This window comes from Cupressus sempervirens, chromosome 8, assembly GCF_028749045.1.
Source record: "Cupressus sempervirens isolate cs-2001-9-10 chromosome 8, ASM2874904v1, whole genome shotgun sequence".
NCBI classification, from domain to species: domain Eukaryota; kingdom Viridiplantae; phylum Streptophyta; class Pinopsida; order Cupressales; family Cupressaceae; genus Cupressus; species Cupressus sempervirens.
The window spans coordinates 335,946,810-336,018,898 of record NC_143125.1 but is presented as its reverse complement, the minus strand read 5'-3'; the positions used below and the strand labels follow the sequence as shown (position 1 = coordinate 336,018,898).

The window sequence follows — 72,089 nt, the reverse complement described above, 5'->3', positions numbered from 1 at the left end:
GATAAAATTTTCCCAACCAAGGTCCTAGTACAAATTGCCTAACACTCTGGTGATCTTCTTGCACACTCAAGAACAACTAAGCTCTCATACCAAATGATGTAGCACTAATATAGATGTACCCCAAAATGAGGTGATCTAGGAACTAATAAATAAATACACAATGGAAAAAGAGAAAGAGGAACAAGATTTGGATCTAGAGATACAATGTTTCATATATTCAATTTAAGAAGTTTACATCCAACATACCCAACTATATGGTGTTCTAGATTATGGCCATTGCAAAGAAGAATACATCTTTCAAAGAAGAATAGATCTCCAAACTCAAACATGAACTTCTATCTTCAAGATACTCCATGCTAAGATGTCACAACTCCAAAATTATCTGCATCTCCATGCTTGAACAATAATCCATCATCAAATCATAATGCCTAAGACTCTACCCAAGATCCTTTAAATACTTGTGTAGGACAAGAAAAATTGGCTAAAATCATAACACACTATGAGAAAATCACAAACTCAATCAACATGTATTAGCACCCACTAGTCTACCATGAAAGCCAAACTAATAGAGAAAGCAATAGAAACCCCCTTTTTCATTTGTAGCTCCCATGTTCTTCTTTCTTCTCCAAATGATTGTAGCTCCAATTCACCTATAGTGCACACAAGGTTGAAGCCAAAAGCTATGATGTGGATAATGCCATGAGAATACTTGATGTGTGATTTTATGGGAGAGAGAGAATGCAACATGCAAAGAAGTAGGGACTCAAAGATTCAAAGATTTTGAATTTCAAAACTTAAGCATTCAGATCCGAAATGAGAGGAAGGGTGTCCATTTTATAATTTTCATGTAGGGTGAGAGCATTGGATTTGTCACCCACAGACATGCGATGTGGCAAGAGATTCCTATGATGCATATGATAGAATATTGCAAAAGTAAGATTCTATGACACATGCAAGTCAAATTTGGAAGAGAATCTATGATGCGTCATAAGATTCCTCAACCCACTTAAAGCCAAGAATCTATGACGAATAAGCCAAATAGGGACATTTGTAAGAGGTAATAATATTTGATTATGACAAATCTCAGCCAAGTGTCAAAGGAGAATTCATGAGGTGTCACATCCAAGTGTCATGATGATGCAATATTTTATGGAATATTTGAATTAAAAATCCTCTTATTCCACAAAATAAGAATTAGTAGAAAATGAATTTAATGATGAAAAATGGAATTTAGGAAATTAAGAATTTCCATGGTTTGTAGATAATGAATCAATTAACTAATAAAATTAATTAATTGAGGATGGTAATTAGGAAGAATAATTAGAAAGAATAGGATTAAATTATGGGTTATTTAATCCTATAGAAAAATTTAGCAGATGATTGGCCAAATTGATTAAATGAATGCGATAGTATCCTTTGATGAAAATTTGACAATGATGGATATCAAATAAGATTATGAAAAGTAAACCAAAGCCATGGTTAGATTGATTGATTGAAGTTGATAACATGGCAAGGACACATGCCATGAATTGGTTGACATGTAGCATTTAACCGACATTGTAAATGCTACAGGATTGAAATTGATTGATAAGGTTTGATCATAATAACACCGACGAACATTGTCAATATTTTCAAAATGGTTGATGATGTCATAATTTGACATTGAAAGCCTCAACAATGTCAAAGATTGAATGACATGAATGATATTTTGACCTAGCACTGAGAGCCTTGATAGTACTAAGGTCAGATTGATAAGTTGATAGGTTTCCAAGGCATTGAAAGCCACAACAATGCCTACGAGAAGATAAATGATGATTGATTTGAGATGTTTGATATGTTTTGGGTTGATTAGGACTTATTTTGAGTAATTTCAAGTTGATTTGGGGTGATTCCAAGTTGATTTCGGGTGATTCTGAGTTGATTTGATATGATTTCAAGTTGATTTGAAATTGATCTGAAAGGGGATACAAATGTTGAAATATGGTCAATCTGGCCAAATGATCAAAGTTAGTAGAATGAGAAAATGGGAAAAATTAGTATGAAGAAGTGATGATACCGTAGATGCAAACCATTTTTGGGCATCTACATTTTGCCCCTCTTTGATACAATGTGATTTAGAGCGTTGTATCAAAGAATAACTGATGAGAAAGCCACAACATGCCCTAGTAGGGATGATATATATGGGTGCCCCCTAGAGAAATTTACTAAGACAATAATATGATAAGTTAATTTATCGACAACAAGAAGACAAAACTATAGCAACTGACAGAATGAAAATGAGAGCTAAAATGTGAAAGTTATGAGGCCTAGAGTGCAGAACAGGGTCAATTCATAGCCGAAGAATAATTGCATGGGTTACCACTCAAGAAAGACACAAAAAGATGAAAATTATAGTTCATTTTGTTCATAACAAAGATATGAATCCAATGCAACTAACAGATTGCAATTTTGAGTTAAAATGCAAAAGTTATGGGCTCCGGAGTGCAACATAGGGGCTCCGGGAGCAGTTCTGGGTATCTTAGGTCCCCAAATGCGCCCAAAACATAAGAAAGTGTTTCATTGACACACTTGGTAAGCCCAAGTGTGACATGAAAGTACCAAGTGCAACAATTATGCACTTGGGAAGCCCAAGTGGTCTCAGAAAGTGAAAAAATATGCCCGAGAAGGCTCCGGGGGCCAAAATCAACATGATGGGGGGCAACTAGGAGCCCAAGAGTAATTGCAAGGCTTGAAACTCCATACAGTGACCAAATAATGAAAATGATAGATCATTTTGTTCACAAGGAAGATATGAGTCCAACCCAACTAACAGTTCATAAATTGGAGTTGAAACGCAAAAGTTATGGCCTTCAGAGTGCAACCTAGGGGTTTCAGAAGCAGTTCTGGACATCCTAGGTCCCCAACTGCGCCCAAAACTCAACCAAGTGCATCAATGACACACTTGGTAAGCCCAAGTGTGACATGAAAGTACCAAGTGCATCAATGATGCACTTTGGAAGCCCAACTGTGCCCTGAAAGTGTAGATTGTGCCCTAAAAGGCTCCGAGGCCCAGAAATAGCCCGATTGGACTCGAAATGACTTGAAATTGTGCGTGCATGCCCAAAATGATGGAAAGATGTAATAACATGAGGGAAATCATAAAAAATGGTTTCTGGTCAAATATGATGAGACAAATGTCAGACTGAGGTTGAACCAGGTGGAAAGCCATAAAAAGTTGATTGACAGTGCAAGATGATGCAAGAATGCATGAATGCGAGATGAAGATGATTTGGTGAATTGGAAGACATGATTATGGTAATGGAGAATGAGATGAAAAAGAAAGATGAGATGAGGAGATGTTAGTATGATGGAAAGAATTTTGCTTCTAGAAAGTGCACTATATGTCAAATGGAGCTTTATTTTGATATGGAAAATGGAATGCAATGCATCATGGCATAAAGGGCCAGAGCGCAAATGCAAGCCTTTTGTGTAAATAAGCATGATGCAAATAGAGAATGACCTTGTCCTTCCTGAGGCATATGTACATGCCCCAGACTCTCAAAAGGTACATTATAATAGACAAAAATGGAAAAAGATGACCATGAACCATCCCGACCAGTCTCATAGATTAGTTTTATATCATCGAGTGGCATAGGAACATTATCAAAGAAAAAGAAAGAAAAAAATAAATCACTCACTAAACAATGTGAGCCAACAACTATTCTTGTCCATTATTACATTCTTGTTAATGTTTTAGTTGTGTAGATAGTATTTGACATGTTGATAATGTGATAGTTCTGGTTGTGGATTCAGTTGATAAGTTCATAGTGACATGTTGGATTGAATGTTGGTTCATGTTGCTCAGATATTGTGATTGGCATTGAAGTGTAGTGCTTTGATTTTTAGTTTGCAAAGTGCAAGTGTTTACGCAAAAGGGGTGGTTATCCATAGTGAAATTGTGCAAATTTTATTGCAAATTTTTGATTAGTTTTGTGATTTTTAGGGTTTTGTGGAGATATTTGATTTTTTTTTATTTTTGCATGACTAGTTTCTTCATGTCATTTTACTATGTTTAGGGTTTATTTCAGGACATTTTATGATTTTTAGTGCTTTTCTCAGGACATGTTATGATTTTTAGTGATTTTTTTAGGATCATATTTGAATGTTTAGGATTTTTTCAAGACATTATTTGAATTTTTAGGATTTTTTAGGACATTATGTGATTTTTAGTGATTTTCTCAAGACATTTTATGATTTTTAGGGATTTTTTCCAAGATCGTATTTGAATTTTTAAGGATTTTTTCAGGACATTATGTGATTTTTATAGATTTTCTCAGGACATTTTATGATTTTTAGGGATTTTTTCAGGATCGTATAAGCATATACAAGTGTTAGCTCCAATCCGTTACGCGATAGATCTAATGGATAAAAAGAACTTAGGGGTATGCTCCTAGTTCAAATTCAAGCTTATGCACCATGTAGGTAATATGCCCCTAGACAAGATGCAAATTATGTACAAAGGCTAATGACAAAGTGTGTGTGTAGACTGGTGATGCTTAGGAAAGGTAACAAAGGACATTAACCAGTTCGTGAGCCATGATAAGGGACCAAAGATGTCTTGAAATATGAAGGATATGATCAAGGAATGATAGAGGGGGAAAAGACTAGATGGAATCTTGATAGATGGAGGAGCAATAACTGATTACACATGGTGCCTGTTTGCCAGGTTTTCACCATGGTACTTTCCCAAAGCACCTGTTTGCTAGGTTTTCACTTTTGGACAAAATTTTTCTCTTGACTCAAATTTTCATGCCAAGACACCTATTTGCCAAGTTTTCATCAAGACATCTATTTTTTTAGGAGTTTTAGATGGAATCAAGAATGTCACTAACAAATGCTGAGAAGATATATGTTGTTGGTGTTGCTAGTTGATAAGCTCAGGATCCATGACTAACCATAACTACATAGGATTCGTTTCGAGTCTGTAGCTAAAATCAAACCACTAGAAAGGCCTCGAGAGATACCATCATGTACCGTATGTAAGACAATGTCTATCTCTCGTGAATCAAGGCATTTGAGGATAATCGGGTCAATAGATGTATCTTGTGGAATGTCACTGATGATGACATATGCAAAGGCTTGTTGGATAAAGGATTGATTTTTGTTATTGGACAAAGTAGGTAGTTGGATTTGGGGATAAATAAAGGGATATAAGGGAGGGTTGGGAGGGTTGAGACCAATGACCTTCCATATGAATTTTGATCGAGAGAGCTCCAAAAGACTTTGTGGCATGTTGAATGTTGGAACATTGATATTCATGGCATTATCTTTTTCATTTTGTATCCTTGGGAGCTTCTTAGATTTTGATTTTTTATAGTCTAATGGCATCTTTCAATTTTCACCAAGAGACCTATGCTTGCTATCTTTTTCTCTTTTTGCTTTGTAGCTAGAAAGTGGAGTTGGCTCCCCAAAATATGCTAATGTGTTCTCTTTAGGAGAAACTACTTCTTTATGATCTTCAGTCATAATGCCTTCAAATTCTATGATAAGAGTGCCATCATTGTCGAATTGATCAAAAATTGGTGGTCCATGCTGGTCCCAATCCAAAGGTTCAGGATAACTTGAGGAGATATCATCATCAGTTTTGGGCTTTGGTTTAAGGTAGATATATGGGTAACTGATTCAACTGGGTCATTGGGGTTATGCTCAGAGGCTAGGGCATTGTTGATTTCAAGTGGGATATCCTTAGATGCCTTTTCATCATTCAAAATATCTATAGTCTTACACATAGGTACCGTAGTACTAGGAGGACCTATTCATAATGGTTTAAATCCAAGCCCGAAACTAGGAGGTTGTCCTTTTGTAGTGATGGGTTCAATTATACCTTGTTACTGAGATCCAAGACCGCTATAGCCATCATAGCCTTGTTTTTGCATGATAGTAAACCCAAGTCCATACTTGTTAGGAGATATCAAAGTGGGTTCTCATTCTACTTTTGCTTTCTCAATACATACAGATGTATTCTTAGTGATAGAAGTATCATTCCTTGTACTGATCTTTGAATGTTGTGCTTGAAGTGGTTGTGATTTACCATGAGATTGGGGAGAAACTAGTGACTCCCTAATGTGAGAGACTTGAGATATAAAGTATTCTCCACACCCATTATCTTCAATCTGCATCTTTTCCTTGGCTTTACTAAGTAGTATATTGGCATCCACATACTTAGAGTAATTTGTGGGTTGTGCTTCATTGTTTGTTGGTATTTGGAATGCAATAGCATCTCTTAGATTAGCAAAAAATTGGAAAGGATCTGGATCACCAAGGATGGTAATGTCCACGTTTTCATAGAAAAACTTCAGACATTGATGATATGTAGAAGGGACTGCTTTCATAGCATGAAGCCAAGGGCATCCTAGTATCATGTTGCAATTCATTTCGATGTCTAGGACATAGAACAATGTGTCTTTAGTAGCTGGACCAGCTCTGACAAGTAATGTGATGATGCCCTTGGAATAGCATTCACTATCATCATAAGCTTTTATTGTGATTCTTCAAGATGGATCCACATCATCTTTAGAATAACCCAAATTGTTGACAACCTTAAGAGTACAGATGTTTAGTCCTGCTCCTCCATCTATTAAGACACGTCTAACTTTGGCATTATGGATGAAGACTTGGAGATAAAGGGGATCATTATGGTTAGGTTTTTCCTTAGGAATATCTCAAGGGGAAAAGGTGATATGCTATGATGCGGATAGGTTCCCAACCATGGCTTGGAATTGGGCAACATCAATGTTATCTGGGACAACTGACTCTTTAAGGGCTTGATCCAAGATCTTCTGATGTTGGGAGATGCACACAGTAGGTCCAAAATGGATATTTGTGTAGGGTTTTTTTTTGAGTTGTTCAACAAGGCTATAATTAGATGAAGTAGGAACAATAGGTCTACTTGGGGGTGCAGGTCTAGTAGAAGCAGTAGGTCTAGATGGGGCTCTAGGTAGGGTGATCTTGCTATGGCGTGTAGTGATAGCACAACAAGGGTCTTCAGCCTTCAATGTGAATGTGGATATGCAAAAGTCAGACTCATTAAAGCAATTGATGGTGTAGTCATAGCCGGTGCGTGTGTAATTCACATTACCTTGTGAGTTTGAGTTTGAACTTGAGGGTTTCTCTTTGTCATGATTACCCAAAGGATCTTTGAAAATAGTATTATTAGAGTTGGATGCTAATAGTGATGGATCAACTGTGATGACACCATAATCAATAAGATCTTGTATTGCATGTTTCAGTTGGAAGAAAGATGAAGTTTCGTGTCCTTTGGTGCGATGGTAATCACAATAATTTTTGTCATCCCACCAATCAGCTTTAGTCAATGGTTCATCTTTGATTGGGGGTAATTGCAAGAAGTTATTACCCAATAACTATTGTAATGCAGTCTCAAGTGGTATCCCCAATGGTGTGAATTTCTTGTCTTTGGTTCTAGGATGTCTTCGAGGTTTATCTTGTGTGGGAGTCTCAGTTTTTTGTTGTGGAGCTGATGTTTGATTAGAGGTTTGTGAATTTGTAGGGTTTACACCTTTCAAAGTCAATTGAGGTTGTGCTATGCTAATCATGTGGGCATCCACAATGGCATCATTAGTCACATTCTTGTTTTTGGAGAAAAAATTTGCCTTGTCATTAGATGAGTTGGTGTTTGTTTTTTCTTTGTTTATCTTGAGGATTCCCTTACAGATAAGAGCATCTTCAATACTAGTCCCTTTTTTCATTAGTTTAGAAATGGTGCTTGGACTCTTGATTTTGAGTTCATACATTAAGTCCGGGACTAAGTTTTTAATGCACAAGTTTACTTGTTGTTCTTCAGGGATGTCTAATGAGCATTGACTAACTAAGCTTCTCCAATGCAGTAAGAATGTGATGAATGATTCTCCTATCTTTTGTTTAGTTGAGAACAAATCAGAAAGTGTCACCTCATTTGTGATTTTAAAGTAAAAGTGGGAGATAAATTTGTCTGCTAGCTCTGACCAAGATTTGATATTACCAGGAAGTTTGGAGTACCACTCAAGTGCAGGCCCACCTAAAGAATGAGGGAACAATCTCATATAGTAAGTGGGTTCATCACTAAGTTCAGTACATGAAGCACAAAATTCTCAGATGTGGTCAATAGGGTTACCTTTTCCTTGGTATTTTTCAAACCTTGGAGCTTCAAAGTGTTTTAGGAATGGAGGCATATATAGACTTTTATCGAATGGGTTAGGACGTAGGTCCCTTTCTATATATAGAGCCTATTTCTTTTGGACTCCCAATGCCTTGACTTCTTTGGAAAGTTGTTTGAATTGTTGTAACAGTTCTTCATTGGGGTTTTGCATGATGGTCTTTCCTTCAAGTCTTTTGTGTCTATGAGTAGACTGTTTACTGTGGTGAGAACTATGTCTATTTGGTTCTGACATTTCTGTGTCTGATGAATCTGATGAAGTGTCGCTAGGTGGTGGAGGTATGTTGGCACCTTGAAGATAGAAAGCTCCTTGTTGTTGGGGTACTTATTGTGGGATTGACCATGATTGTTGTACCATGTGTTGTTGTTGTGCTGTATGTTGTGGTTTTTGTTGGGATACCTCTGTTGGTTGTATGTGAGACCATGTGTGTCCTTGTTGTTCTAGAGATATTTGTTGAGGTTGTTGTGGCACATGTTGTTGTTGTAACAAATGTTGATGGTATGCAATTTGTTTCTCAAGGTGTCTTTGGTTTCCAACTATTGCTTGAGTTGCTCTTTTTGTTTAGCAAACAACATTTTTTGTTGTTGGAATTTTTTTTGATAAATTATGTGTAAGTCAAATGGGTCCACATGGGATTGCATGTTACAAATGTTGGATGTTTGCCCCACTTGTGGTTGTTGTCGTTGTGTTTGATGTTGTTGTTGATATGTGGGATGTGTGTCAAGCAGACGTAGACTTGGTTGTGTCTTGGAAGTGTTGAGTCCTTGTACCATTGTAGGTTGTTGTTGTCGTGGGGGTTGACTAAGTCCTTGAGAATTGAACATCATGTTTGGATTATGGTTTTGTTACCTTTGTGTGTTAGATGTTCCTGCTTGTGACATCATATTGACTTCACTATGAGATGTGTCCCTGTTGGGAATGGGCATAATGTCAATAAGACTTTTCCTTTGTGCATCCATAGGGATGGTTGTACTTGATGTTTCACATATTGTATTAATGACAGGTTCCATAGCATTTGATGCCATAACACTTGGTAAAGTTAGGAGCAAAGGTGTACTTTGTTGATTTGCGTCCAAAGAAGGTATGTCTAGCACCCCTAGAGCACAAGTCCCTTTAGGTGCATCTTGTTGTTGCATCATGTGACTAAAATCAAGTCTTAATGTCCTTTTGGGGTGTTTAGGGATTGGTGGTATTTCATCAAACAAGGGGTTGGCATTGATGTGTTCAAATGTACTTTGGAGGATTTCAATTATTGGTTCTTAATGGGATCTTATAGGTGCCATTATTGTGTTTGAAAACTCCAAAGGTTTTTTTTCCCTTTTCTAAGTCCAAATTTATCATGGGTTGGATGTTTTCAATTGTTGTGTTGGTTTTATTTTTGGACCTAGGACCTTCCAAGTTTGGATTAAATTTGACAATTTCTTGAGCTGCCAAACGTTTGAGGTTCTTGCAAAAACTTTTGTCTTGACATGCTCTAGCCATTCCTTCATCAATGATGCCATAATCAGTTTTAGAGTCATCACTTAGGTGTACAATACCTTGTTGTATGTTTGATGTGTTAGGTTGGCTAAATTCAAATGAATGTGATTGTTCATCTTCAGGTGAGGTTGGTACACTTCCTTCTCCTGGTGGCATTGGCATGAATATAGGTTCAAAGTTAGGACTCCATTGAACCATCCCATGTGTGGGGGAAGTATTTGGAGGAAATCTCATGGTAGGTGCATTGTTCAAGGTTTTTTGTGCCATAGCTTGATTATGAGGATCTTGCCGATACATATTCAAAGGGTCTGATAGTAATGGTTGTGATGCCTCGATTTGGTCTTCGTCAAAGGTTTGTTGGATTTTCTTCCTCTTTCTTTGTCTTGGATGAGGTTTTGGTTGTGCTTGTGCCTCAAAAAAAAAAGTTTGATAGAGTTCCTCTAGTCTCTGAGCTGCTTGTCTCCTAGTAAGTGCTGACATGATACCTAAGAGTGCAAATGCAATGGAATTTTTTGAGTGTTTTGGGTGATTTTAGAGTGGTGGGTATGCAAGATATGAGTGTTTTTGGGATTTTTAATTGTTTAGGAATGTTATGAAATGTGAGGAAATGCTAGATGAATTATGGTTTTGATGTGCAAAGTGAAAATGTCCTAGGGATATTATGCAAATGCAAAATGCAAGGTGATGTTTTGAAGTTTGACTAGAGGGGATGAAAATGACTCTAAGGTATGCAAAATGACAACTAGGGTTATGTTTTGGACTTGTTAAGGATGCTAAAGGTTGATTTATGCAAGGTATATCATGAAAAGGATGATGTTATAGGGTTCATAATGACGTTTGGGACATGCAAAATGAGGGTAAATGCTCAAGAAGGTAATTTGATTGATGGACAATTTGATAGGGTTTGGTAGTAAAAATGGTGCTAAGGATTTTGATCAATGCAATATGAAGGGGATATACCACTAGGGTAAGTCAAAATGAAATTTTGGGATGCTAGGGATATGATTATGCTATGACAAGGGTATATGGAAAGTTTTTGAACTTAGATAAAACCTTTTGAAAGTATTTTTCCTAAGAGTTTAACCTTGTGATAAAGGATTTTGGATCTTGACCAGAAAAATTGATAAAAGATGACAAGATCAAATTGATAAAAGATGACAAGGTCAAATCTATCAAGACATAGACAGATTTTGACCAAAGAAAATGATAAGAAAATATAAAAAGACTAGTCAAGATCCATTATCCGTCAACACTAGGAGATACTCTAAGACTCATACTTTGTTTAGATTTTTGACTAAATTCAAAGGTTTTGGGGGTTCAAAATGACATTTAGAGGACTCAAAATGGTGGTGATGCTAAGAAAATATGTGATATGGACAATGCCTATGATGAAAAAGGGGATTTTGGGTGCAAGATGTGGTTTTGGGTCAAGTGCAGAACATGGAGGTCAAGAGGCTCCTAGATGTAGTTTTGGGGTCCTAAAGTGAAGTTCAGAGGCCAAAAATGGTCATGCAGGTACCCAAGTGTGCCCTAATAGTGCCAAGTGTGCCCTAAAAATACCAACTACATCATTGAAACACTTGGATCCAGTTTGGGTGCAGCTGGTAGTTTCTATGCGCAGTTGGTAAGCTAGGAAGAATGTTTGCTGATTCTGAGGGGTATGGTTACCAAACTGACATGCCAGGAAGCCAAGATGATAGGGTTGATGTTAGGATGGGTTAGGAGATACAAAATGAATTCTATGATTTATATAATTATGTCTTAAGTGGAGGTGATGAAGATTAGGTGCTGTAGAATGCAGATCTGGGCACGCTAGTGCAAGGGGAGCTAACCAGGTACCTGAGGACACTGTTGAAGCCCCAAAATGTTATTTGGAACCAAAAAATAGATCTTAGGACAACCAAGTGAACCTAGATAGTGAAAAATACATCAATGATGTAGTTAGGGCCTAGTTGGGTGTAGTTGGTAGTTTCTGGGCACAATTAGTAAGCTGGGCTGAAACTGAGGCAATTCTAGAAGCTATGGTTTTAGGATTGATGTCACAAAGAGGTAAATGGTAGAGGATAGTTTTAGGGCCAGTTTGGATGCTCAAAATGATTATTAGGACACCTAAAATGATAGATAAAGTGGTCAAGATGATGAATAGTTATGCAAAGATGCAAGGTGGTGAATGCAAAGTGCTGATTCTGAGATGGGAATGCAAAAACTAAGGAAAGTAAAACTGAACCTAAATGGATGCAATATGAAAAGTAATAGATACTAAATGAGGACTAAAAGGTGCAATATGAAGTATATATGATGGAATAATGAAGCCTAGACTAGGGTGAATGCAAGTGAAATCTATGCAAGTGTGAGATCTACGTTTTGCCAAGCACGTTTAGGAGCACAAGTCACCATGTTTTCCAAGGTTTGAGTGTGTTGAATCAATGTTTGCAAAGCTTGATAAAGGTTGAAATATTTTGGGAATGTGTGATGTTTTGAAAAGTTCAAATGATATCCAAGGTGTAAATTTAAAAGTTTTACTTTTATCTTGATTATGTTTTACACACACGCAAGACACATTAAGACAAGAATAGCTGTTGTAAAAAGTTAACAAACACACCACAACCTAGGCTTTTAAGACTGTATCCATTGAATTCCTACTTGAACCAAAGTTTAGCTGTGCTTATCTAGAGTGGACAACCTAGGATCTTGGCACCACAAGCTCCCCCTTACAACGCACTCACTTCTCAGGGCTACCAAGATCCACTTCCCAAGGGGCATGACTTCCCAAGGGACTGTTGCCTCTACTAAGGACCACAAGAATGTAGGATGTCTTCACAAGCATGGGTGAACCCTTAAGCTAGTGGATAGAAAGGATTTTTGCCACTAAAAAATGGTTTTTAGTAAGGGCATTCTGTTCAGCAAGTTAATGATAAAATTTTGCAGAAGGTCTCCCAGCCCTAAGAACTGGGGTTTGACGCACCACAAGGTACTGGAGGAGAGCTATTGCGTAGCAATACCGCCGACATAGCTTTCATTGTAATTGAGTTTTATATAGCAGCTAGAACATTGACCTGGCTTTGGCCTGTTAGCACTTTGAGGTCGTCCCCTGGCCTACCTAATATCAAGTATCTTGGTCCAAGGCAGGCCTCCTATAGAAGTTACACAGATTTCTCTTACACCCAAGATCCACGAATGGCAAGGGGAGAGGATATGTCTAATGAAACTACTAGGGATCTAACACCATAGACACACCAGGCAGAAAAGAAAAAGGTTCTTTTTAAGCACCAAACAAAATGTTATCTAATCTAGGAAATCCACACACATAGTTTTGAAAGACACACAAAGCCTTCGACAACGTCCTGCAAAGCACACATTAGTAGTTTGTTATGATCATATCTTCATCCAATGATCACCAAATGCTACAAATAGAATATTAGTAACAAAAAATCACCTAATCTATGTCCTAGAGAGTGATAGGAACTTGAAATGCAGATTTTGATTGATGCATGTGCTTACTGTGAACCTAGGTGTGTTTCGACAGTGTAAATTGCTCCCCAGAAGGCCAAATTGGCTCTATACATCCCCAAGTGTGCCCAAACAGTGCAGACTATGTCAATGATGTAGTTGGGGCCTAGTTGGGTGCAGTTGGTAGTTTTAGGGCGCAGTTGGGAAGTCAGGTGCAGGGTGTGGGGAAATGGGTGCCTAGTCAAGACCCAAAAATTGAAATTTTCAAAGCTACACTCCCAAGTGCACCCAAATAGTGTAGACTGCATCAATGATGTAGTTAGGGCCCATATGGGTTCAGTTGGTAAATTAGAAACAATAGAAAGAGGTTTTGGTGGCTTCTGGGCTCCTAAAACTGCTCCTAGGGGTCCCAAGTGCACCCTGACAGAGCAGAGTGTGCCCTAGGATAGCAAGCTAACAAAATGCATGAAACAAGAGGCTATAAACATTTTACTAGACCCCCTAATTAATCTAGGTGTGAAAAGGAAGAGTAGATAGTCGTTATACCCTTCCAAGTGAGCTCCTTCCTTGCACCTACAAGCACAAAACAAGAAAACCCAAGTTAGATATGCATGTTCACGTTAGGCTCACCAAATGTAGGACTAAAAAAATGGGCTAAAATCATAAAACACTATGAGAAAATCACAAACTCAATCAACATGTATTAGCACCCACTAGTCTACCATGAAAGCCAAACTAATAGAGAAAGCAATAGAAACCCCCTTTTTTGTTTGTAGCTCCCATTTTCTTCTTTCTTCTCCAAATGATTGTAGCTCCAATTCGCCTATAGTGCATAGAAGGTTGAAGCCAAAAGCTATGATGTGGATAATTCCATGAGAATACTTGAAGTGTGATTTTATGTGAGAGAGAGAATGGAACATGCAAAGAAGTAGAGACTCAAAGATTCAAAGATTTGGACTTTCAAAACTTAAGCATTCGGATCCGAAATGAGAGGAAGGGTGTCCATTTTATAATTTTCATGTAGGGTGAGAGCATTGGATTTGTCACCCATAGACATGCGATGTGGCAAGAGATTCCTATGATGCATATGATAGAATATGCCAAAAGTAAGATTCTATGACACATGCAAGTCAAATTTGGAAGAGAATCTATGACACGTCATAAGATTCCTCAACCCACTTAAAGCCAAGAATCTATGACGAATAAGCCGAATAGGGACATGCGTAAGAGGTAATAATATTTGATTATGAAAAATCTCAGCCAAGTGTCGAAGGAGAATTCATGAGGTGTCACATCCAAGTATCATGATGACACAATATTTTATGGAATATTTGAATTAAAAATCCTCTTATTCCACAAAATAAGAATTAGTAGAAAATGGATTTAATGATGAAAAATGCAACTTAGGAAATTAAGAATTTCCATGGTTTGCAGATAATGAATCAATTAACTAATAAAATTAATTAATTGAGGATGGTAATTAGGAAGAATAATTAGAAAGAATAGGATTAAATTATGGGTTATTTAATCCTATAGAAAAATTTAGCAGATGATTGGCCAAATTGATTAAATGAATGCAATAGTATCCTTTGATGAAAATGTGACAATGATGGATATCAAATAAGATGATGAAAAGTAGACCAAAGCCATGGTCAGATTGATTGATTGAAGTTGATAACATGGCAAGGACACATGACATGAATTGGTTGACATGTAACATTTAACCAACATTGTAAATGCTACAGGATTGAAATTGATTGATAAGGTTTGATCATAATAACACCGACGAACATTTTCAATATTATCAAAATGGTTGACAATGTTGTGATTTGACATTGAAAGCCTCAACAATGTCAAAGATTGAATGACATGAATGATATTTTGACCTAGCACTGAGAGCCATGATAGTACTAAGGTCAAATTGATAAGATTGATAAGTTGATAGGTTTCCAAGGCATTGAAAGCCACAAAAATGCCTAGGAGCAGATAAATGATGATTGATTTGAGATGTTTGATATGTTTCAGGTTGATTAGGACTGATTTTGAGTGATTTCAAGTTGATTTGGGGTGATTTTCGTGTCGATTTGGGGTGATTTTGAGTTGATTTGATATGATTTCGAGTTGATTTGAAATTGATGTGAAAGGGGATACAAATGACAAAATATGGTCAATCTGGCCAAAAGATCAAAGTTAGTAGAATGAGAAAATGAGACAAATTAGTATGAAGAAGTGATGATACCATAGATGCAAACCATTTTTGAGCATCTACAACTTGCATGGCCATAAGTCGACCTATTACAAATTACCAAATAAATAAACCCTTACATTAAATGCATAACCAAGCCATAAGTTGGCTCTCACCAAATATTAAATACAAATCACAAAAATTAAATACGTGCCAGGTTAGCCCAAACTAGAAACAAACATAGAAAATGTGTCCAAAATACTAACACTCGACATCAATAGGTTCACTTGGCACATGAAGGAATGATCCACACATATTAGATAACTTGACACCCATTGAAGAACTCAACACACACTGCAAAGTGAAATGGGACAACATACTAACCTAAGTGTTAACATGACATGGGATAACTTCATCTTAGAAATGACTAAAAATTTACTAGCACTTGGAAATATATGTAACTCAACAACAAAATTAGTGGGATAATGCGATAGCTAGGATGCTCCTACATTAGTTTTCTAGACCTAGATCTTAGTTGAAGTTGAAGCATAAGATGGAGGTTTCTAATTTCTTAGGTACTTTGAGTCTTGAAGACCTGACTAATTGGATTGGTGAATTGGAAGACTACTTTGAGCTTGAGGATATTTAAGATCCACTTAGATTAAGGGTGGAGAAAATTAAGTTGAAAGGAAATGGTGCTATTTGGTGGAAAGAATTTCAAAGAGATGGAGAGGAGGATGGTGAAGTGATGATCACTAGATGGAGGTTGATAGTAGCTAAGTTGAAGGATAATTTATTTTTTTCTAATTATGAAATTGAGTTGTTCAAAAGGTTGTAAAATTTAAAATAGAAAGATATGACTATGAAGTATTATACCAAGGAGTTCTACAAGTTGACTATTTAGTCTAGGCATAGAGAATTATCAAAGGAGAAGGTCATTTGATACATTAATGGTTTGAGTTAAATATCCAAGATGAGTTTGGTATTTTGAAGATTGATTTGGTTGAGGATGCTTATTAGTATGCCTTGAAGGTAGAAGATAAGTTGAAGAGGAAAAGATCAAGGTAATTCTAGAAGCAAGGAGAAGTAGGATAGCTCAAAAAAAGCTAAACTAAGTGATGAAGATGAACCAAAACCTATTTATTAGAAAAGAAGGATAGGCAAAGGTGAGTTTAAGGGTACTTGTTATAGATGTGGTGAAGCAAGGTATAGATCTTTTAAATGTCCTCATGGTAGAAGAGGTGTTGTTGTGAACAATGTTAAAGTCCAAGATAGTCAACCTAAGAAAGGAGAGAGTTTACTAGCTTAGTGAGTGCTAATTGGTTAGAGGATAATGGAATCTCATCAGAGGACTAGTTTATTTAGGACTTTTTGTAAATCAGGTGGTAAAGTTTGTAATGCAATTGTGGATGGTAGTAGTACTGAGAACCTTGTTGTTGAGGAAATGGTTCAGAAACTTGGTTTGAAGAGAATGAGACATCCTTATCCTTATAGGATTTTCCATTTGCAAGGTGAGCATGATTTGGAAGTGAGGGACAAATTCCTTTTTTATTTCTAGATTGAGTAGTATAAGAACCAAGTGTTTTTTGATATTGTGGACATGAATAGTTTTCATGTATTTCTTGGTAGACTTTGGTAGTATGATTGCAGGACTATGCATGATTGTGTCAAGAATGTGGTCACAATTTTGATAGGTGGAAAGAAGCATTTAGTGGTTCCTTTGAAGAATGAGGAGCTCAATAGGAGGAACTTGAGTATTGGCAGTTGAGTTGAGTTGGTAGATCTTGAGAGGGTTAGAGATCAACATGGAAGGAAAACCTATAATACACTAAGGATAAATGAAAAGAAGTAGAAGAAGAGAAACAAAAAGAATGTACAAGTTGAGGACTTAAAGAATATGTATGTGAAGAATCAATTTTGGATTTATGTGTTGAATCCCATAAGATGTTCTTCCATCTACTAAGAACATCTTTTCAAACTTGGGCTATTTGATGCAAGAGCACCCTTGGTTGGCTAGCAATCTTGCATGTTGGTGTGATTTGACCTTGGAGTTGGATGAATCAGTCAAAGAATGATACTAGACTCGATCAATACTAATTTGGATTGGATTTTGTGTTAATTGAATGACTTGGTTAATGAAGATGTTTGATGATTCTTGGGGCACTCGATAGTTACATAGTAGTGTTTCCTAAGAAGCTCAATCAATGAGGGGATCTAGTTTCTTCTAGAGGAATTGACAATATTGGTTCTTGGTTTGTGAAGGAACTTAGTTATGTCTAGTAGAATGCTAGCACTCAACATGATTTTCTCTAACACTTGGTTTGGTCTTTTTTCTTGTGGTGCACAAGTTGTCAGTGAGTTGACTTTTGGCATTTAATTTAGTTAGTGATTGTTGTAGCCAACTTGTGTCTTAGTCAGTTATAAGTAAAGGGTTTTGTGGATTCTTAAACCATCATTGTAGATCATTCATTATAGAGAAGAGGATGAACTCTAGGAGAAAAATTTGAAGGGTTAGTAGCTGAGGCTTGATAAACCAGGAGATTTCTTGGTGAGCTTGAAAGCACAAGTTGAGATTTCCTTGGAGGTTTCTACCAAAGTGTGGATCTAAACTAGATCGGCTTAGTATTGGGATTGGATCTTGAGAGATCTTGTAGAACTATTTTGTAATTGTTTTTTGTATTTGAGACTAACCTAGAAGGCCTTACAACTAGGCTTATTGCATGTAAACATTTTTTATATGAACAAAGAGTTGCACTGGTATTAGATTGTGTATCTAGTTGTTGTATTTCCAATATGTGGCTATTTGTAGGGATCTAGATTACCTCTAGCAGGGGTACCCTCAAATTCTCAATGCATCACTAATACAAAATTTGAGGATTTTAAAAATGAAATAACAAAATACCTCTATGGGAGGCTAACAAATAGAAGGAAGATAGTGGTTGATGAGGATAAAAACATCAGACAAAATAAGATAAGGAAATTATGCCAAGTTGATAGTGATGAACATATGGCTAGTTTAATGAAGATTCCAAAACCATATCTCAGAAACAAGAAAAGGGCTACATTAATAATGGTAGGAGGAAATTATAAGAAATTTAATAAGGAGACTAAAAAGGTTATTGTGTAGATGATGGTAGACCTAAACAAAGTAGTAGCAACAACACTACAGATCTCAATTGAAACTTATATAATGCATATTAGTGGCACAAAGGTCATAGTTGATAAAACTAAGAATTCTTTTAAGGATTATACAACAAGAATTGTTGGCAATATCTCTAGGTACACAAGCTTAGAAGAAGAAGTAGATGAACAAGAGGAGAATAGAAAGAGTGAGGAAGAAGAGAAAAAGAGATTGGAAGAAGTAGAAAGGAAAAGGAAGATGGAAGATGAAAAAAGAAAAGTAGAAGAAGAAAAGAAGAGGAAAGAAAGTGAAGAAAAGAAAAATGAAGAGAAGAAAAATAATGTGTATGATGAAAAGAAGAAGGAAAAATAAGAGAAGAAGGACAAGGAGGAAGAAGAAGAGAAAAAATGGAAAGAGGCAGGAGAACCAAAAAGAAGAGAAGAAAAGAAGAAGAAGGATGAAGAAGATAAAAAGACAAGTGCACAAAGAACATCTCTAACTGTTTCAGCCCTAATAGGCTCATATGATGATGATTATACATATTTAATATCATCATTTAAAAAGGTAATCAACAAGAAAAAATAGATGAAGATTGCAAAAAAATCTTATGGATGTAACTGAAAAGTTATAGAATACACTTGCAGTGGAAATGGCAGATCTTGATCTACAGGATAGAGCTCAGACGATGATTCAAGTATTTGATGTTGAATCACCAACTTGTCAAATGTAGCAATAAGTCAAGAATAAGAAAATCATGATGCTCAAAAGTTTTACATAGTGTGGCACAACATTAGGAATGATCTAGGAGCTCTTGACACTAGTATCAAGGAGTTAAGGAGATGTGAGATAGAAGGAAAGGCATTGTATGACAATATGCTAAGACTTTTTATATCACCAAGTACAGTGATGATGAGTTGAGAAAGAAACATGATGAAGTCAAAGCATTAGCAGATCAACTTATACAACTGGGCATCAAAATTGAAGATGTTGAAGGGAGGATAACAATGACTTATAAGGAGATAAGCTTGATAAAATTGATTAGAGAAAGGATTACAAAGAGGTTTTAACTTCCAAGAGAAAACTTATCTTTGAATATAAACACACTTGAACAACAAGTGGAGGAGTTTCAAAAAGAAAAGACATCCTTTGATAAATTTGTATACTCAGACTTAGATGTAGTAGAAATTGCATTTTATGGATTGTGTTCTCTCCTCAGGATATCAAAGGGAGAGAAGGATACATGGGAAAAGAATTTGAAAAGTTTGAAGGAAACTTTTGATGACTATAGTTTACACTTATCCACCTAAGTGTAGAGGTAAATTTCTACAATTTTGACATATATATAAATTTTGACACGTTTGTCATTGATGCCAAAGGGAGAGAAGTATAAGGAAAATTGTACAGGGTATAATCTAAGGGGGAGTAGTATCTATATGAAGTATTGTAATAAGAGTTATAAGAAAATATGGATATAAAAGTAATAATCCACACATTTTTGAATTTTGAAGCATTGTAATTCTTTTGAAAGACCAAATTTTAAAGAAAGATTTTGTACAATATTTTGGGATGTATCCAATTTTCCCATATGTTGCCATCAATTCCAAAGGGGGGGATGTTGGAAATATGGCTAGGTAAGGTAAGATGGTATATTTTTTGTGTTTTCATTTATGGAAACATATACCTTGTATAAAAAAGGCACTATGTCCTAATGAAAATTTTATAGTTAGACATTGAAAATTGTCTAAGTAGTAGATAATTATCAAGCAGAACAGGGACAATTTTGATTCATTTATATGACTGAGTAATTATTGGAACATTTGTGGTTAAGGAAAGATAGTAAAGTATGTTAGTATGATGTATGTAAGTATGCAAGTCTATATGGGTAATACATAAGGAGTTATAGAATAAACACCATTAAAGGTAGTGAATAGAGAAGAACAAATCATAATAGTGATTGATGAATTAGATGTTAAAGAATTATTTTATTTACAAAATAATTTTTCAACTAATTAGGGAAGATATCTTATATGTTAACCCTAAGAGAGAGAGAATTAATTTTGTATTTTTCCAAGCATCTGAAAGCTTGAAGGCTGATTGGACAGTTTTTATAAAATGTAAAGGTATAAAGGAAAGTTTGTATTATGTGAAGTATGTGTTGAAAATGTTTAGAATAACTAAGAGGGGGTTAATTGGTTACTCAAGTTCTATATGTACCACTTGAATAATCAAAGATGAAACACTTCATTGTTTTGTTTATCCTACCATTGCTCAGTTTCTACTATAAACCTACCATGAACATAATTTGCATTGCATAATAAAAATATGATTAAATGTAAACATTCATAAAAAATTCATCACAGTTTGACACTAGGATTTTGTGTGGAAATCCAATTTTGTAAAAACCACAAGGAACATGTCACTCTTTTTCACTCTTTGAAAGTGATCTTTGCTAGGAACCAACCTTGTTAAAAGTTATAATACACACTTTTAAATGTGACCTAGCTAGAGGATTTAATCACCTTGCTAGGAGTGGACATGAAAGAGGACTTTGATCATTCCATTTAGAATATCACCTAGTTAAAGAATTTACACAAATAATTAAGTCTTCAAATGATTTTTAGGTCAACCTCTGTTAAAATGATTTTAGTACAAACTATTTACAATGATAAGAAAGAAAATAGTAGGTTTGATGTATGTGATTACAACTCACTTTTGTAGGTTCAAATATTTGTTTGATCCTTATGTTGGTTCACTAATAAGTCTTCCATTTTCATCTCTAATCATGATCTACTTTGACACCCTTCAAGAGGTTAGTCCACTCTTCTCACCAACACTAAAGTCTTCTTATGTAATTTACTTATCAATAACAACATCATATCTACAGTCTTTCTCCTTTAGCTTTGTATTCATACTCATGTGTATTTTTTATCAACCTTGCTCTATATGTCTCTCTCCACATACAAACTTACTCATACACACACTGGTTGGGCTCAACTAAGATTGACTAGAAGAAACCTCTCTAGAATCCATCAGTCAAGTCTTTACCTAATCATCTTCTTGAATTTAATGATCCAACTCATCAATCTTATCTTCAACATATTTTACTATTGGAAATACAAGAGGAGTAACTAAGAGGGAAGGGTTGCATGAGTTACCACTAAAATAAACCCCAGATCCCTTTAGATGTCAGTACAAAATAAACTCTGAAAACTAAATACTACTAATGCTCGACAAACACACATAAAATGTTGTAACTCAATAAATACTAAATATGCTTGGTAAGTAACTAACATGAAAATATTCAATGTTATCTATGATTAACATTATTTTAACTTAAATGAAAACACATAAAAGAAATATTATGAACACAATTGAGACTAGGATTTAACATGGAAACCCAATTTGGAAAAACCACCAATTGCAACTAGTTACTGTTTTCACTCTTCTGAGGTGAGCCCTAATAGGAGCCAACCCCATTAAAGGTTACAAAACACAATGATAGGTGTGACCCTATTAAAGGATTTAATCATCCTATTAGGAGTGGCCTTGTTAGAGGTCTTTAGACAACTCAATAGAACTACCACCTTGTTAGAGGTTTTACAAATAGTTGTTAAGACAACTCTACTAAGAGATTTAGATCACTGCTACAATGGTTAGAGAGTAACAATGAGATGACCTAATTTCTAATGCAACTCAATTGTTAATTACAAATCTCTGTTATTGCTTGTACTTGATCCTTCCTAATCAAATATAACTTTTTAGCTTCACAAAGATATTTTGCTTATCCTTCTAATTCACTTTCTTACTACATAATTAGATCTTCAAAATATTCCATGCATTCATGCTCTTACACACTTCCAAATTCTCAACTCAACCTTATACTATATCATTCAAATTGTCAAGTTAGCTCATATACAACTTAGAATAACTAATATTCATCACCTCTGTTAGCTAGAACCAATAGATAAATCAATTAAACTTAATATGACAAAACACAAAAATCTTTCATTAGTCAACCTTGCTTGGTAGATACTAACTCAGAAATGATTTTTCTATGTTAACCAAGTGAACTCGGTTAGCACTGCATATTCATGAAGATATTTTGGTAACAAAGTGAGCTTGGTTAACATTGGTTCCATCCAACATTTCCTTCATTAATTGAGTGAGTTTGGTTAAGAACCATCTTTTGTAAACTTTCCTTTGACACCTGAGTGAACTCAGTAGACACTCCCTTCAAAACTAGGCAAACACAAGAATACTCGGTAGACATAGAAAACTATCTTCACTGCCCAAGTGAGCTTGACATGCACTAACTAATAATGATATGGCATTTTTGTAACATCAAAGACAATACACAATTAATCAATTATATCCAACATTTACATCTCCCAAGAAATCAACTAAGTTAGCTTAGTCTTATGATTTTTTTGAATTTTTTCTCTTATTGTCACTCAAAAATCTCTAAATTCTGATACTCAGTCAACATTGAAATACGCAATCCCTAAAAAGCTTCCTAGCTCGACAACAAATGATTTGCTCGATCGATACTAATTCTTGGTCAACACTAGATTTTCTTAGCACTAACTGTAGCTTGGTTGACATTAGTATTACTCAACACTCCTTAGTATTTTACTAATTTTCTCATCTTAGCTTAGCTTTCTTGACATAAAAAATTACTTTTCTATATCAAAGTATATCTAATCAAATGCCCATTGTAACTTCATTTTCATAACTTCAACCTTTCCTCTAATTGCTGTAGTTATGAGTAATTTCTCAAATTATCTTAATCAATCAAATATATATGACATTTAGATTAGGAAGCAATATGTCTTATCTATAGATTTGACATCAAGGACAAAACAAAAATTGTCCAATTTTAAGTTTCCAACAATCTCCCTCTTTGGCTTTAATGGAAACATCTCAAAAATCTGAATACTAGTAGTAGCTAGGCTACTATACAATCCAAAATATTTCACTACCATGAGTGACCAATATCCTTAGTTTCATTTTGATTCTCATCCATGCAATTTTTAAAAACTTCCTCTATCATCATTTTGTATTTTCAAATTGCTCTTACATGATTCTCTCCCTCTAAGGTTTATCTTACCTCCTTTCTCAATAATCTCTCCCTTTGATTTGACTTCTCTTAGCAATCTTTTCCTCTAATCTCTCCCTTAGATTTGAATTCTCTTAGTAATCTCTTTCTCTTTCAGTGATATCTCCCTCTTTGACAATAATGTCAAAGACATATAGCTCTTTCAACTTTGAAACTCTTCATACATTTGAATTATGTAGATTTTTCATGTCTAGCTAATACTTGACATCTATCCATGACTAGTTTGTTTATGTTGTACTTAAGTATTCTATGTTAGGCATGTCCCAAAGTAGAGTTATATTGCACCACTATGTAGAATGTTCTAAATAGCACATTGGAGGCAATGCACCTTGTCTTCTTAAGTAGTTTAAGGGAATCACCTCTAGTTTACCTCTAAGATATTCATGAGCCTCTTTGGGTAATGGTTTTTTGAATATGTCAGCAATTTGTTACTTTGTATTCACATATTCTAGCTTCTCTTATTTGTCTTAAACTAATTCTCTCAAGTAGTGATGCTTAATAGCAATTTTCTTTGTCTTAGTGTGCATCACTCGACTCTTTGAAATGTTGATAGCACTTGTGTTATCACAATAGATAACTACTAGATCTATAATATATTCTTTCATGCCTTTCAAAAATTTCTTAATCCAAATTATGTTTGAACAATTCACTCTAGGTGCCACATACTCAGCTTCAACTATTGATTGAGAAATACAATTCTTCTTCTAGCTTGTTTGTGACACCAATATTTTTCCTAGAAAGAACGCACCTCCATTAGTATTTTTTTTTCATCAATATTTCTAGCCCAATTCTAGTTAGTAAAAACCTTTAGTTCAAATCTATCACTTCTCTTATAATATAATTTATAGTCTTCTCTACCTTTTAGATATCTCAATATCCTTTTTATAGTCATCATGTGATTCTCTTCATAATTTTTTGAAAATCTAGAAACTATCCCAACTATCAAAGCAATATCTAGCCTATTGTGAACAACATATTACAATTTTCCTATCATGGATCTACATAGGGTCTGGTTCACATCAGTAGAATAATTAGTCTTAGATAGCTTATGTCTTGTAGACATAGGTGTACTCATTGGCCTTGAATCTTCCATACCAAAAGTCTTTAATATTTCCCTGATGTATTTGGGTTGTGAAATGAAAATACCAAACTTCATTTGCCATACTAGTAATCCAACAAAGAATTTGATTTCACCAAACATAGACACTTAAAATTTCTTTTTCATTTCATCATAAAATGATTTACATTATGCTTCTATTCCTCCAAATATAATATCATCAACAAATATCTTAGATAATACTTCATTTTTCTTACCATTCTTCAAGTATAAGTTTTTATCATATTTCCTTTCAAAACCAATTTTTTCTAAGTAGTTATGTAGTCTTTCATACCATTCTCTTGGGGCTTTCTTCAATCCATAAAGAGATCTATATAGTTGACATGCCATGTTCCTTTTTTTTCTGGATCTACAAATCCTTAAGGATGTTCAATGTATACTTCTTCCTTTAGTATACCATTTAAAAATGTAGATTTGACATCCATTTGATATACCTTTAAATTCTTGTAAGCTAAGTATATGAGTGGAGTTCTAATTCCCTCAATTTTGGCCACATGAGCAAAATTTTCTACATGATCAACTCCACTTCTTGTGAATAACCGTTGCATACTAGTCTTTCCTTGTTTCTTGTTACTTCACCATTTTGATTGAGCTTGTTCCTAAAAACCCCATTTGTCCCAATACCATTTTTGTATTTAGGTCTTGGCATTAAGGTCCAAGTATTTTTCTTCTCAATCTGGTCAATTTCTTTGTTCATTAATTGTATCCAATCTTCATTATATAAAAAATATTTTAATTTCTTGGGCTCAAACTCACATAATAAGCATGTATCACCTTTGAGTCTTATTCTAACCATTACACTTGATTCAAAATCTCGATTGATTTGATTAGTTTTATGAGGTCTTCGCACATATATCTCTAACACAAGTAGTTTCCTCCTTGGTTCTTCTTCAGGTTCATCTAGAAAAATAATATCAAGTTCATTTCCTCTTCCTTGTTCTAGTTCTAGTTCAAATTTTGAATGCTTGGCATGTACTATTGGATGGTCAACATTGCCTTTATGTGAATTGACATCTTCAATCTTTTTCTCAGCACCCACTCTCTGATGTTCAACAATTTACATTTTTACTCCATCATTTCCTATCTAATGGGAACTTGTAGCTTGACTTGTTTGTTCACTTTGAGTGTTAGGAGTATCATCATCCACATAGATGAATGTACTATAGTCTTCAGGATCTTCATTATATGAAGTATCATCTCTTTTTGCAAACTCATTTACTCGCACATTTTCACTTTCCACAACTTTATTAGTGTTAGAATTTAAACACTTATAAGATTTTCTTTTAGTGGAATAACCTAGAAATGTGCCTACATCACTTTTTACATCAAGCTTTCCATTAATATTATCTTCCAGTATATAGAATCTACTACCAAATATTTTTAAATATTTAACATTGGAAGAATTTCCATACCATAGTTCAAAAGGTGTTGCATTTGTACCTTTCTTGAGTTGTACTCTACTTCTCTCCAATATTTCAATGACATATTCTTCTTCATCATTAGTGTTCTTGCACAATCCATTATTGATATGTTTCTCCTTTCAGCTATCCCATTCTGAGGAGGGTTCCTTAGTGCTAACATCAATCTTTTGATTTATCTATCATTGTAGAATGTATTGAAATCATGTGAGATGAATTCACCACCTATGTTAGATCTCAAACACTTCGTAATCTTTCCTATTTATTTTTCAACTTCTGCTAAATACCACTTGAATAACTAAAATGCAATAAATTTAGCTTTAAGAACATTACAATCATCATTCTAGAATATTCATCTACTAATAGAATGAAATATTGATCTCCATAGTAACTTTTAACACCAATGGAGGTCAACATAGGTTAGTATGAACCAATTCCAAAATATCACTAGTTGTATATGTTTTACTCTTGAAACTAGACTTCGCCATCTTTCCTAATTGACACTGTTTACATATAGCATTTCCAAGCTTCTTTAGTTTAGGCAATTCTCTTACTTTCTTCATCTTATCGATATTCACCAAATTGTCAAAGTTCACATGACATAATCTTTTGTACCATAACCAAACATCTTCTTGTTGTGCACACAAACATGTCTCACTTAATAGGTCAAGATAGAATAAATTACTGCTTGTCTACTCACTAGTTCCAATTAGCTTACCATCACCATAATGTATCTTGGCCTTTATATTGTGAAATTCAAATCTATAAACTATTTTGTTTAGCTATGAAACACTCAAAAAATTGTAGTTAAGTCCTTCAACCTAGTAAACATTATCACATGTTATCTTGTCAGCCAGTTGAATAATGCATTTATCTTTTATAACACATGTGATATCATTACCAAATTCAACACATCTTTCATTATATGGACCAATATATTCAATTTTTTTTTTTATCACCAATCATATGATTGGAACATCCACTATCACTTTTTCTCACATAATAAATTAAATACAATTTTCTCATCTTCATCAGAATCTTCTTTCATAGCAACATAGATAACTTCTTGATCATTACTCTCAAATTCATTATTAGTCTTTTCCTTAGAAATATAACAATATTTCTTACTTTTTTCATCGTTGCATCTCCTATAGTCTTTGTCATCTCTTCTTTTTTTGTAATTGCTTTCCTTTCCTTCCTCCTTATCTTCTCTATTAGGGCATCTAGCAGTAATATGACCAAATTTTTTGCAGAAAAAAAATGATAGATAATTTACCTTTGTATTGATCTCTTCCTCTTCCAAACCTTTTTTCAATGAACGCTTCAAGTTCATCAATCTCATCATCAAAACTATTACTTTCACTCTTCCATGTTTTCCATTTTTTTTTCCTAAGAACATGTTATGACTTGAAAGAAGATTCAATGGTAGCAGGTGTGTAGTTATCAAAATTAGACATCTCAAAAGAAGTAAGTCTACTAATTACAACTTCTAAGGTCAAGTTTTTATTTGGTGTTCATCTTAGTTCTTGGATTGCAAAGAATCTAATGGCATATATAGGGAGTAGAGTCCTCAATACCTTACTTACCATTGTTTGATCTTTGATTTCTCCATTTTCTCCTCAAATAGAATTAACAACATCTTTAACTCTTGTGTGGTATTGTGCTATATTCTTGCCTTCCATCATTCTCATGTCATCAAATTTTCCTCTTAGGATTTCTAATTTGGCTCTTAAAATATTGTCATCACCTCCATATATGGTCTTCAATCTATCTTGCATCTTCTTTGTTGTATTATAATCTTTTAGGTCATCAAACTTGGCATGACTTAAGGTTGAGGCAATTTCCAACATTTCTTGGTTATGATCTAACTTCTATCTTAGTTCTTCAGTAGTCAGAGGAGAAGTTATTACTTTTACATATTCTTTTCCATAAAATTGATTGTAGAATCACTGATACTAGATATGTATAGCTTCATCGAGGTCTTCCATGCAAGAAATTTCTCCTTGTTCAGCTTGGGTACATCTCTCTTATTCATCATGATCCTTAGCTTTAAGAACCTTCAAAATTTTCTCTGTAAGCACTTTTCTTTGATGCCAATTTTTAAAAATATTTAGAATAAATGGGGAGGGTGGGTGAATCAGTTACTCAAGGTCTATATGTACCACTTGAACAATTAAATATTAAACACTTCACTATTATGCTTATCATGTTGTTGCTCAGTCTCTACTATAAAACTATCATAAACATAACTTGCATTGCATAATGAAAACATTATCAAATGTAAACATTCATAAAACATTTATCACAATTTGACACTGTGATTTTAAGTGGAAATCCAATTTGGGAAAAACCACCAACAATATGTCACTCTTTTGAAGTGAGCTCTATTAAGAGCCAACTTTTTTAAAGGTTACAATGCACACTTTTAATATTACTTGGTTAGAGGATTTAATCACCCTATTAGGAGTGGCCTTGTAAGAGGACTTTGATTATTCCATTTAGAATGTCACCTAGTTAAAGGATTTACATAGACTGTTAAGTCTTCAAATGACCTTTGGGTCAACCATTGTTAAAAGGATTTCAATAAAAACTATTTACAATGATAAAAAAGAAAATAGTAAGTTTGATTGTGTGATTGCAACTGAGCTTTGTAGGTTTAGATCTATGTTTGGTCCTTATGCCGGTTCACAGATAAACCTTCCATTGTCATCTCTAATCTTGATCTACTTAGACACCCTTCAAGCAATCAATCCACTCTTTTCATCAAAAATTAAGCCTTCTTCTCTAACTCACTTATTGATAACATCATATCTTCAATCTTTCTTCTTTAGCTTTGCATTCACACTCTTGTGTGTTTTTGATCAACCTTGTTGTATATGTCTCTCTCTACATATAAACTTGCTCATATACATATTGGATGGGCTTAGCTATGCTTGACTACACATGACACCAAATTATTGATTTTGTACCACTTTAAATATGAAATTTATGCTGTACTATTTTCTACATCCATCGTAGATCTTAGGGTTTATGATCATATTCAACTTGCTTCAATGTATCTATCCATCTTCTTGAACAACCTCTAGAAACTTCTCTAGAATCCATCTATTAGGTCTTTACCTAATCACATTCTAGAATTTAATGATCTAACTCATCAATCTTATCTTCAACACATTTTACATCTTTCAAGAAATCAATTAAGTAGGCTTGATATTACAATTTCTTTGAATTTTTTCTCTTACTTTCACTCAACAATCTCTAAATTCTAATACGTGATCAACATTGAAATACTCAGTCATTATAAAGCTTCTTGGGTTGGTATCAACTAACTTTCTTGGTCAATGCTATTGCTTGTTCAACACTAGATTTTCTTAGCACTAAGTGTAGCTTGGTTGACACTAGCATTACTCGACATTCCTTAGTATTTTACTCTTTTTCTAAGCTTAACTTAGCTTTCATGACATAAACAATTACTATTCTTTATTAAAGACTATCTAATCAAATGCCCATTGTGACTTCATTTTCATAACTTCAACCTTTCCTCTAGGTGCTATAGTTATGAGTAACTTCTAAAATCCTCTTCTTCAATCAAATAGATATGACATTTAGATCAGGTAGTAATATATCTCATCCATAGATTTGACATCAATGATAAAACAATAATTGTTCCAATTGTAAGTTTCTAATAGTATGGTATAATTTTTATATGATATGGGAACTATATTTATGTAAATTATGATGTTTAATTAGAGGTATGTGAAAAATAGAAAAATAAAGATTAGCTATTGAAGATATCAACAATAAAGAGGTTTTAATATCTATCTCTTTTTTTATTAAGGAACTATATTGTATAATTGCATGTTTGGGCAGCAGGCTCATCTTGCATATATTTTGTAATTGTATATAAAAACTCTTAATAGGGTTGAGGATTTTAAATGGGCCTAGTCCTCTAACAAGGATCAAGACACTATATATACTTAATAAACTCCTAACACAGTCATCATCCTTAACATGATACATTTTTTTAGTGCATCATTTTTTGGGTACCATTCCCATAAGGGTTTTCCCTTTGTTAGGGTTTCCTTAGTTAAAAAATATGGTGTTATGAGTTCTCTTTTTGTATGGTTGTTATTATTGTTTAATATTATTAGTTTACTTTCATATGCATGTTACAAAGTAATTAACAATATTCAATTTTGAGAAAAAGCTTATAGAGTATTGATTCACCCCCTACCCTCTTAGTATTCCCTATTTCTAGAAATTGGTATTAGAGCCTAGTTACTATGAAGAGGCTTAACAATTGAGTAAGATTTCAATGACTAATAAATAATTATAGAGGAATCTTGAAGAAACCCTTGACAAATTGATCATGTTACTGAATAGTGAGATAACCCAAAAGAAAGTTATGGAGATGTAAAGGATTGCATTAGTAAATTGAAAGATAAGATCGATCATCTCAAATTCAAAAAGGAACCTAGAGAGTAGATAAAAGATAGTCATAATGTATCAACATTAAAGAAGCAAAATGAGATTCTGAAACATGAGTTGAAGATTGTTGAATTAAAGCCAAGTTTGAAGAAAGATGATAGAAATGTTGAGTTGGATTTGAAATCTAAAAATGAAGATCTAAGATACTATCTCAATAAAGTGACATCTAAACTTGAATCCATCAAGATAGAGCTTGCAGAACTTGAGACTTACTATACTATTATGAAAAGAGAGATAACCTAGACTAAGAAACAATTAGGAAATTAATATTCCAATAGTGAGAAAATTGATGAGAAATTATATTATTAGAGACCTTGCTATGATTAGTTTGGCCTTTGATATTTTGTTGGGGAAAAATCATTAAAGAAATTAGAAGAAAGGAAGGAACCATATCAATTTTTTGAATCTCCTAAACCTAAGAAGAATTATCTAGATAAGATTGAATTTGGTCAATCTATATATTTACCTAAAGAAGTTGAACATGCTAGTGAACCTAAGAAACATGATGAACCTAAGATAATAGAGAAATTTGAACCACGTAAGGAGAGAAGGTATAAATTAAAAGGTAGATGATTTCTACATAATGAATTTTTTCATATGAAGATAAACTATACATGTAAGTCTTTCGAACCTATTACAAAGGTTTATTGTTATAATTATCATGGTTTTGGTCATAAAGTAGTTGATTGTAAGAAACCTAGATTTCATAGTAATAATAGAAATAAAAAAATGTTTAGACATACTAACCATGTAGGTAATGAGAGAAGAAGATCCTCTAGTAGATCTAATGAAGGAGATAAATCTAATGGAATAAGGAGCAACATTGTGTGTTATAAATGTAATAAATTTGGACACATTACCAAAAATTGTAAAGAAACAATTAATCAGAACTGACCTAATTAGAGAAGAAGTACATCAATATACCATCTATGTAGCAATTTTGGTCATATAGAAATATTTTTCAGAATGGACATGAGGAACATCAAGAGGAATCCAAATTTTAGAAGAAACAATAAAAATAATGCTAGAAGGAATTATAGAAGAAACAATAGTAAAAAAGATGAATTGAAAGAACATGTGGAAAAATTCAAAGAGGTATTTGTCAAAGGAAAAGATCCATCAAGCTCAAATGTAGTATTAGAAGAACAATATTTTCATTCACATGATGACAATATTATGTATATCATTCAATTGTGTGAAGAGTTAAGGTGCAATCAAGAGTGATTTGGTAGTGAGTTGAAGGAGAATTAAAGTGATTTTGAATGCAAATTGAAAGCATCCCAATTACATGAAATTCAAGTATTTCTTGAATATATAGTTGAGCTTCAAATATTTTGAATCAATAAAATGGAGATCCCTATAGTTTGTGATATAGGTGAAAGGCCAAGGTTAAAATTCAAGAAGAACCCTTATGTATCAATGGAAGATGATCCCTTAGGAGAATTTTTTCAAGTTTCACACAAAGTATTACACATAGACGATGTCAAGGAATATATTCAATTCTAGTTTGAGAGTATTGGGGATAACAAAATTCATAAAGACCTAGACCCGATATGTAATGGTGATTTATTACTTAAGGAAGAGGTCACAAAACTAAATTATTTGAACATTGTTAAGCATATGTTCTTCACAAAATTTGATATTCATGAGTGGATTAGAATCATCTTTAAAAAAATTCATGAAGGAATGATTTAGGTAGGAGACATCCCTATGATGATTGATAACAATCTAATCCATTAGCTCACTAGTTTGAGCAATGAAGGCAGGTAGCTTTATTCAAGAAGCTTATAAGATCTATATCTACAAAGAAAAAGTAAACCTTGTGTGAAATCCTAAGAGAATAGTTGATAGAGAACCAAAAGAAGATAAAGAAGGTTAAGGATAGTTAGTTCATATTACAATCCTTGATCACTCATATGATTTTCCATTTGACCAAGAGATTTTCATTCATGTAAGCATGAACCATAATAAATAGTGATAGAAGAACTATGGAAAATATTTCTTAAGTATATAATAGAAACCTTATTGAGAAGGTAAATCATAGTACAAATCTAATTATGAAGACATTTTAGACTGGGATGAGGGAGAGATTGATGTAGGAGCATCTGAATTCTTTTTCTATTTACCTTGGTAGAATGATGTAGGGGCATCCTTGGTTTCTTATCTTTTGTGCTCTTTTTAGTCAAAGGTTGCTAAGTAATAGTACTTACCAAGTTGTAGTAGCTACCAAGTGGATGTGGTGGCTAAGTGGAAGACTTAACCAAGTTCATGAGTTTACTAAATTGATAGTTCTAAATGAGTTGTAGTGGTTGTTGAGTTCCACGTTGATGCTAAATCCCTTGTCGATGTTGAGTTCAAATTTGTTGCTAAGTATTCTTTGGTTTCCAAGTCATTCTTCATGTGCCAAGTATTCCTATTGGTGCCAAATTTTCCTGTATGTGCTGAGCACCAGTATTAGTTTTTTGTGTCTACTTCCAATTTGGTCCAACTTTGATTGCATTTAATTTTGGGATGGGTATTTATTATTTATTGAGGAGCTGAGTTGTGGCTTTTCTTGTTCTAGAATCTTCCATAGGTCATTCTAGTAAGTATTTAAGGGGATCTTGGATAGAGTCTTAAGCAAATTTTGGGAGATGAGATAATTTTTTGGGTAGAGGAGTCTTAGGTGGAGTAGCTTGGAGGTAGAAGTTCATATTTGAGTCTGGAGATCTATTCTTCTTTGAAAGATGTATTATTCTTTGTAATAGTCGTAACTTGGAAGGTTGTATAGTTGGGCATGTTGGATGTAAACTTATTGATTTGAATAGATTTATATAAATATTCTATCTCTAAATATGAATCTCGCTCCTCTTGTTCATTTTCTACTGTGTGTTGGGTTTTTGGTTTCTAGATCACCTCATTTTGGGGTACATCCAGATTCATACTACATCAGATGGTATCAGAGCCTAGTTGTTCCTAAGTGTGCAAGTAGATCACCGAGTGTAGATAGTTTGTACTAGGACCTTGGTTGGGAAAATTTTATTAGAGAAGGGTTTTGATTTTGGAAGTCCTAGCTAGTTGGCAATTTGGTGTAGGGTGGTAGATCTATGGATTTGTCCTACATTTGCAAAGGACTCACCATTCAATTTTTGTTTGTAAAGATGGTTCAAGGAAGGAGAAATATTGATATATAGTTATTGGACATGGTGAGGAAACTTGTAGCTAGAGTAGAAGCTATTGTGTTAGTGCAAAATTGTGGAAGACATCTTCATGAGGTTGAGAATGATGAATATGATTCCTTTTGGGATGATTTACATGAAAGAATTGATGATTTGGAAAAACTTGATTTGAGTTGGCATCTAAGGATTAGAAAGAAGGTTTGTTGGATAGAGATTATGCAAAGAAGAAGATAGATCATGGAAGTACATGATGATTTTGCTAGAATGGAGAAGTATCTTTTGATTTTCATGAGCAAATGGATAGATCTAACATGGAAATTGTAGAGAATCTTCTTGTGCACAATGAGGTTGCTGAAGAGGAGAGTTTCACTTATGTGTGTAAGAAACTAGATGTTGTTAAAAAAAATGATGTTTATGTTGGAATGAATGTGATTAAGAACTTATCTGTTGCTGCTAATCTGGAGTTATCTATTCATCTTATTATGAATGATGTTGATCTGGATGTTCCTTGTGGTAAAAGGATAGGTTTATTTGTTGGTAATAATAAATATGGTTGAGGGTTTCAGAGGTGTTATGGATATGGATTTACATGATCTTGTTGTTGCTAATATGGATATGAACCTATGTGTTGCTACTAAGATGCTGAAGGATATGGAAGTTACTACTAATGTGGATTTTGATGATGCTGTTGGTTACATTTTGCTAGAAGAATGAATATATATACTATAATGAGCATAGATGACATAGTGTTATTGTTGCATGTTTATGATATGAATTCATTTGCTATTGATTTGGTGGAGGATTCCTATATTATGGATTTATATGCTTTTGCTATGATGGATCTAAATTCATATATTGTTGACAATTGAATTTGCGATTTGGATATTGTTGTTGATCCAGTTTTCATGTATGAAGATGATGTTATGGATGATGCTAATGATAAGTTACAAATGAAGCATTATTATTTTTAGTTGAGTTCATATGTTGATTGGTTGGATGAGATTCTAATTTTTGAATGAATGAAGCATAGGTGGTTGATTTTCAGATTTGATCTCTTTTCTTTGATGGATTGGAAGCCTTTTGTAAAGATGAAACTAAGTATAGAATTTTCTTTTGGAATCAATATGCGGGACACATTTTTCCTATTTACCTAGGGAGGTTGATACAAGAGAATCTAAATTATTTTCTATTTACTTTGGTAGAATGATGCAAGGGCATCCTTGGTTTCTTATCTTTCTTGCTCTTTTTAGTTAAAGATTGCCAAGTAACAATACTTACTGAGTTGCAGTAGCTACTGAGTGGAAGACTTGACCAAGTTCATGAGTTTACTAAATTGATAGTTCTAACCGAGTTGCAGTTGTTTTCAAGCTCCTCATTAATGTCGAGTCCCTTGTAGGTGTCAAGTTCAAAGTTGTTGCTAAGTGTTCTTTGGGTGCCAAGTCATTCTTCATGTGTTGAGTATTCTTATTGGTGCAAAAATTTTCTGTATGTGTCGAGTGCCAGTATTAGTTTTTTGTGTCTGGTTCTAGTTTGGGTCGACTTTTCTTGCATTTAATTTTGGGATGGGTATTTATTATTTTTTGAGGAGCTAACTTGTGGCTTTTCTTGTTCTAGAATCTTTTGTAGGCCATTTTGGCAAGTATTTAAGGGGATCTTGGGTAGAGTCTTAGGAAGGTTTTGGGAGATGAGATTATTTTTTGGGTAGAGGAGACTTAGGTGGAACAACTTGAAGGTAGAAATTGGTACTTTAGTCTGGAGATCTATTCTTCTTTGAAAGATGTATTCTTCTTTGTAATGGTCATAACCTAGAAGACCGTACAACCAAGCATGTTGGATATAAACTTATTGATTTGAATATAAGAAATATTCTCTCTCTAGAATTGAATCTCACTCCTGTTGTTCATTTTCCATTGTGTGTTGGTTTGCTGGTTTCTAGATCACCTCATTTTGGGGTACATCTAGATTCATACTGCGTTAGAGATTTAGAATTCTACCCTCCATGATAGAAAACTACAAAGAAGATATTTTCTTTATGGTGGACACAAATTTGACATACATTGAAGTAGTCAAATTAGGAACCTATGAAGAGATGATCTAATCACCTAACCAAGGTCAATTGGAGAATTCATTAAAGAAGAAAGTAGAAACTATTATGAAGATGACTATGGAACAAGATGGGATGAATACTAAGGAAGAAAGAGAAGTGAGGTAGACCATAACTAGGATGAAACAAATTGGTGAAAAATTGATGATGTACATTCCACCCTTGGCATTATCTATACTATCAGAAGGAGGAATAGTGGTAGCACCTTCTACTACAACACCTATTGCCCCTTATGCAGTAGTATCATAGTAATAAGCACTCATCACAACTATTTTTCCTCTAAAAAAGGAACCAAAAGAGAAAAAAGTAGAAGTTGTAGAGGTAGAAAGGAAATTAGTTAGATTGGAAGAGGTGAAGAAAGACTCACCTGATTCCCCTAAGAAGAAGAGAATAAAGAAAATGGCAAAAGGACTAGGAAAGAGATAGAAGGAATTAATGGTTAGCTTTCCTACCAAGAAGATGTGAGGTCAAGTAGAGCCTCAGAAAAAAACCTAAATTTGTGCCTTTAGGGAGAAAGGAATGAAACCATAAAATTAAGAAGGTAAATAGTGCAATCATAAATGAAGGAAACATGGTTTAATTAAATAAGTCATATCATTTATATACAGGGTTGACATATTAGAACTAGGAAATTATTTATTAGACAAATTATTCTATCTAATAATAAATTTAATGATGTTGAGGATGAAATCCCAAAAGACCTCTATGAGAGGCTAACAAATAGAATGAGAAGAGTGGTTGATGAGGATAAGTACATCAAACAAAGCTTGATAATAAAATTATGCCAAGTTGACAGTGATGAACATATAGCTAGTTTAATGAAGATTCTAAAATCATATCTAAGAAAAAAGAAAAGGGTCATATTGATAATTGGAGTAAATTATTAGGAAATTAATGAGGAGACTAAAAAGGCTATTTTTTAGATTATGGAAGACCTTAACAAAGAAGAAACAACACAGATCTCAATTGGAACTGATACAATATAGATTAGTGGCACAAAGGTCACAATTGATACAACTTAGAATTGTTTTAAGGATTATGGCACAATAATTTTGTCATTATCTCCAAACACACAATATCAAAAGAAAAAGTAGATGAAAATGATGATAAAATAAAGAGTGAGGAAGATGAGAAAAAGGAGAAAGGAACAAGAAGAAAGGAAAAGGAAGGAGGAAGATGAGAAAAGAAAAGAAGAAGGAAGGAAAAAGAAAGAAAGTGAAGAGAAGAAAAAGAAGGAAGGTGAGGAAAAGAAGGAGGAAGATGAACATAAAATAAGAGAAGATTAAGTGAAGAAATGAAGAGAGGAGGAAGAAAAGAAGAGGAAGGAGGAAGAGGATAAAAAGACAAGTGAACTAAGAACATTTTTTACCATCGTAGATCTAACATGATCAAATGATGATGATTAGACATAGTTTATATCATCATTGAACAAGATATTCAACAAGAACAAATGGGTGAAGATTTTGTACAAAACTCTTATGGATGTAATTGAAAATTATAGAGTATACTTGTAGTGAAAATGGAAGATCTTGATCTAGAGCACATAGCTAAGGCAGTAATTCAAGGATTTGATGTTGAATTCAGAAACTTGTCAAATATATCATAAATTCAAGCACAAGCAAAGCATGATGCTCAAATGTTTGAAATAATGTGTCAAAACATAAAGAATGATCTAGGAGCTCTTGTTGCTTGTATCAAGGAGCTAAGGAGATGCAAGCTAGAAGGAAATATCAAAAATGTGCTATGTCTTTTAAGTTCACAAAGGATATTGATGATGAGCTAAGAAAGAAACATGACAAAGTTAAAGCATTAGCAGATCAACTTATATAGCTAGGCATCAAAATTGAAGAAATTGAAGGGCATATAAGAAAGACTTAATGGGATAACACTAATAGAATCGATAAGGGAAAGGATTACAAAGAGGTTCTCACTTTTAAGAGAACACTTACCTTTTAAGATAAGCACACTTGAACAATAAGTAGAGTGTCAATAAGTAGAGTGTCAGAAAGAAAATATATCCTTTGATAATTCTGTATACTTTGACTTAAATGTAGTAGAAATTGCATCTTATGGTTTGTGTGCTCCCCTCATCATATCAGAGGGAGTTAAGGAGACATGGGGAAGAATTTGAAAATTATGAAGGCAAGCTTTGATGACTACATTTCATGCATGTCCACCTAAGTGCAAAGGTAAAGTTCTACAATTTTTACATGTATATAAATTTTGAAACCTTTGTCATTGATGTCATAGGGGGAGAAGTATAAGGAAAATTGTATAGGGTATAATCTAAGGGGGAGTAGTATTTTTATGAAGTATTGTCATAGGATTTATAAGGAAACATGACTATATATGTAAAGATCCACAAATTTTTGAATTTTGAAGTTTTGTAGGAAAATTTAAAGGCCAAAATTTGAAGAAAGTTTTTGTACAATATTTTTGGACTTAGCCAATTTTCCCATATGTTGCCATCAATTCCAAAAGGGGAGATTATTGGAAGTATGGCTAAGTAAGATAGTTTGGTATATTTTTGGTGTTTTAATTTATTGCAACACATATCTTGTGTAAAGATGACATTGTGTCCTAATGAAGATTCTATAGTTAGACATGGAAAAATTTCTAAGTATGAGACAATTATCTAGCACAACATGGAAAATTTTGATTTATACAAATGATTGAGTAATTATTGGCACATGCACAACTAAGGATAGATAGTACAATATGTCAGGATGACGTATCTAAGTGTGCAAGTCTATACAAACAATATAGAAGGAGTTATAGAATAAACACCAGTAAAGATAGTTTACATAGCATAATAGTAATCGATGAATTATAAGGTAATTAATTAATTAATTTTTTTAAATAACTATTTAACTATTTAGGGATGACATCTTAGATGTTAACCCTAAGAGAGAGAATTAATTTTGTGTTTTGTCAAGCATGTGAAAGCTTGAAGGTCGACTGGACAATTTTTGTAAAGTGTAAACTTATAAAGGAAAGATTATATTATGCAAGGTATGGTGTAAGTTGTATGTGATATGAAAACTATATTAATGCAAATTTTGATGTATGATCAAAGGTATGTAAATAATAGAAAAAGAGATATCATATATTGAACATATCAATAGTAAAGAGGTTTTTGTATGAATCTCTTTTTTATCAAGGAAATATAATGTATAATTGCATGTTTGGGTAGTGTGCTCATCTTACATACATTTTGTAATTGTATATAACAACTCCTAATAGGGTTGAGGCTTTTAAATGGACTAGTCCTCTAACAAGGACTGAGGGACTATATATATAATAAACTCCTAACAAGGTCAACATCCTTAATAGGATACTTTTGTTTAGTGGATCATTTTGTGGATACTATTCCCATTAGGTTTTTTTCTTGGCCAGGGCTTCCCTAGTTAACAAAATATGGTCTTATGAGTTCTCTTCATGTATGGTTATTATTGTTGTTCAAAATTTTTAGTTTACTTTCATATGAATGTTATAAAGTAATTGACAATATTTTATTTTGGGAAAAAGTTTAGAGAATATTGATTCACACCCCACTCCCTCCCCCCCCAGGCCCCCAACTAGTATTCCTTATTTCTAATAGGTATGAATGGTGAAGGCTCTCAAAATTGATTGAAATATTTGAATTAATGTCCCACTATGTGTGCCAAAAACTATCATGAACTAGATTGCACCCTTTTTCTCAAATGAACATTCAACAATCTAGTGAAACATGTGATGATCCTTTTCCTATGATTAAGCTATAATAAGGATCAAACTTTGGTACAAAGGGTTGCCTTCCCTTGAATCACCTCACAAAAATTGACTAAAACTGATAGTAAAAGGGATATAAGTAATCAAACAACAAGGAATAAATCTCAAAAAAAAGTGATTCATTGATATTATGAAAATGATGGAACTTTAAGAAGGAAACAAGGTTCATACCTTTTAAACTTGAGTTCACTCAAATCACAATACTGAATAGAAAAGGTCACTTCTCATATTCCTCTTAACCACTAAATCCTAATTAAAAGATCCTAATTATCACAATAACTTAGAAGATGAAATTTATATAAGACATGCACAAGAATAATAAATCCAAAAGGGTCACTACTACATATTATTTAGAAGGAGAAAAGTGCTCAAAATTGCATTATAATAATACATGAACTATTGAACAACTCGGTCTCTCCAATAGAATTCAAGAGATAGCTAAAACATTCTAAGGAAAATGGAATATAAAGGCCTCAAATCCAAATTTGTATCTTCCCCAAAATTAGGAATCACAACTGGGACCACCACCAAATTTGGGAATGAAAAGGGAAATTGGTGCCCAATAAAAAATGAAAATATGCATAAGTGGCCTTAACTCCAAGAATCATGCTTCTCAAAATCATAGTGCTACATATCTCCTCTAGTAGTTGATAATATATGAAAAACATAGAAAATCCATATTTCCTTCTAAACCTCACTCGTATATCCTTTGTTCCCTTAATTCTTTGCATTCAAAACAATAATTAAATAAAATGATTTATTATTTTCATTTAATTGAATTTGTTACAATAATAATACAAAATGAAAAATAAATGTCCCCCTATACATCATTTTTCTTCATACCTCCCTAAGTTGAAAAAAATATTCACCTAACACTACTGCACTCTTATAATTTTAATACATTTCTCTCTTTTACATTTTTAAAAAATACCCATTTATCATTTTAGTTTTATCCAATTTCAAACACTCTAACACAATCCCTTATGTTAAAATGTCCTCCTTGATAATAAATGATATCATAAATGTAACAAAAATAATCCGTAAAGCCTAAAATATGTTTCCCATATGTTCAAAACCTTAAAAAAATTCCCAAGTTCAAATTGGAGAATTTTTTTGGAAAGGCATGATTGGAGAGAGTTTGGATTGGCTTCCTTCAGCTAAAAAATTCAAAAGAACATTCTTAAATGTAGGATTTTGATTTTGATTTCTCCATTTTCCCATTCTCTTTTCTTTGAAATCCTCATGAAGTTTGCTACACATTTTGATTTCTACATGTTTTAGATTCATGAATATTTTATACTTGGTTTCATGCTCTTATAATGCTATTGAATATTTTATTTTACTTGATGGAATTTGATGCATTTGATAATTTTTTTAATTCTACATGTTCACTAGTTGAATAAGATCTCCATGCTCTATTTCATGCAATATTTTTGTAGGCTATTGTATGGAGGCCACAAGATGCATTCTTTGAATCCATGCCTTTTGCAACATGAATGATGAATTGTTCATGTTTTTTCTACATTAATGTATTTGAAGGAAATTATTTTGATGTGATTTTGTCTTTGAGAAGTAATTTCATTACTTATTATTATGATATGTGCATGTAAAATGAATTCTTGTATTTTTTCATGGATGGATAGTTGAAATGCATGAGGGGGCATCCAAATTCTAACCATATATTTATGGTATAGTTTCTGTTGGTATCTATTTTTCTCATCCATTAATACTTCCAACTATAAAATACTCCATTAATTCTTGAAGGGACTTTCTTTGGTACATTTGAGGTTGTGAGATATGCATGTTTAAATGACATGATATTTTTATTTATTTTTATTGCTGCTTCTACCTTCCTATAGGATTTAATTATCATGTAGAATACTCCAACAAAGTTGAATGTGTCTTGTTGACTAAACTTTATATATACAATTGAATTCACCTTCATGTTAAATAATCTATAATTCATTCTCATATCATGATTATGCATTCTCATTGATGCCAAATCTACACTTGTACTTTTCCATTGCCATGCTTTAGATTAGGTATTATTTTTGCATGTGGGCTTCTAATTTCTTCCTATAACACTTAGCTTAGAATTATGATGTTCTCATTTCTTCTACATGTTTTTTTCTTGATGTTGTATTTGCACTTTCTAAGCCATTAAAATTTTTGTTCCTACACATGGAAAAAATAAGTAAGATTAAAAAATGGGCTCCTCTCCATTGCATCATCTTTTCGGGTTTCTTGTGCATGTATTGAGCATAGCTATTTGAGTTTTTCAATGAATATATGTATGCATGATATTTAAATTATATACAAGATATTAGGCATAACTTTTATCTTTCTAAATCTAATACCCCTTCTTCTCTTCTTGTAACCTTTGCAAGTTATGAAAAAAAATTAGGTGTTGGAAGAAGGATATAGCTAAATTAACCAACCATCTATATATTCAACTCAAGCAATGTATGATACCTTATATTTTTTCTTTCATTTTTTACACATTCATGTATTTATATTTCAGCATGCTTTTCATGTTTTTCATTCTCACAACCTCTGTGAGCCTATGCACTTCATTGATCATCATCAAATGCACTTTTTCTTGTACACATTTGATATTTTACTAAATATGCACATGATATTTGGAGATTCACTTATGATTTTATGGTTTACTTTTTAGCTTATTTTTTTATTTAAGATCCTTTATGTAGATGTACTTTGATTTTTCATATAATTTTAAAAAGCTCAAACTTAATCAAGATCACATAATAAACACAAACTAGGGTATTATAGAGGTAAAATAACCTAGTAATCAGGCTATTAAATGTCACCAATTCGAATGATATGAAAAATTGTAATAGAGATTTCATCACACTTCATCAGTCTTATATTCTCTATTATTTTGTCCTTTAATTCATCCATTAGATAGCATACTTTCTTTTTATATTTTCTTAATTTATTTAGTTAAAACTTCTAATTATTGTTTGTCATGAGCTTATTCATGCAGAATACAATTTTTTTTTTGATGTAGTAGTATTCTTCTTCTAGCACAACCATTTCTTCTTTCTTTTCTCTCTACAATTCCTCTACTTTATTTTCTTCTTAAGCTATTGTAATTTCTTAAGAGGCTCTATCTCTTACTAGAATTGTGTCTCCTCTCTTTGTCCTAAGCTTCACTCATTCTTACTATTGCTAGCTCTTGTTCCTTCTCGTCTTCCTAATCCTTTTGGCTAAATTATCATTATTAGTCATAAGTTCTTATATTGTTCATTGGATTCTTTAGATCCACTTTTCTCTTCTAGAATTTCTATCATTACTTAAATTTCATCTAGATTCTTCATGAGTTTCTTTCTCTTAAATTTTCTTTTAAGTCCTCAATAGTGTTTATAGTATTGCCAAGATATCTTTTAAGTATAATGGTTGCCATTTGATCTACCCTCAAGCTATCATGCTTCTTACTGTCATGGCCTAATCTTTGATAATAATAATTTGTCCCAACCAATGCTGGGGTGGGGTGATTGAATCATTACAAGCTTTCCTACTAGTTATAATAGTAATTTTACTTACTAATATTGTTACCAGTCCCTTAACTAAAAAGATAGTAACAAATGCAATATAATAAAAACCACTCAAGAAGGCATACATCAATGAAAAGTGTATTTATATGTGGAAACACTTAATGTATGGGTAAATAACATGGTAGAAACAATATACACACTAGCCTTTCCTAACAAGTGAAAGGGTTCCCTATTAAAGCCTTACACCTATTCCTTCTAAGAAATCATCCTATAAGGATTGAATATAATCTATTAGGATTACAAAATCCTATTAAGACTAACTTGTGAGAGGATTTAAGATTTGTATCTAAGAGATGACTTGTTAGGGAATTTTGATGACCTCCATACAAGGCTACCATGTGAAAGGTGTACAATAGTTGTAATGGTAAGAAACAAAACTAAAGGTTCTTATCTAAGTTCAATTTTCTTTCTGTAGTCTTCATACTGCATCATTATTCTTGATCTAATATTTAGGCTCTTTCTTAGACTTGAGATAATCTATCTTATCTTTCAACTTCCTAATGTAATCTTTAGCATCTTCATATCTATCATTCAGAGTATCTCTTTCTCTAGTAAGAATACTAATTTTCTCAAGAGCTTCTTCTAGGTTTTTCTGTAACTATTCCATATGGGATCTTACTCAATCTATTAAGACTTCTATGAGTAACTACACTATGATACTAATTTTTAGAAATAGGAAATATTGAGAGTGGGGGTGAATTAGTCTTTCACAAACTTTTTCCCAGAATTGGATATCTTTAACAACTTTAAAACTTGCATGAGAAAGTAGACTAATTATATTGAACAATAAACACAAAAATACAATAAAGTAACTCATAATAATGATATTTTATTAACTAGGGAAACTCTAACCAAGGGAAAACCTCAATGGGGATTGTACCCACAAAATGATCCATTAATCAAAAGTATTTGGTTAATGACATTGACCCTATTAAGAGATTGTTACATCCATATAGTGTCTCAATACTTGTTAGAATCATCGACCCTATTAGGATTTTTAATACTACAAATATACAATGTATTCAAGATGATCCCACTTCTCAAACAAGCAGTGTACAATAAAGTTCTTCAATACAAAAGATAGATACAAAAGCCTTTGTACTAATATTGATATCTTCAATATCTACATTGCCATTGCTACTCTTTACAAAAATCTATCACAAAATACATTTCTTTGATCATACAATATAACTTTCATCATATATTTAATCAAAAAAATATTATACTAAACTTCGCATTTGAAACCTTTCCTTTATACCTTGTTATTCAATAAATATTTTCTTTGTCAACCTTCATACCTTTATGACACATCAAAATTCAAAATTAACTCTTTCCCACTTAGGGTTAACATATAGGAAGTCATCCCTCATTAGTTAAGTAATTATTTTGGTAAAAAAAGAATTCCTTAACCCAAAATATTTATTTTCTTATCATGCTTTATTTTTTTTGTATAATACTAAAACTGGTAATTTTTTTATAACTTTGTTTGTACTAATCATATTGTTCTAATTTTTTTCACAAGTTATCATCATAGTCTTTTTTAACCAAATGGAAATCCACACGTGTCCATAATATGCCTATGAAGCTTTCCATTCAAAAAACTAATTGTTCTACCAAATATACTACATAAAACTTAGATAATTTTCTTAGTCTAATTGCTAGAACTTCATCTCCATCCTCTTCTCACTTCACATGAATAAAATATTTCCATAAATGACAACATCATAATATATGACCTATCTAAATTGTGAACAATATCTTCTTATAACTAACTATTTTTATTATTACATCATCTTTTGGGCATCATTGCCTCTAGGGTTTTCCCCCAATTAAGGGTTTCCCTAGTTAACAAGTCATTGTGTCATTGTGTATGTTCCATGTCTTGGAATTTTCCACCTTGTTTCCTATTGATGTTGTACTTGATAAATTGAGTTTTATTTAGATTATGAATACAATTTTTTCAACCTCCCCCCCTCTAGTTGTATTTGTGGACTTTAATTTCTAATAATTAGGTATCAAACAAAACCATAAATTCTATCATGTGCAATGAAAAAATATGTTGGTTATTCTCATTTTGAAGAAGAGTCACTTCAAAAACCTATGCAGTTATCCATATGCATTCAACATTAGACAATACAAAAGTTATTTAGTTCATTCTAGATATAATGTCACATACATACATGGTATTTTTGGTATAATTATTCATTGTTTATAAGAAACACTATAGTACAAAATAACCACAAATCCCTATTAAAATTGGATTTCATAAAACCAAAAAATTGTTGGTATCTCTAACTATCAATGTCTATTAGTTTTAAACACTTTGTCATATACTAGGTAGAGTTATAAGGTCATCATTGTGACCAAGATACTCTATATAGGCCGAGTCATATAAATATTTGTAAATAAATGTGTGTATGTCAAGCTCTATAAGAGCTGAGCAAGTCTTTGGTGACCAAGTATTTTTAGTATAAGATGAGCCTAATGAATCCCAAGAAGTTTGATCACATGGAAATTGAGATACAAAGAAGGTGTTGAGCATAGTAGAGACTGATCATCTACAACATATACAATAAATGTCAAGTATTTGAGACGATGCCGAGTAATGAAAAATTGACATTCAATTTAGGAATGATGTAAAGTTTCACATAAAACCTTTCAAGACAACATTGAAATGATATTTATTACTTATAGAGATTATTACAGAGGTTATTATGTGATTATGACATGGATCATAGATCTCTATGTACTATGATCAACCAATTAGATGAAGAGGCAAAATAAGGAAGCATCTAGAAAACTCTTTAAGAAATCTTTAAAAAGAGTAGATCAAAACCTTATTTGATATGAAGGTGATGGTCAAAAGAAGTGAGAAATCTATTTGTGTGATCACAAAGTTGATCAAGTGTGATAGTGTGAACATTGTAGAGGAGGAAAAAGAGTTTTGTTATTATAGAACATAGGAAGTGACATTATCAAGAAGTGAAGGATAGTAAAGATAATATAAGATCAGATAGAAGAGAGAATATCCAAAAATAGCTTTTTATAGAAGATTGAGGATTAGGTACTAAATCATTTTTAACAGATTAAGTCAAGGATAATCTCTTAATAGAGTGGTCTTAACTGATCTTTTTAAATCTCTTAATCGAGTCCTTACTTTTTTATAAGTGTAAAATCCTCTCATAGGGTATGAACAAACAATCTTAACATATTTTACTAAAGTAGACCCCTAATAGGGAAGATGATCATAAATTATCAACATTGTAACCCTAACAAGTTATCTTTATTACTGTAGCAGTGAAGATTTGTGGGTGTCATCCCCACCCTTTTTTACCTTCACATTGGATGGTATCTGGGTAACCAAATATTTGTGTTGTGTTTACATTTCATGCATGTGATTGCTATATTATATCTACCATGTTACTATAGGTTGAATTTACAAGTTATGTTATACATGCATTATTTATGACATGGTAAATGTGATGAATACATTAAAGTTATGTTAAAATATAAAAAAGGTTTACGGTGTTATAGATCCTAATTCACCCCAGCCCTCCAGTATTTAAGTTTTCCAATTAAGACTTCTAACAATTGGTATTAGAGAAAAGGTTCTCTTGAAAGATCCTAACAAATTGGGAGGTTAGATCATGGAAATTGATGATTTCAAATTGGGAAAATTTATTGATAAATAGGTGATTAAAATTCAACTCATACTACAACAACTTGAGGTAGCAAGACATGAACTAAGGAAATCCCTAAAAAGCAGAAAGGAGTTGGCCATACATATAAATGAGTTTAATTATGAAGAAGTTAATACTCAAGGACTATTTGGAATTAGAAATTCAAGTGAGAGTGATGCAATTGTTACAAATATACTAGAAGAGAATAGTATCCTGAGTGCAGAAGTTAGAGAACTAAAAATAGAACATGAGATCTAACTATGTGAAGTGACCAAACAAAAGAAGAAAGATGAGGAAGACAAGGTTTTCATTGAGGAAGACAAAAGGAAAATAGCAATTAGAGTTGAATAAAGTTCATTTGATGTGAAAAAGCTTACAAATACTCAACTAGACATGATGAATCAACTGATGCTTGCAAATCAAGAGTTGAACAGAAAGGATGTGGATATAGAAAATATGAGATCACAAAATGATCTATTGAGGAATTAATAGAAGACTAAGAAACAACTTGTGGAAAATTTGAACAAGCCTAATGAAGCAATGAAATAATTTGAAGAACTAATGAGATCTTTTGACAACAATTTTGGATCAAGACATGCAAAGCAACATTCATCTACCGAGCAAGGAGAATCATCCAAGAGAGGAGAATGAAAAAATGAAAATTCAAAAGGCAAGCCAAATTGTTATCATTGTGGAAAACTTGATCACATCACAAATATCTGTAGAAGCAAAAATCGTATGCAAAACTCTAAACCTAAGTTTACTGGTTATTATTTTTATTGCAAGAAGTAAGGACATCAAATACATGAATGTAGATCAAGGATGAACAACATACCTTCTAGACCTATATTTGAAGGTTATTTCTATAATTGTCAAAAGTTTGGACATAGAGAATATGAATGCAGATAACAAACAAGACCCTATTGGACTAAGAAAATGTAGAATTATGCACCTAACAATGTATGTTCAAAATTTCATGAGTCTGAACATTCAAACAAAAATTGTAGGACCCAAGTTATAACATCAAATCTCAATCACACCAATGGTGAAGGAAAAGTCGATAGTGAACAAACAAGGAAGGCGATGAAAAAAACTAATAAGAAAAAGATAGAATATGGAAATAGTGGAGCAAATGATGTTGAGATCACCCCATCCAATGGAGGAGGTGATCATATCATCTCAAACTAATCAAGAATGGTATGTAAGGAACTAAATATTTAATGATATATCCTACATCATTTCCTAACATAAAATATTCTAAAGTTCATATCTACATAAGAAAATATGCAATAGAATAGATTTGTGAAGAGTATAGGTATAGAAGAAGCTCTATATGATGAGTGACAAAAATCTATAAAATTTTCTATATTGACCAAGTATTGCAATATGGACTAAGTACTTTAGATGCTAAACTAGTGTATAGGTTGAGTTAGATGGAATAAACCAAGCTGTATAGTGAAGACCTAGTTCAAAAGGCACAATATCAACCGTGACACTTGGATTCCACCATCCAGTGTACACAATATTAATGGAGACCCTAATTTGAGTAAAAGTAAGTATATATTGAAATTTGAAGATATTTTTTCCCACCTTGCATGCAAATTATGAGAGAATAGAAAAATTCAAGCAATTTGCAAAATAAATATTAAGGCAATTAAGAAAAAATTTGGAATAGAAGCTTGATCAAAAAAAGGTTTGTGTTGTGTCAAGTTATCCAAAGAAAAGAGGTTTTAAACAATAATAGAGAAAAATGGCATCTTCATCATCTACATGAAAGAGCAAAGGAGTAGAGGTAAATAACATTAAATTGGTGGAGTGATGCTTTTCCTCCACCTAAATTTTGTACTATCCTTGAGATTATGATGATTTTGGGTGCATTATCCTTGATACCACCTGAACTAATCATGATTCTTTTAGAAATGATAGGGTGTCATTGCACAAAAAAATTGACCTATTAATGCTAGATAGAACCAATAGTCTTATAGAGCCATACGAGATGGTTAAGCCATGCCATAAACCCTATGAAGGATGATGGCCCACTGCCAAATCCCCATCCAAATTTCACTTGATGTGGCTTATGGTATTTGAACCTATGATCAAGCTCTGATACTGATTGTTAGAAAGAATAGGGTTTTCATTGCACCCAAAGATCAACTTGTTAATGCTCGATACAACCAATATTCTTATAGAACCACAAGAGGTGGTTAAGCAATGTTGCAAACCCTATGAGGGATAATGGCCCACTACCAAAGTATTGATGATGTAAAAATTTTTTACATATGGAAGATTAGAGAAGTTGGTGATTATGAGAGTCAAGAGGCATATACAAATTTATGTGATGAAGGAGTCTTCATTCAAATTTTTTGAGAGAAAAGGGCTAACTCATGCCCTATACTTTCCAAGAAACTTTAAGATCAAATGGATCAAGGTAGTGCTAAGTAGGATCCATGATATGAAACTATGGATACATAATGGACTAGTTGAGATAACCAAGAAAATGATTCAAGGTCACAAGATATCCAAACTTATACAAGAAGAAGACCATGTGATGTCTGAGTCATGAAGAGATTGAGGCAAACACAAAAGCCAAATGGAATAGATGAGGGTTTTCCATCTTGAACATCACTAATCCATTGATCAAATTTGTAGTGAGAGTATTTTCTCACAAATTCTATCAATCAAGCAAAATGAACATTGTACCATGTATGGCAATTCACCAGGCATGGAAGATTGTCATGAAAGATCCTAAATATGACCTTGTCAAATCAAAGAAACTTTAATTGGCAAAAAACCTTATATTCTTTAAGAAAAGAATAGAATTATTTGTGTAAGTTTGAATTTCTTATCATGTTTATTTTCTTTTATGTTCAGATGTATTTTCATGGTATTGTCAATATTATTTTGGAACAAGGTAAACCAATGACAAGACAAATTAGTGAATACATAACTCAATTAGGAGAAAATTTTGAAAATATCATAGACATATGTTTTGAGGAATTCAAATAGAGAATGAAGATGAGGATGTGAATATCGGAAGAGTTGGTAATACAATATTATAGTAATATATTCTTTTTAGTGGACATAGATAACACACTTGTGCAGGTAGTAGTTGAGGAAGGCATGGCTAAAAGCATTTGACCATGAAATTGATAGTGAATCAACAAGTGTTAGCATTGTTGCATTACTCAAGGAATAAATTGATACTAAAGTAGAATCTTTTGGAAATTATGAAGAAGCTAAGGCAAGAATTATAGTTGATATCAAAATAGCTTCCAAGGAGAAGAAAATAAAGAAAATGATTAAAGACTTAGAAGAAAAACTAGGCAAACAAGGAAAAGGAAAGTGACCTTTACAGCTGACATAAGGTCTTGGAGAAGATGAAGAGAAAGATAGTGGTGAAGAAGAAGAAGAAGACAAAGAAGAAGAAGAGAAAGAAGAGAAAGCTCCCTAGTTATTGTTACACCACCCACCAAGAAGTCTAAATATGTTGCAAAGAAGAAAATGGTGGTGCCCCTCTCTTCTCCACCACCAACCAAACCAAGGATTAGGGTAGAAGTAGCAAGAGTTGAGCCATCTGTAAGGAAAGGATTAGTAAAGATTAATAAAACAAGAAAATCAGTGTAGAGAAGAAGAGATCACATGTCCATGTGAGCCAACCAAAGAAGATAAGGTTGGTCAAGAAGGAAGAAGTTGAAGAAGATGATGCAGAGAGAATAGAATTAGACAAACCACTTATAGTACCTAGAAGAGCAAAGAATATTGATAAGGCATGTGTCAATCTAAAAATCTTTGCAAGCTTATCCAGTTTTAGATTTGTAAAATATGTCACATTGGATCATGTTTATAGAACTATAGTTGAGGAGGCCATGATAGATATGACGGAAATTAATAAATTTCCTCCTAATGAATATAGAAGAAGATTCCTATTATTTTTTCAATAGATTAAATAAAATATGGGAAGAAACATCAGTATTAGAGAAGGAACATTAGCCAAGGTTCCTAATTTATCAAAGGTGCATAACTAGGAAACATTCTTGGAAAAGTATAGGAACAAATTTGTTCCTATGTTCGTATTCTTCATGATTTAAAAAAAAATATTGAAGTTGTAGTTCAATAGAATGAGTTACCATGGAAAAGAATTTTTGGTCTCTTCACTAAAGAAGTGACACAATAGAAAGAAACTGAGATAGTAACCATCCATGATAAGTGATGAAAAGAGTTCAAGTGCACCGAGTCCATAAGGAAACACTTCACCTATTCATGTTGACACCCCTAGCACTCCAATTGTTGAGAATGAAAAGACCTCAGATGTAGAGAAAGAGAAGCAAGAGGTAGTGGAACCTAATAAAGACATAAGTGTAGACATTTCTACCAAAGATAAAGTAGGACCAAATGTGTCAGAACCTCATATTAAGGAAAATAAGGAGGAAAATAACATAGTTTCCAATTCAACTATTGTTGTTTCAAGCACTAATATTCTTTTAAAATTGAGTGGTGATACCCCTTCACCTACTCCAAAAGTAGTGGTGAGAAAACACACTCCATCCCAGAGCAAAGATAAAGCAATAAAGGATAGCTCTTTAGATATTAAAGTTAGTCTAGATGAAGTTGTATAGATGCCAAAATAGGATTTGGAAAATCTCACTCTTGAACAAAAAATCATGTTGCAAGAAATTGTGATGAAAAAGAAGAAGCAAGAAGAGATGAGAAGAGAACATCAATAGAGACAGGTATTGCATAATATAAAGGACTTTTTTTTGGCACCTTTGATATACAAAATTTTGATGGATAAGCCCCAGTGATTTCCTTTCTTATACATATAGTTCAGTAGATAAATAGTGGAGATATAGAAGCAAATGAAAAGTTGATGGCTTGGTTAGCCAAGAAATTTGAGAATAAGGTTATGGAGAAAGTCTCAACAACCATTGCTAAGAAAAAAGTTGAATTGTAAGACTATTTATACAATATAAAGGAACTTGTATAGAAGGTACAAAATTTTGTGTGATGTTCCAAGATTCACAAGTGATCTTCATGAAGATATCTAGTAGATTCAAGCTAATATGCAACAAACAAGCATCATCATTTTGTAGTTAGTAGAATCCATCTCAAATCACTACAATAAGTTATTGTTTTCTCAAGGAAAATTGGACAAGCTTCAAACAACTAATAATAGTATGAGGTAAAAATTGATATCTATCCAATCTATGTTGATACCTTGATTGAAGGTTATATAGTGAGAATTGAATTCAGTACAAGATCTTATTCAAGAAGATCACAATCTTTTAGTTGCTAATAGTCTGATTGATTTGGTAGCTAGATTGGAGTTGCATAATCACATTTTGGAATCAACTAGAACCACTTACAATCATCTTCTTTCCATGATTAACGAAGTTCACAAGCCATTTATTGAGAAATACAATTTGATTCCACCCATTCAACCCAAACATTAGCCATAAATGATAAAAACAAAAGGGGAATGTAATGATGATTACATTTTTGAATGGTGATCACAAGAGAGAAGGTCAGAGTCAAAATCAAAATTTAGAGATCAGAGTTTAGAAGGACAATAGGGTATGATAGTGAAACATTTGGACTATTTAGTGTCATGTGATTTTTTTTTTTGTTGCATTATTCATTGTTTATTCATTCACCAAAAGTTAATAAAATATAATTTTATAAGAACTAAGTGTTGGCATTAAGTCAAGTTTGTTATTAGTGACAACACTTATGCAAATTTTATATGGTTACCAAGCTCTTTGATCAATCTCTAGTGTTTTCCATGTAATTCAATGGTTACCAAGCTTCATAGTTCCTACTGAGCATTCTAGTGGTTACCAAGTGAATATAGATAGTGTGAAGTCTAGCAGTTTTTACCAAGTAGTTTAGTGGTTACCAACCTTCATAATGTCTACCGAGTCATCAGTTCTTGTGAAGCAAGATTAGTGTTAACTGAGTGATGAGATGATTAGTGTTTACTGAGTGAAGATATGGAATTTAGTTTCTACCCATTGACACTATATATACCGAGTCACTAGTGTATACTGAGTTCAAAACTATGTTGAAGTGATTAGTATGGACTGAGCCTCTACATCTATCGAATGCATGATGATGTTGAGTAATGACAATGGATGTTGTCTATCGAAAATTCACCAAGTCAGCTTTCAGAACTTGAGTTTCTAAATTTAGGCTGACTCAGTATAATTGGTGTTTACTTGTGTATTGGTTGACCTTGTAATTATGTGAATTGGGTTGGTATATATGTAATGTATTGTATCATACCCAAATGTAATGTTTTGATGTATGAAAATGTGAATGTGATGATAAGCATGCGAATGTGAGTTAGCAGTAGAGCAAAGTGTATTGCAAGGTCAAATCAAGATCAGTTAACTTACATCCATCACATAGAGGTGATTAGTATTTCAAGGATCTCAATTAGAAATCTAGTTGTAAGTAAGATATCTATTGTTTCATCCTAACAAGTTAATTAGCTTCAATTCTTTAATAGGGTAGATTTAATAGTCTTTTCTTAAATCTCTTTACTGAGTGCATACTTCATTGTATGTTTGTAAAACCTCTAATAAGGTGAACCTAGTAGTCCTAATTGCTCCTAATAGGGTAGATCATTAGAAGTGATCATTGTAAGCCTTAACAAGCCAACTTTATACTGCAGTATGGAATTTTTGTAGGTATCATCCCCAGCCCAATTTTACTTTCTATTTCGAAGGTTTCTGGGTCACCAAATATTGTGTTCAAAGTGTTTTATGTTTTTAGTTTCTCATGCATGTAGTAGATTATATCTACTGATGATAATTGGATTATATTATTAAGTATTGAATTTGTCAAAAGTTTTGAGGTTACTGATTCACCACTCCCCTCTAAGTAACCTAGCTAGTCTTGAATATTTCCAACAATTAGTATTAGAGCATTATGGTTCTTAGGATAAAGTTTGATAGCTTGAGCAAAGATTAAGGACAATGGAGATATTTAGACTTGACAAAGCTATTGATAATGGAAAGCTAGATTTGGAGATGGCCATAGCTCAACTCAAGAAAGCAAAAGAGCATCTTTCTCAATCCCTAAAATGAAGGAAGGAACTTGTGAAATAGATGAATGAACACCAGTATGTTGAAGAAAAGATTGAAGAATTTTCCCCCTCAAGTAGTTTAGATGAATCAAATGGTGCAATCAAAGAACTCCTAGAAAAGAATGGCTCCCTGTAAGAAGAAGTAAGAAAATTGAAAAGAGGACAAGAAATTCAGTCAATAAGATTGTGTGAACTATCATAATAGAGAAACAAGGAAAAAGAAGACTTGGAGGTAAGGAATAATGAAATTCAAAATCAATCCCTTCAACAAGAAAGTCTTATCAATTAGGTCTCCAATGCAAATGAAAAAATCATGAGCCTGAAATTTGAAAATGAAAGGTTAAGGAATGATTTAAAAATTGAAAAGCAAACCAATGAAAGGATGAAAGTTGATATAAATTTTGAAAAGCAACTCAATGAAATCCCAAGTAGACATGGATCAATTGAATCAGTAAAATGAGAAAAATATTTATAGGCAAAAGGGTAAGGTAGGACTTGGATACAAAGAAGAAGGTGAATCCTCCAAACAAGGTGCTCAAAGGAATCAAAGACCTACTTGCAATTATTGTGGTAAGATAGGTCATACATAAAACAAATGTTGAAGTAATAGAAAGGAAAAAATTAATGGAAAATGCTACAATTGCAGATAGCAAGGTCACAAAGCTAATGAATGCAAGGAGAAACCAAAATTTGAGGGTAAGTGTCACAAATGCAAGAAACAAGTTCACAAGGCATCTGAATGTAGATCCAAACCATTCAATCTAGCTGAACAATTTGTAAAGGCAATATTTGGTTGGGACTACAATACTTGGTGTAGATGTCATTATTGTGGAGAATATGGACACATTGGCATAAATTGTATTTATCATCACATGAGAAGAAATGATACTACAATAAGATGTTACACATGTACTGAACTTGGTCATATAGCTAAGAATTGCATGAATATAGGAAGAGTTGAAGATGAAAAGAAAGAAAAAGTTGATAGCATTAGGAAGTAGATGAGACAACAATGGATTCCTAAATATACTGAGCAAGCTAGTTCAAGTGATGGTACTCAAGTCACTCAAGAAGTGGGTGACTCCACCATTTCCAATTAAGTTCTTAAGGAAGAACTAGAACTGTATTCTCAAGGTCACATCTTAAATAGTTCAAATTAAAAAGGAAAAAAAGATCCAAATCAGTATTCTAGATACAAGGGGATAACAAAAGTTTAGCATCGGTAATCATTGAGTAAAGTAAGGTCATACCAAGCGAAGTCGTAAGTAACAAGGTTATTTTTGGTTGCTAACTTACAAGCTTCTACCAATCAATCTATATAGATAGTGGATGACAGGCTGTCACTGACTATGTCATTATTGCTCTCATTGTACTGAGCATTAATGGGAACTTTTTATCAAAAGGTAGAAATTTGACTTCATTTCCACCGCAAATTTAATATATTGAGAATAGAGTGATTTGAAGAGCATATCAACAACCTTGAGTAGAATTTGCAATCAAAGTTTTTCAAAGAATTTTCTTAGTTTATCAAGTAATCATGGCATCTAGCAGTAGTAGTAGCAAGGTCAAGAAGGATCTAAAATGTTGGTGTGAGGTGTTGAGTGGAAAACTCCAAATTTCAAATTGGTGCTAGCAATCACAAAAACCCTTGATCCGAATGGAGCTCAGTCACAGATACCACCTAAGGTACTTCTTAGAAATGACATTTGAACTCATTTTAAATATGCAGTTCAAGAGATAGGAACCCTAGAAATGGATAGTGCCCTAAGTGAACTGTATGTGGATAGAATTCTTAAACCTAATCATAAACACTTAGAAGAGAAAGGCTTAACCCATACTCCTCACTTTCCATGAAACTTTCAAATTAAATGGATTAGGTATATCTTAAGCCGAGTTTATAATGGTCAATTGTGGTTACAACAACTAGTTTTGATTACAAAGAAAATGATTCATTGCATTACTAGTCTCCCTATGCTTACCAAAGCTAAAGTCACAGAAACCCTAGGTTGGGATGAGCTTTAGAAGAAAACCCTAGCTGAGTGGGATGGTAGATGATTGAAAATTAGCAGTGTATTAGACATATAACTCAAATTTGGCATTCATGTGATAGCTCATAAGATTTATAGCTCAAGTTGACTCACTAATGTGTCATGTGAGGTAGTGGACCTAGCTTATAAGGTTGTTAAGTAGAATTTGTCATATGACCTAGTAGACTTGATGTTGAAGTAGCTAAACAAGAATATGGAAAGCATTAGAACTACAAAGAATAACCTATGCAAGTTTGGTTCACTATTGACATGCTTGTTTTTGTATGTTCAAAAGTTTTTCCCCTTTAAAGGCACAATTGTATGGAGAAAAGACATGCTAGTCTTATATCATATCAATGAGTATATAGCTAAAATGGGTGAAAATTTTGATACCATAGAAGTTGGTTGAAGAGTATAAGGATCATGTCTATTTTATGGTTAATAGTAACAGAGTGTACATCCAAGTAGTAAGGCCTAGAATAGTGTGGGTAAAACCTCTTTCTTATGAGGTTAATATTGATGAGGTAAAATAAATAATTGAAGTCCTAGTAAATGGTCCCATAGATCCAACAACACCTCTCTTTGGAACCTATGATGAAGCTAAAGCTAGAATTGAAATTGAGATCAAGCTTCCAAGAGTGGTAAACAAAGGAAAGAGGAGGATATCAAAGTTGAAAAAAGCTAGTGCCCCTCTTATGATTACCAATAGAAAAGGAGAAGATGTGGAGGAATCTAAGAATGAAGAGGAATCTTAGAAGGAAGAAGAATCAACAAGGAAGGAAGGCAAGGTGATTATCACCAGGCCACCCAACCCCTCCACTATAGTATTCACAAGGAGATCTAAGAAGAAAGTAGGAAAAGATGATAGTGATGTTTTCTTCAACCGACCTCCTCCCATATTTCAGGAAAGACTAAAACAATTGAGAGAAGGTGTTGGATTAAACAACTTCAAAGCACTAAAATATGAGACTAGGACTCCAACAGAATAGGAAGAGGTTGAAGATTTGATCACGGATAAATTAGGCAAATGGAAATTCTCTCCTAATCAGTTTGCATCACAAATCCATGCAATTTTGTTGGATAAGATCAAGGTTAGATGGGAGAAAACCATATAGACTATCAAAGATATTTTTTCTCAAACACTAAAATAGTTCGTGCCCAACTTGATAGATGCAAAGGTAAATAAAGCATTAAAAGATAATGAGAGCAAAATGACTTTGAAGTTCAATACTTGTCTTGTTTTAATGAAAGATGTTTAGTATTTTTTGAAGAATGCTACAAACTTATGGAAAAATGTGTTCCATTTTCACAAACCTAATGAGAATCTTGTTGAGATTAAAGATGATGATGATGATGGTGACAAGGATGAAGAAAATGAAGAAAAGAATACTCCTTTTGTCACTATTGATGCTAAAAAATATTAGGAATTGATGAAGGATGATGAAGAAGAAAAAGAGGAAGAAGCTAAAGAGTAAGCCAGACAAGAAGAAGGAGAAAGTGATATAGTTAAGATAGCTATGGTTTTTATAGCCTCCCTTCCTCACTCTCCAGCAAAAACTACAATATTATCAAGCACAGAGACAACTTCAATAGGTTTGATTGTGACCACAACAGATACATCAAATGTCCAATCACTCTTCGCTCCCACTCAGCTCAAAGTATCACTAATGGAAGTGTCTACCACTTCATCTACCGAGCTGTAGCCTTCCTCTTCTTCAGTTCCTAAGTCAGGTTCTTCAATAGTAAGTATAGTTTCTAGTTCTACAATTTTGGATTCTTTCGTTTTGACTACTTCAATCACTAGTACATTTGACCCCATTTTTAGACCAAAATTTTTGACCATCTAAAAAAATGGGGTCAAATTGGTCATTTTATGCAGGCAATGTATATAATTTTTTTAACTAGAAGCCCATGTTGGTCAAAATTTTGACCAACACAAACTTACACTTTCCCAAAATAAAAAACAAGCTCTTTGCCACACCCTAATTTCAATCTTGCGTGATCGAAAGAAAGGCTGTGCGGTTAATGTTTGTCATATATTGCATTTTGTGGTGCCATTACATGCAAAGGAAGGGTTTGAAGATTACGTTCCATTAGCATTTTACTATTTGAGTTCCAGCAACGTTTGGCAACTTCAGTGCAACCTTTGCTAGAATAGTAAGGTTCTATCTCTGTTATATCTCCTTCTTTTCGTTGTTCAGCACATCATCTTCAATGTATTCAGCCTCATGTGTTGCCTTTGTCATAATCTCTTAAATTTCAAAATTACTAACCTCATTGGCCATGAAGTTGTCTCTATTGTGCTCTTTATCCTCAGGAGTAGTGTCAAGTATGATTTGAATTTGTAACATATAATTTTCCTCAGGGGCGTGTAACAGATCACCGAGTTGGGATAACTCATCATCCTATTGAAGATGCAATGCAGGGTGAAGGCTTGGATAATTTTGTTGATGCTCTTGTTTTAAAATAGGAAATGGATGCAATTGCATCTTTTACTGATACCTCTTGATATTGGTAAATTCTTCTCATAAATTTCATCACCAGGCTACAATTTTCAATAGTTCCAGCAATGTCTTGAGGATCAAATCAATTGCTTGGCACTAACTCGTACAATTCCACATTTTAAAGTTTTTGTAGCATTTATTGTATCACTAGATATTTACACTTTAATCAGTTAGCTTTGATGTTATGTTAATAATGGCATCAACTATGGTCTTATCATTTCTATTTCTATCCTTGGAGACTTGGAAATGGAGGAAATGGAAATACTCTTTAAGATATAGGAAAATATAGTAAATAACTCTCCTGGAAACCCATTTCATGTCTTCAAGCACACAAATAATTTGATAACATTCACTTCTATTGGTAAACCACCTATATCTATAGATAGAAGTGAGAAAAACAAAATCGAAGGCCCCAAACCAACACTTTCCTTATTCGCAGGCAGATCTATGTGACTAGATTCTCTATAAGCCCTTTAGAAGAGGAAACACTTAGTTTCAACCATGGAACTAGACTAGGGAATGTACAGTGAGACAGGACTAGACCAAAAAAGCCAACAATCCATAGAATCAGAACACTACGAAGCAAGAACCTCTGGACATGGAGAAATCTGATGCAGTTGTTCAAGGTTATTGGCACTTGCAATAAATGCTTTTCTATAAAATTTTAAACATGGAATGGTGGGGGAGTTTAGGGTAGTAAACATATGATAGTCCTCAATATAGGAAAAAAACCCTAATCTAGTAGTATCCAACCAGGCATATCTTACATCAATATAACTTCAACTTTCAGGGGATGACTACCAAGTTATTACACAGAAAGTTCCAAGAATGTTGATATATATAAAATATATAGATTTCTTCACTGAAACATAACTAGGACGGAGAACTCCTCAACAACAAATATGCCAGACAATAATCTAGACTGTAAAATCATTGTATGTGGGGAGTGTTGATGTGTGTTTTATGACCATATTAACTGTAGAATAAAATATTGGAGTATCTTATCCTCTCTTGATCAACATTCCATGCATGCTAAGGTTGTAAGTAAGATCACACAAGTAATTTCCAATGTTCCTTGTAGGTTGCATAGGCTCAATGGTAAATGTGATATGCTATAGGTTTTCTAACAGTGTTATAGAACTAATTAACATCATTAGTTACATCTTGGGGTTTGATCTAGTTTTTTTTCATTCTTAATCCTTGCAATTATCTTTTTCAAATCTAGTTTCCATTTCTTTTATTTTTTTCTCTTCAATGTTTTTGATTTGGAAAATAGGTTTTACAGGGATCCTGAAACCCAAAGTTTTACAGCAATAAACAACTTAAAAGCATAAAAGTCAGAAAGAACAAAAACAACCACAAAAGGCCAGAAACAAAAAGGCCCGAAACCAGGGAAGCAAAGGCCAAGAACAGAGCCAGGCGGGCAGACTAGTGCCCCTTCTTCTCCATTGCCTGTAGGATTTATCTAGCGTCACTTTCCTTCTAGATGGCTTCCTCCTCCTAGGTCGTAGGGGGGAAATGCTTTTGGTCCCCCTAGCTTTCTTGGATTCCAACCTCTTTCTGAGGATCCTCCCGGTTGGTTCCGTTATCTGTACTCTGCTCCATGTTCCCCACAAGACCAGCATTGGTCAGATAGTCCCCCAGATTGACAATATTTTTATTCAAGGTATGGAGGGTGTCCACAATCTGTTTAGTCACAACCTGGTGAATGAAATCCAGCCTTTGGACCTTTTGCTCGAGCCAGGTGATTCTGTCCTCCTGATTGTCACTGGGGTCCTTGCTTCTATCTTTTTCCTGGCTGCCCACTTGGTCTTTTTCTGCCTCTGGCCTCATGATCCTTGGCTTCCCCCCCATTTTTGGTCTGGTTGGACCTATCCTTCAGAGTCTCAATTTCCTAAAAAAGCCACTTTATTGAGCAGAAATTATCAATCAAGTCATTCTTTGCATTGTTGAGGAAGTTGAAACCCGTTTCACGGGCATTGTCAGAGAGAACCAGAAGAGTCGAGTCAAGGAGTTCGTCATAGTGGGTGTTATAGTCGAGATCCCCCAGCACCTGGATTTTAGCAAGTTCTCTAACAATGCCCAAACTAATAGTATCCATATTGAAATTTTGCCAGGCTCTTCTCTTATTTTTCCTGATGGCCTCCCCTCCCTTTTCAACCATAATTTCTATCATCTCTTCTGGGGGTGAAATGGGGATCTCCAGGGGGGAGGTGGGTGTAGTGGGGCTGGGGGGAAAATTAGTGTTATCGCTGAGATGATCATGGGTAGGGGTTTGGTCTAATTTTATTTTCTTGGGGTTATCTTGGGTTACCAGGGGGGTCGCCTCCATCTTGTCATTTTCTTTTTCCTTGTCTTCTTCCAACTCACTTTCCTTCTCTGCCATTGAATCCACATCCTTCGACTCTGTATCTGACTCCTCACTAGACTCCTTAGGATGAGGGGTAGGGGGGTTAGGGGGAGGGCATCTTGGGCTCTTCCTACTAGGAAAGTAGGGAGAGGGTTTGACTTTTGGGGTTTTAGACTTGACAGATTTCACAATGTGCACTTCCCCAGATTCAGAGCTACCAGTGTCCTCCGAGGAGCCACCTGAAGCCCCAATGGGCTTGACTCTTGTTTGGGTTTTCAGAAACTCAAAAATGAGGAGCAGGAGACCTTCATGAAGGGCAGGGTTCTTGACAAGACATTTTCTATAACTCTCTATATTCTTAGTCATAGAAGTAAAAATATAGAAAGGAAAGGAGATTTTCACTTTATGTCTAAAATGATTAAGCAAAATAAAATGATGGGTTCTGACTCTATCAAACTTGGGCTCCAGAGTGACATACTCTATGATGATCCTTAGAATGAGCCCCCAGAACTTCTTAATGAATTCTATGTCATAGAAGGTGTCAATATTTACCGGTTTTCTTTTCTCCTTGTTATTCTTGATGAAAGCGTTGACAGCATTGGCGGACATCTTCTTATCCCTGAAGAAGCTGATGCCTTCCTGGGAGAAGCCTGTCACCTTTGCAATGAGACCCTCAGTGATTTGGTGTGAGACACCATCAATTATGACCTTTCTATTGTGCCAGGTTTCAACCATTATCTTGGTAACCCCTGCATCGAAGCCATGGAGCCTCTCCATGAAGCTGGTTATGCCGCCCTTCTGGAGTTTTTTCCAAACCTTCCCTTTTTCTTTCCAGCTCTCTGTTTCTCCCCATGGCTCTCTTCTAATCCTTTCTCCCACCATAGCGATTTTATGCCACTCTAACCCTAAACCCTAAACAGAATTATAGAGCTCAAAGATGGACAAATTGCTAAGGATGAAAGCTTTAATGCACATGTTTTTGGGTTTAACTCTAGCTTTCTTCCACTCGTGTAAACCATACACGTTATTATGAAATAGTGGGGGTTCTGCATAACTCCTATTGATTCCCTTTTTAAAACAAGATTTAGTATGTGTCATCATCATAAAAAGATTTTGAGTTGGTACCTTGAATTTGCTCCTTTCAGATGAGCTCGATAGCCGCCGCCGAAAAATGATTATTATTTCCCCACGTCATCATCGAATTGAATGTGACCGCTGCGTTGGTGAACTAGTTAGCAACCACGTTAGCTTCACAGTAGACATGGCTGACGTGGTAATTTTTAAATTTTCTCAAGTCCATTTTTAGATCCTCAATTATGATTTCAATGGTCCATGATGGTTTGGTTACTCCTAAAATACAATTAATTATATTTAGGGAGTCACCTTCAAGCCATAGTTGTTTGATCCCTAAGTCCAGGGCCAGCTTAACAGTGAGTCTGGCCACATTGACTTCAGCTAGATGGTTGGTTTGGTGACCAATAGGGGAGGAGAATGCCACAATGCCCCCTCCCAAGCTATTTCTTATGATTCCACCACATTCGGTGGGACCCAGGTTCCCCTTAGCCGCTCCATCTAAATTGGCTTTATGCCAATTTTTAGGGGGGAAGGACCAAGAAGCCATCTGTCTTCTTTTGATCCTGTCTTCTTTCTTGGTCTTAATTTTCCCTCCATCCTTTATGTTTCCATCTCTAGTTGTGGCATTGTTCTCTTTCATGAGGTTGTCAATTTTCTCTGCTATAATACCCTCAAGAGTTTCTCTGTCTCTGAATATCCTGTTGTTGTAGTCCTTCCATATTCCCCAGCAAAAGTGTGGGATAATCCAGGAACTCAAAATTTGGGATTCCAGGCCTTTGTGGATACTTCTCCACTGAATGAAGAAATTTTGGATGCTGGTAGGAGGGCACTAGTAGGAGTTCATATTGGAAGTTAGAAGACTCCACACTCTAAAGGAAAAGGGGCAGTGAATAAAAATGTGGTTAACTGTTTCTAGGTCAATTTTACAGAGGTAGCATCTGTTGGGAATAATTTGGCCTCTTTTGGCTAAATTATCCAAGCTAAGGATCTTATCTTGCAAGAGGAGCCAAAAGAAAATGTTGATTTTGGGCGTTAATCCAGGGATCTAGGCCTTGGCCCAAATAGGTTTCTCCCCTATTCCCACAAGGGAAAGATAGCCTGAGGCTACCGTATAATGGCCTCTAGAAGAGTCTCCCTAGACTAAGGCGTCACCTATCTGGTTGATGTTAATAGCATTCAAAGAGGCCATCAAAGGCTTGAGATCCTGTGAAAGTTTTGCCAGATTGTGCCAATCATTCCCATTTCTGTAGTTCCTAACCAACATACCATATCTGCCTATTGCCTGATTAGCCCACCTGCCAAATAAAGGATGGTTATTGAGAGGTTCCTAAAAAAGCTAGCTGTCCTACCAAAAAAGGATTTTTTCTCCCATTCCAGCTTTCCATTTGGCCCTGGATTTGGCAAGGGGAAGGGCCTTCAAAATACCTTTCCAAATGTAAGAACCCAACGGCAACTTGGCCCCCTAGAAAATGGAGGAGAGAGACATGCCTCCCAGGTACTTCTCAGCCAAGATGTCCCTCCAAACCCCTGTGCCTTGGAAGATGTGCCAATGGAGTTTAGCTAAGAGGGATTGATTCAGGTGAGAAATTTTCCTAATCTTTTTCTCTTCAATGTTAGTTTGTGTGAGTTTTGATGTTTTTTCTTCTTCTTCCTCATTTTCATATTTTAACTTAAAAATTTCCTACCTTTATTTATCTTCTTCTATTCTATGACCTTAGCTTTCTTGGGTCTTGGGCCTTATGTGATGCAGAGAATCTACTCAGTGATTCAAATTTGCATGTTTCATTATTCTTCCTTGCAAAAATCAAGTAGAGATTCACAAGAACTTTTAATTTGCTAATGACAATAATGTCTCCAATACAATACAATAGCTTAATTGTCTCACTCCTTTTCCAAATGTTGAATTGAGACTTAAAATATTTTGAACTTCGAGTAGTCAAAATTTATATGGACTAAATGACAGTAAACAAATTGTAAGGCAACTGACTACTTAGAACATCTTTCTATAATTGTTTCCCATCAAACAATAAACTCTTTCAGCAAATTCCATTTCAAATTCATTATGTCCTGTAATTCTATCAGTATAATATAACCATTAATATTTTAAATGGCATGGCTTCTTCAATGACATACCTCTGCAAAATGGATTGCTCTTGGGTCCCTCTGAATGGCGTCACTGTCATTACAAACACACATTCAATTTACATATTGTAACCAATCTAAAAATCCCTTCAATACAGTCTAACATCCATACGAATTACAAATGATATTTGTTCCCTTTTTAATTGTGATTGTGGCAACAAGTCTCTCGGCAACATTCAACCATCTTCCACTATCTGGCTACACTCAATCCAATATGCACAGACCAGTTTGTCTGGAACTATTTCGAGTTTCAATGCATAAGAATGTTTAAGACTTAATCATTGCTTAATCAATTTTAAAGAGAAACTTGATGTATCACACTAGACTGCTGCTGTTCCCAAATTGGGACTATTTAAATCCAATGTAGAACTAAAACCAAATCTTGAAAAAGAAACCGGTATCATAAAGCATACCCCAATTTCATATTCAAACATTTAACTTCTTGAAACCAATAATCGATACCAAGAATTGACTTGGAGCAAAACAAAATTGAGATCTTTGAAATTGTATTGTAATTGGTGATGAATTCAATCACAACTCTCTTTTAAACTATTGTTAAACCATTTCATACTCATCGTGACTGGCCACCAAGGTAAGAACAGAGAAATTATAAATAGATTTAGTATCTTCAAACCAAATAGCAATTAGCGCAGGTTTTGAATACAATATAGTTCCATAAAATTTGTTTACTCCATCTATGATGATTCAAAAATTTAAGAGCATAGAAATGTGCATAAGAACAATGAAGAAAAAAAAGATCTGAACATAATTAAATTCTACCATTATTCCATTCCTGATTACATTGTTTCTCCACTTTCCTTGATTCTCAAATCTTCTCATACTACTACTATTCAAAAAAATTATATATATTCCTCTCGAGTTTCTTTAATTACATATATCTAAAGATATTCAAAAGAAGGTAACCCAATAACTAATTCTTAAAACTGACTTTTAACTTCCCACACCCGACTCATTATAATTCTAAATATATTAAAGATACTAGTAAACTATCTTGGAGTTTATTCAAAACTCTTAACTTATAACCCCCACTTACATCATTAAATTAACTATATCAAACTAAGACTCATCCCAACATTATTAAAATAATCATTTAAAGTGCATTAGAATCCTAGATCTTGAAAATAATTGGAATCTCTGGATGCCCCTGTATCATTATGCCTTTTCCTTCTTCCTTGTAGCTCTTGTAGGTCCCTATTTAGCTAGTTTTTCTAGCTTAGTAGTAGGAGGAGTTCGATCTCCTTGTAACCTTGTGAGGTTGAGGAGTAACCTCAACTTTTATTGCCAAAATATCAGGTGTTTCTACCACCTCTACACTCTTCGTAATGTTGTCCTTGATTGGTTTTATGTTTGTGCTTCCCAATTGAGCCTTTATTGAAACTTTTCTTCCCTTCTTCATCACTTCCCATTATTCTTTGATAATGCCCTCCTTTTTTCTAATATTTTCCACAAATTTCTCTACCTTCATTTTTCTAGATCATTTGTATAATTATTCCCTTGTCTAAATTTCTCATTATAAGTCCCCCATATTTATGCTTCCTTATCTCTAGGTGAGACCAACGTAACCTCAGCATGTTTTTCAAGAAATTCTTGGCTAACCTCATAACCAAGAATGGTGAATAAATATCTCTCTAGGATCAATAACCTCCATGCATGCCAAATTAGTTTCAACCATAAAGCAATTTATATCTGTATACTTCTCCACAACTAACCTAGGTATTGTATGCATATATTTCATCTCTATTTGAAATCCCTTGAACAAACCAAGCAGATCACAAATAATGTCACCTTTGTATTACATGTGGTAGTGCTCAGTTACCAAAGCATTTGTTGGTACATAATTAGTCAAAGCATGTGGGTGCATGTTTCTTTTCTTCATTACAAACACAAACATTTTAGTCCAATGCAATATGTGATGTACTGGTGGGTGATATTTCTTGTATGACTACTTCATAGTATACAAAAATGCCTCGTAGGACTCACCTCAACCTACATGTACTTGCCACTTCATAGTGTACGAGACACCCATAAATGTACAGAGTGATGACACTCTCCACTTTGTACCCATATGACTCACATTGTACAGAATGGATCACTATACGATGACTTCAACTACTGCTCCGCTAAGTCTTTTACAATAGTTTAAGAGGAGATATAAGATAGAACCATTACTTAGTATGGTGAAACAATTGCACAATTCTTGAGCTATTAGTATAAGCAATAATATGTGTACAAAAGAAATATATTTGATGCATAACATCATATATAGTTAGATATAAGCAAAGATGTTGAATTTCTGGCTTATTCACTAAATGGTAACAGTCAATCATAGCAAGGTGGGAGGAAATACAAGGGGGTAAACTAACACAGGGTTTAGTAGCTACCCCATCTCATGGAGGATGGATAGAAGGTCTCTTGAGGTTCAAGAGGGATTGTATATCTACTCTTGGGTCTAGGGTAGATGAACATTTCAAGCACCCTATCATGTCTCTATATCCAAGCCTCACACATGGTTCACTTACTGAAGCTGAGGGACCTTCCTATCAGGTACATTTTGTTTCACCTTACCTTGAACAATCCGTATATTACTTTGGTAGTAGTTAATTTAAAATTCTTTTAGTGTGCTGATTTTAAATGTGTGAATTATAATTATGAGGTTCAAATCTTACCTACACCACCACTCACACCTTTTCAATATGAAAACATCAAACAAATGGGTACCATTTGCAATCGGACATTAAATCTCTCCTTACAATAGGGTTGTCTAGATTTTTATTGAAGAAGACAATAAAAAGTTTGTGTGGTGCTCAACTTATGCTCCCATTGCACATTACGAGAGAAATGAGCTATGGAAATGGATATATGGGCTTCAATACATCCCTTGGATTGTGGGAGCTGACTTTAACATGGTTGAGAGTAGAGAGGAAAAATCTATAGGAAGTGAGATAAGTGCAAAGGAAATGAAAACTGTTAATAGAATAAAATGAAAATCAAGCTCAACCTATTCGATCCTCTTGAAGGATATAGAAAAGAAAACCAAAATAATTGGTTTACTAGGTGTAATTGCCAAAAGGTAAGTATAAGGATATATTGCAGATTGGATATATTTTATTGCAATAAAGATTTTTTTAGCTTTGATCAGACTGTCATGAATGTAGTGTCAAGGCTACCCCTTGTTCTTTATCTGATCATCATTATTGCTACTGTAAGATTCATATATCTAATGATCAACATTAGGACAATGAAAAGAAAGATAAATTCCTTCAAAACACCAATTTACTAAAAGATGATTGCAATTACCCAATCTTTACCACCAGGGAAATTAACATATGGACGTTATAAGATAAAAATGCAATTAAAATATGGAATGACAACAATAAAAATTTGGCCACTATATTTCAAACTATTGGACAAAAGAATAGCCTTAGGCAATAGGAAAACAGAAAATGACCTTCAGAAAGATCTGTTCAAACTAGAGAAGAAGATTCAAATGACCCCAATAACTCAAAATTGAACGAGGAGTTAATCATAGCAAAAAAATTATTGAGAAATCTACATGCTAAAAATATACAAGGATTAAGAGTGAGAGCCAAAATAAATTGACTTAATAATGGTGATAAGAGTTCAAAACTCTTCTTCAAATGTATGAAAGTTAAGAATGTTTGAGAACAAGTTGACTATATATGAGCTGATAATAAATTGCTAAGTGATCTTAAAGAGATAGAGAAGAACTTTTGCTATTCTATAAGATACTTTTCTCATTTCAAGGACATAGTGCAAGAGATCTAAGCAAAAATATAATTCACAGTAAGATTACAGATGATATTGCAGAAATAATTAATATTTAAACTGTATCAAAATAAGAAATAGTAAATGCAATTCAAAAGCTGAATGATGAAAAGACCCCAGTAGTAGATAGTCTCCCAATTGAATTCTATAAAGAGAACTTAGATTGGTTTGGAGATGACCTACTTCAAGTCTCTACTGAAGCCATTAGATAAAGGTTGTAATTTATTTATTTGCCTGATGTTTTCATATTTCTAATCATTTCCTTGTTTTCTTCTACAAGGTTGATGAATTATATGAATGAATGTAATCTTTTATGACTGAAGTGTGTGTGGTGTGTGTGTGGATGCAAGCCATACATCGATGATCTTGTGAACAAGAATGAGTGGAATCCAATGAGCTTCAATGAAATTGAACATGCATGAAGAGGATGATATCAAGCACTTTGTGAACTATGAGTTGTTGTCCATATATGGCAGTAAGACATTTTTTTAATTGAGCAGTGAGCTCTAGGAATTGTGCCTAAATGCAAGTGCATCCCTATTTGTAATAAGTTAATACTTTTAATAGAGTATAATTTATCGTAGGTTTCAGCCCCATCGTCGTACCTTGTCCCCTCCTAACATGGTTTCCATGATATACTAGAATCTTTTTTGAATCACTAGAACATGATATTAGATCTTACTAGGCTCCTGTGTCAAATGATTTTCTTTTGGACGAGGCCACTACTAGTTTTGAGGCTATTGTGATATGTAATGATATAACCAAAGATAATAAGAAGACTTGTATCATTTTTAGTAACTCTCATCCTTAGACATTTGATGTGTGCCATATAAGGGTAGGTTGGTTGGGGTTGAATGTCATGAAATCTAATCTAAAGTACTTTGATTATAGTTCCAAGGATGTTTGTGGGATGCTTGTTTAGCACCCTAGGATAGAGAGGGAAGTTATTGATTACTCTTATTTTGTTAAGAATGTTCATGCTAATGGTGTGATGGTTGTCATGGACTCTGATTTTTCTACACTAACAATACTGAAGCCTCCTGAGGAATTTGGGGTGGATATCATCTTTGGGTCTTCTCAACAATTTGGTGTCCCCCTAGACTATGGGGGGCCCTCATTTATATTTCTTGGTTACATCTTAAGAATAAAAATGAATGATTCCTAGGAGGATTATTGGAGTTAATGTGGATTCCCATAGGAATCCTGTGCTAAGGATGGAAATGTAGACAAGGGAGCAACACATCAGGCAAGATAATGCCACTAGAAATTTCTACATGATACATGCATTAATTACAATATATCTTCTATGTATGCAATCTATCATGGTCTGGCAGGATTGAAAAAAAATGTAGAATGTGTACATGGTTTGGCAGGAGCATTTATTAGTGGATTAAAGAAATTAGGCACTATTAATGTTGAGGATGCTCCATTCCTTGATATTGTAAAGGTTATATGCTTATCATTAAGCAAGGGGAGATGGGCATGAAAACTTCTATCATTATTGTCTCAACTCATGGAATGAATCCTGCAAGTGCTACAATGTGTGGAATGAAAATTGTTGTTGTTTGAACTATTGCTAAATAAAATGAAGGATGTAGAGGAAAATAAGGAAACCTTGTACCACTTATGATTACCTATCCTTCAATGCATGGTGTGTATGAGGAGGGTATTAAATAAGATATGTTAAATCATTCATGACAATGATAGTCAAGTGTGCATGGATGGTGCAAACATGAATGTGCAGGTTGGACTAACTAGCTTGAGTTGAATTGGAGTGGATGTATGCCATCTCAATCTTTACAAGAAATTCTACATTCTACGTTCTGGTATGGGGCCTATAGGAGTAAAGAAGCATTTGGCACCATTTTTACCATCACAACCTCTGGTACCAATAAATGGAATTACTACTCTTGAAGGGAATCCACAACCACTTGATATGATATCAATAGCACCATGGGGCTCAACCATGATTCTACCAATATCAATAAAAAGGGAGATTACAGAAATTGAGAATGGGAAAATGGACATTAAACATACTAGTTTGATGGCAGTAATGTGTATAGAGAAAAAATTATAAATCCTTATGTTTTGGAATGACAAGCAGGGTAGATAGAGTTGAATGAAGGCTCTAACAGGAATAAAAAGAAACACAAGGCAATCAATAGTCATAGATAGTTCAAGAATTGACTTATTCCTAATATAGAAAATAGTGCAAAAATTAAAGAGAGATTAACATTTATCAAGTGGATTTGATCATCTCAGGGTCAGATAAACTTCTATTAGTCAGGAATAAAATAGAAGATACAACTCCATTGTAAAATAAACAATTTGTAAGACAAAATTATTAGACCCCAATTCTTGGGTAAATTAGGAACCAAATGCTGACAAAATATCCTCACAACCCTATTCAAGAGAAAGTTTTGACTAACAACCATTGATATGATCCCACAACTTAATTTTGGAGTTACCTACAAATATTTCAAATGCACTGTCATGGGAGCTTCCATAAATTAGAGTGGACAGTCCATGTCAAATCTCTTTAGCGTATAACTTGTTGTGCATAGTTGCCAAGTTTTCTTATTGTATCAAGCATATTAATGAACAAGCATATTAGTTACTGTAGGTGTTTACGACATTTTGATTAGTTGCTGTCGATATTTTTTAGGTATTCTATAAAATAGTTCACATGCCTTGTATATGATATGACATTTTGCATGCATCATGCACTGTCTCATTCGGATAATGATGGATTGTGGAGAGTGATCTAAAATGATGACGCTAAAAAACACAAAATCAAACCCAAAATGAACTTGCATTACAAATGGATTGTGGAAATCTGATATTGTTGATTTTGCATGCATGTCTACCAGGACAATCACAACTTAAACATATATGCATGTTTAAGTAATCAAGAATATTAGATTTCCACAATCCATTTGTAATGCAAGTTTATTTTGGATTTGATTATGTTTTTTAGCATCATCATTTCAGATCACTCTCCCTAATCCATCATTAGTCGGATGAGAGTGTATGATGCATGCAAAATTTCATATCATATGCAAGGCATGTGAACTGTTTTATAGAATGCCTGAAAAAAAAATATTACCCAGGCGTTGGTAGAAATTTCTACCCTCAATGGTCAAACTTTTTGACCTTCATTGGTAGAAATTTCTACCTTCATTGGTCAAAATTTCCAGTTTCAACGGACAAAATTTTTGACCTTCATTGGTCAAATTTTCTACCTTTCTTGGTCAACATTTTCTACCTTTCTTGACAACATTTTCTACCTTCAATGGTTGAAATTTCTACCTTTCTTGCCAACATTTTCTACCTTCAATAGTCAAAATTTCTACCTTTCTTGGTCAACATTTTCTACCTTCAATGGTCAAAATTTCTACCTTTCTTATCAACATTTTCCACCTTCAGTGGTCGAAATTTCGACCAATTCCAGATAGAGTTTGCACCATGGTTATGAAAGTTTTTCGACCAATACTTTGGTCAAAATTTTGACCAACCGTTAGTTGGTCAAAATTTCAACCGAAAAAATTCCGACCAATGAGTTGGTCGACATTGGTCAAAGTGTGGTCGAAAAATGAGTTGACATTTCGACCTTCAATGGTCAAAAAATGGTCTTAGATGTAGGAGTGAATTTTTCATGCTCTAGTACGTTCTTCAATTGTGAATAATTCTATTAGTACCCCACCTGTAAATACATCAATTTTGAAAAGTTTGGAAAACACATCAGTTTTGGATTCTTTTAGTACTCCCGTAAGTATTACATTAGTAGGCACTATACAAGTTTTTACTACTAGCTCTACTATTTCCACTATTGTTTCAATTTCAAAATCCAAAGCATTAATGTCAGAAGTTGAACCAAAGACACAACTAAAACTTTTGATTAGTGGAAAGGAAATAGAGGAAGACATAGATTTGGATAAGGATATTGAGATTCCCAAGTTGGATTTTGGTAATGCCACTATAGATCAAATGAGATTAGTTAGTCAACTCCTTGAAAAGAAAGCCAAGCAAAATCATTTAAGAGAGGAGAGAGCTAGAGAATTTAGAATTATTGAGAGTGCTAAAAATATTTTGATAGAGGCTATAGGTGTTGATGTTGATTCTTCTCGACACATTTTTTTGCAATTAGAAGAGGTAGTTAGCAAATTCAATGAGGATTCTAGTGGCCAAGATAAGCTGATAGAGAAAGTAGAGAAGAAGTTTGATAATAAAGTGCTTGAGCACATTGC

At 33.8% G+C, this 72,089-nt stretch overlaps 2 pseudogenes; both read left to right on the top strand.

Moving 5' to 3' along the window:
• Positions 1–34,035: 34,035 nt before the first annotated feature.
• LOC149542719 (glycine dehydrogenase (decarboxylating), mitochondrial pseudogene) lies at positions 34,036–69,292 on the top strand (annotated as a pseudogene).
• Positions 69,293–69,305: 13 nt separating this feature from the next.
• Positions 69,306–69,919, top strand: LOC149542718 (glycine dehydrogenase (decarboxylating), mitochondrial pseudogene; annotated as a pseudogene).
• Positions 69,920–72,089: the final 2,170 nt, after the last annotated feature.